Here is a 72,089-nt window from a genome sequence, read left to right as displayed (position 1 = left end):
CTTACAAGCATATGTTTCTGGGAAGCGTGATAAGAGCCATAAAAAAATAAGGTTGTACAGAAAGACTCTAAACAGACAGTTAGCGATCAGATTAAGCATTGCACATTTTGTGGTAGAGATGGGCACTACCAGAGACAGATGTTTCAAACGTATCAGTTTTCCAGAATGATGGCCTGGCAAAAGAGAGCAACGTGAATAAAATAAACCGAAGGCGGCGATGGTTGAAGCCGAACCAAGCCAGGTGCTAGGCCTAAACACCGATCACTATGAACAATTCACATATAAAATGCTTTTCTGGGAACAAAGAAATGGCGGGTAATGACTCGCTTTCTAAGGCTAATTAATGTAACAGCTGTAGTTGATAAAGGTGGGAAATGGATAATTGATTAAGGTGCCACTGATCTCATAAAACTTATAATGAGCAAGTTTTATATAACAAGACGAAATCCAACATTAAACCACCGTCACAATTCTTACCAAGGATTCGATAGCAGTTGAAGGAATAGGTGATTGTACCTTTCCAAATCAAACTAGGATTAGATGGCTCCTACATGTCTAAATTTCAAACGCTAACTTGTTATCTGTTAGCAAATTATCCTAAGATCTCCTGTGTTAATAACTATTTTCCTGATTTTGTACGTTCATCCAGGATTTACGTGTGAGGACATTTGATTGGAACGGGTAGACACAAAGTTGGTTTATATGAGACGAAGATGAAGAGCAATAAGAGGAAAGCAAGAGTCTAATAGACACATGGCATAAAAGATGTGCGCACGCTTCAGATGATAAACTCTCACATGTTTTTCTAAAGAATTTTTCTTTTAAAACCAAAAACTCTTTTTGTTATGTGTGTTAAAGCCAAACATACAAGATTTAATAGCGGAAGCCGTAATCATCGTTAACATCATTAGTGAATTCGTGTTGTTCATGTTGTATGTGTGTGTAAACAAACAAAGCATGCAATCGAATTCTTGTATGAACGAATGGATATTTTATTGAATATCTTGGTGAATGATACATTAGTACAATAGACATATTTATACACAAGCAAAATGGCGGTTAACCGTTTATAAGGGTTATACAGCCAGCCGCCATATTCTATCTATCTATCTAATAATAACAATTATAACATAATAACAATATAACATAAGTATAATACTAAGTTTAATTTATCATCTAATACTATCCCCTAAATTAAACTATCTTCGTTAGTCTTTGGCAGATTCCTTTTATGCTTCATATAGGGCTTCTTTGCTTCTTTAAAATTAAGTCTTGTCTCCTTTTGGCTTAATCCATAAATGTTGCATAGTCCTCAAAAACTTTGTTTCTTGCAGTAGTGTGATTTCCATCCAACCTTTTGCTTGAAATAATGGATGCATGATCCTTTTCCATAAGTTTGTAGATCTTGATTAAGTACCCTCGTATTCGACATTGTTGTTCTTCCCATGTGTTTATTTTAATGATGACCACCTTATAACCTTCGTCTTTATATATGGTCTCACATTGAATAAAAACATTCATTGTATCCCATATAGAAGCGATAACTTCATCCTTAAATTTGATAAGACGTATTATGAATTGTATGCCCCGGTTTTCGATAACAAAAATGTCTTTGTGGTTCCACTGTTTCTTGGTCGATTCTTGATCTTCTTGATTTCCGGAAATTTTCGTAACCAGGATCACTAAATTTCCTTTTTGTCACAAAGTGTCTTCCTTTTGTCACTTTAGCCTTTAATCTTTTGTCGCTAAAGTTTGTCACAAAATCTGATTTTGTTTTTCTTTTCTGTCGATGCAATGTTTCTTTTTCAATTGGTTGTAGTCTATCCTTTATATGAATTTCCATATCTTCTTTGAAGAACAAAGCATCGCGATTCTTATCGTTTGATTCCTTTATCGTTGTCAGTGACCGGTTGCGTTGGTCCCTTGATTTCTTTAGGCATGCAATACTCCGTGCATGATAATCTTTTTGTTCTTCGTCATCGCTGCATGTTCTTTTCTGGTGTCGTTGATAACCCACCAATTTCTCTTTCGATTCCGTATTCATATCGTCGTTTTGATCATCATAATCATCCTTGCTTTTGTCACATTCTATTATCTTTAACTCATCAATCCGTCCAGGTTCAGATGTTTCACCGTCGGAATGTTCCATTATCATTAATTCCTTTTCCAATTCTAAGATTGCAATTTCTTGTCTCAATTTTGCAATCGCGCGTGATCGCGGGGTTATACGATCGGGATCATTGTTGATTTCTCGCCCGTATTCGTATCCGCGTTTTACCGTCTTCATTCTTTTCTTCCCAAGATCATGTAAATTTGATCTTTTCTGTTCAATTTCCGACCGTGGCTCTGATACCACTTTAATAGCGGAAGCCGTAATCATCGTTAACATCATTAGTGAATTCGTGTTGTTCATGTTGTATGTGTGTGTAAACAAACAAAGCATGCAATCGAATTCTTATATGAACGAATGGATATTTTATTGAATATCTTGGTGAATGATACATTAGTACAATAGACATATTTATACACAAGCAAAATGGCGGTTAACCGTTTATAACGGTTATACAGCCAACCGCCATATTCTATCTATCTATCTAATAATAACATAATAACAATATAACATAAGTATAATACTAAGTTTAATTTATCATCTAAAAAGATTATGATTTCTTGTTAGTATTACTAAAAATTTTGTTATTGTTTTGAGTTATTGCAATCCAATGTTTTAGGAAAATACTAACACCTTCCTATTCATGCGGGGGTACTAATTTCTAACAATGGTGGATGAGTTTAGTAAGGGGTTTTGGTTTTTCTAACATCCAACCCCTATCACAAATATTGTTTGCTTTGCAACGGTGGACAACATCCAGGAAATCACGCATTTGTTTTTTTGGTTGCTACGGTAGAAACTTCCCGATAGGTCAATCATTCTGGTACTGCTCCACCTTAGCACACTTAACCATGGTCTATAAAGTTTCATGTGCTTCATAGCCAGCTAACCCAAAATGCATCGATGATTTAAGAGACATGACATTCGTTATGAATCAAGAATCTCTTTTTTCTACGACTGATGTCACGGACCTCATCACAAAGAAGGTTAATCAAATTAAATGAATGTACCGTTCAAACGACAGCCATTCAACATTCGCCAGTTGAAATGGCAAAACTCTAATTTAAATTATTAAATTTTTACCTGTTTTTTATTACTAATAAATTAAAATTTTTAAAATATGTTTACCTATAGTGGGTGTTCTCTAGTACTCAAGGAATGGAGATGAGAGGACGGCCTAGTGATACGTTAGTAATCCAAATTAGTCAATAACAAAACAAGAAATTAATATGATTTTTATTCTCAATAATAAAGAACAAGTTTATAAAAAAGTATATGTATATTTTAGTATTTATTAAAATATTTTTAAAATTAATATTTGCCATTTGAAATGGCTAGAGTGAATAGTGTGTGGTCAAAAGATTGTATAAAAAAATGTGCCAGTCATCAAATCAGCCAAGGTAGTGTTCACTCTTGCCAGTTCAAACGGCGAATGTCGTAAACTATTAGCACTTGTCATTTCAAATGACGCATGTCTGCAAAGGTTTGAAAACACCATAGGAGTAGGCTATGTCGGTCCGTCGGTCAAACCAGCGAAAGAGAAAGTAGTGGAATCCATCATTTGAAATGGCGGGACACCATATGAGAGTTTCCTATTTAAACTTTTTTTCTCAAATTGAACAAATAAATGACCACAATGGGCAAGGGTGTTCGACGAGCTAATTAGGCCTAGTATCTTTATGATCTAACATCCCTTACAAGATCAAACTCACATTGGGCCGAACAATACTGATTGTTCGCTAGTTTATGAGGATGAGTTGTCTTCTTTCAATAAAAGGAAACATGTTGTGGGACTTGAAATTCCAAATCAACAAACTGGTCACTACAAAATATTAACCGAAAATGTTGAAGTAGAAGAGCAAGTGGAGACAGAAACTAATTACTTTGAAACAAATGAGCTAATTAGATAAAAGAGAACCAAGGTTCGACCCAAACTTGTGGATGATTATGTGATAAAGCTCCCTCGTCAATAGACCATGCTATCCCCGCACTACAAAAAATTGACCTAAGGCAACCTTTATATCACAAAAAAAAGGGTTGCACTTGAAAGAAACAGTTGCATTATCTAACAAAAAGGTTGCACTAGGTCTAATGCAACTTTTTTTGTGAAATAAAGGTTGCCATAGACCAATTTTTTTGTAGTGCCGCTTACAATCCATAGTCCTCAACTATATATTCTATGGCTAAGTGTATGTTTCTAATGATAGTTTTCTGAAACTCACAAAACTTTTGTAGGATGGCCATCTCTTCAAATTATGAACCCGAGTTATTTAGCCAAGCTATGAAGTGTGAAAAAGTGGAAGGAGGCAACGAAGAAGAAATCGAAGCCCTCGAAGAAATGGAACGTCGTACTTTGAAGAATTACCAAACGGGAAATGTGCTATTGACTCAAATTTGGTTTCAAAGACAAAATACAAACCCAATGGCGAGATTGAACGTTACAATGCTCGACTCGTTGTAAAGGGTTGCACGAGAATAGAAGGTATCGACTTTCATGGTACCTTTGCACTGATAACTAAGCCCGTCACTTTTAAAACCTTGATTGTAGTAGCAATGAAAAGGAGTGGTTTATTCAACAACTTGACGTTAGTAATACCTTTTCTACATGGAAACTTAGAAGAAGAGGTTCACATGAAGATTACCCAAGATTTTTTCACAACAAATGAATCGAGAGTATGTAAACTAAAGAAGTTGACATGTAGTCTAATGCTAGCCCCCAAGAATTAGTACCAAAGATTCATTGTTTCTCTTGTCAACATTGGTTTCAAACAATCCAATGTAGATCATTCGCTATTCAAATACATGAAATGTGACACCTTTGTTGCAGCTCTCATATATGTTGATGACCGTGTGATCATCACCTGGAATGATCACAAAAAAAAATATAATACACTAAAGTATTTTTGGGAATTGAAGTTGCTCGAACAAAAGATGGCTTAGTAATAAGTCAAAAGAAAATATACTCTTTAACATTTTAGTAGATTGCGGTATGCTTGGCTGTAGATGTAACAATCCAAAATGTGTGATTGAGAATGTGAACCATGGGAAAGTGAGTTTGTCTCACATTGGTGAAATGGAAAATGACTTGTTCCACATTGATAGAATGATTAACTTGTGAGCTCTTTATTGGGAGGACGGCTCACAAGAAGATATTCTTTTATAGCAAGACACATTCAATGGCATTAACGAGAGTGAGGAGCACCGACGCGCATGGGCACGGGCACGAGCGATGTGCGCAATGTGGCGCTTTGATGGCACAATTTGCATTTCGCATCACCAAGAGCCACTTGAGAACAACCTTAGTATTTTTGCGGAGTGGGACCAGGTCATGACAAGTGTCAAGCCAATTGGTAAGTCAATTATGTCGCGCTACGCGATGGATAAATACAAAGCTCTTTGCGATACACGAAGGCAGTCTTCGCGCTATGCGACGGTTACTCAATTGACCCATCGCGCTACATGACGTGCTGGCTATGCATCTGTGACATGTTGCATGCCACGTTTCAAGCCGCGTGGCATAGCTAAGGCTGACTCGGCAAGGTTATAAAGCCATCGCTATGCAATGGCCTCCTTTTTAGGTTGTCGCGATACGCGACTAATCCCTCGGTCAGCTATAAAAAGGAGGTAATCAGGGCATTGTTTCGTCGCTCATTCCTTACACTCTATCTCTTTTTCTCTTATATAGTGTGGGTATAATACCACTAGTAGCTGTAATGATACCATGCCCGATTGATCGAGACTTTGATACATGAATCCAAATCTCTACCTAAACAAGGTTAGACTTTGTTACATCGTGTAAAGTTTTCAATCTCGTGATTAAGCATTTCAGTTTATATTGATAAGTACTACAATATATTAAATTAGGTGCTTAACACCAGGAAACTCGTAATTTGTAAACTTATAAGCTGAGATATTCAATTTTTTGTACAACTCACAATTTTGTGAGATGACAATTTTCCAAACCTATGATTGAGATTTTTAAACCCCTATAACTCATGATAGAGTATAACAGTCCAAATGTTTTCAAAATTTTGCAAATGGTTTTCATCATTACAGTGATTAAAATATTGTAGAATCAATGGGTGGTTACTACTGGTATTGTGTGGTTTTGTATACAATTTTTACTTATTCGTTACTTATTGGACAAAGAGTTAGCCAATAAGTAATATGACCATAGTCACATACTGTCGAGTGACAAGTACCCTTTTGGTTATTTGTAAGTAAGAAAATGTAATAACATCTGTTGTATTGTAAAAATGTTTCACTTTCAAGTGAATGTACTCACTGGCATTTCCCGTGCATCAAATACTTTTTAAACGTGTTTCAGATGACTTGTTGTGAAAGAAACATGAACGGTGCCACACGGCACCTCACCTTAAATAAGTGGTTTGTCACCAGAGTAAAGAAATATGTTTTGTAAATTGGGGTTTATCCCTATAAAACATATGCTTGTATAAAAATGGCTATTTGATGTATATGAATTTATACATCTTTTCAGCACTAAATTATCCCTATATAAGCGTAATATCGGCAAATATATTAGAATAAATAACCACTAATGTTTATGATTTCTATCTACAGGTAAATACAGCCCTAATGAATAAAAGGAGCTGATATACGAAGAAAAATGGAGATAAATGATGAAAAAGACTCAACACGCCACATGGTGAATCAAGACATGGCCATGCCTAGAGCATATGAAGTAAAGACAAAAATCAAGAAGCCAAAACATGGTCATGTTAACCTAGTGACACCCATTTTATCAAGAACAAGAGAAAAAGACAAAATAGAATATTCTGAAGTAAAACACGGCCATGCCTTCCCAAAACACCGCCATGCCTTCATTACAAGAGAAAATAACAAAATTGGATGAAATTTGGACTGTTGTGGACTCAACACGGTTGTGCCTTTCTTAACATAGTCGTGTTAACCCATGTTGTACGAACTGATGATGAATTATTTAGTGGAGCAGGACAAAAAAAAGTCACCACGCCCTTGTTATGCTCAACACGGTCGTTCTAAGGACACCAGGACAGCCTACAAATTGAATGTTCATCTCCTTCGTTCAATACACCTTTCTGCCTCATTAACTCCACTTCAACCACCTCTTTTCACCGCCATTAATAAGGAAATTAATCTCATCCATCCAACCCTTGAATATTAAGAAGATTAAGCTCTTAGAAGAAGTCATTAACATCAAAGATTAGTCACCCAAGTTGGTTAGGTTGTTTCAATTTGATCATGTTTGTATCTATTACTTTGATTATTAACATTATGTTTATTATTGGCTAAACTTTCATAGTATCATCTTGGTTATTAATGAATCTTTAGTAAAGTTCAATAATCATAGTTAACATGTGATCGGTTTTAATTTGTAATGGTTATGTAACAACCACCACTTGATGAAAAATGTTAAAATACTCTTAAAAGATACCCCAAGTGCCAAGCTTGACGATAAGCAGAGAAACTGTTAGTCTTGCGAAGCCTTGGTGAACCCTAAAATAGACACCAAGTACTGAACTTGACGATAATCCGGGAACTGCCACTCTTGTAAGGGCTTGGTTGTTAAATTAAGAATCTTTAAATGAGCCGCCAAGTTACAAGGTTGAGGTTAAGTCGAGAAATCACCATTCTTGTAAGGGCTTGGTCGGGAAAAAAACATGAATCATAATATTGACATGGACCAAGTGGAATATTTGTAGTAGTTAGTCATTTTAAATGGGACTTATCAACAATGTTTGTGGAGAGGGATTGTTGATATTCACCCACTTAATTCGGTTAATTACTCGTTGAATGAGTGTGCAACATAACCTATTTTAACACCTCTTGGATGGTTATTACATGAGTTCTATAATTGTCCAAGAGTTGTGTGGATTAAGATTTGGTAATTCAAGGTTAATCCATTACAACTTAACTAATATTAATTGATATTTTAAGTATAATACAAAGTTTATTTTCACTAAAGTATCAATGACAATTCACTTAGTAATTTAAGGGATTGTCTCATCTTTAAAGTGAGTTATCTTATTAATATTTATCATAAACCACGCACTTACATAAAATGATGTTTTAGTGGAGGTCATGAAGTTATGCTTATCTCTTTCTTTAATTATCAAGGAATAACATGACTTAGGAATAAGGTGTTATTCCCACATTTAATCACTATAGCACGCTAGTATCACATGTTTACTAATTCATTTTTAAAGTGAAGTTAAGAAGAGTTTAAACCAAGATAATACACTTTAATATTTGATCTTTTGTCTAAAAATATTAAAGCCCAAAAATATTGTCTTTTAATTTATGTTTTTAATTTCTGCCTAAACTTGCATATCAAAACCAATACTATTATGATATTCACTTCCGGTTGGAATACAACGATTTAGTAGTAAAAATCAAACAAGTGTGTCCATGGATCGATACTTGGTTCTAGCCTATACTTTATTACATACACAATAGGTATACTTGCCTATTTATGTGTGGTTTAGTTAAGATAATAATCATTTAATAAATTTAAAACTAGACATTGTGTGAACAAAGCTTTGAAAAACTTAACACTTTTTCTACTATATCCGCATTGCATCAGTATTATCCCCAGTTTATGAAAAAAGAATCACAATCTTTTTACACTCTGGTAATTTTTCTAAACTACGGTCCTAATGAATTTTTCCGCTGCCAAATAATTTAATCAACATCGATACCACAGCTCACATTCGTGGCCCTGCCCGGGAAGATGATTAAGAAACTCATGTTGATGCGCACAAGTTTCGAAGGTTGATAGGTAGACTTCTCTACCGTTTTTTTAACGAAGGAGAATCTCTGTGCGAACCTACCCTTTCCGGAGCTACGTTCAAGGTCGACTCCTCGACTGCTATGAGACCATACCCTGCTGATGTGCGGAAACCAGATGGAATCCATAAACCCTCGCCCAACGGCGGGTTCAAACAGAACTAAAACCCTAATTCGTTCATTCACCTAGATGCCCATGGAAATGGCTCAAGTGGGAATCAAATATGTGTCTCCAATCTCAATCAACCGCGAGACCCAGTTGCTTTTCCGGAGGGTTTGGCGAGGGTGTGCAAACCATCTTACCATTAGAACCACACAAGACTTGATATCTCTTATTCTGTGAACATCTTGAGTCAACTCGTTATTGACTCGAGACAGACACACGTGGATGTTGCCACTCATGTTCCGAGATACCTTAAAACGTTATCAATGAATCCTTCTTTCTATGGAAGAAGGAACGAACTTTACTATCTATTGTAACTTAGGTTGGCTTGGTTGTCCTCTTATTAGGCGGTCAAGAACCGGCTACTTACTCGTGTTGGGTGGTGTGCCGGTTTCATGGTAACTAAAGAAACAATCAGTCATTTCTCGCTCATCATCGGAAGCTGAATATTATGCCATGGCGATCAGCGTGAGTGAAATCTTATTAACGAGATGGCTCATAACAGAATTTGGGTCTCCTGATTTGCGGCACCTCTTTCTTGTGATATTCTTGCACCCATCATATTGACAACCTTTGTTTGCATGAAGGGACAACATGTTATTTTGTTAGAGAAAGGGTGAAGCCAATAGTAGTGTGGCTCATTCACATTGACACATAATTACATATTGCTAATTTATTGACTACACCCCTTGGTGCGTTACAATTTTATAACCTTCTTGACAAGCTAGGCATTTGTAACTACCTACATGAGTACTAGAGGGAGTATTGGATATTATTTTTGGATCACGTTTACTTCCTTAGCTCATTGTAAACATCATAGTTTTTTACCATTCTATCGTTATATATCCTTTTAATCCTAAAATATCAAAATTATCAATATTACGAAATATCAAAATAAAAAGGAGTCGTTGCTTACTGCCGATAATCCTAAAGCTTGATGTTCTTCCGGGAAAATTTCACATGCATACGCCTGTTTGCCAACATGTAAGGGAACAAATCAGATACTAAAATCTAAACATATATACTACAAAATGTAAGATAAGGAATGCACCTTTATCGTTCCGAGTAACCCACTTAAAATGCCAAGAAGAAACCTTGTAACAATAGCCATCCAATAGTTGACACTAATACCGAAAAGTGTGTTGAAAATAACCCTGAAAGAATATGAATATTTAGGAGGACAAAAGGTTGAGATGCACAAAGTGGTTTCAAACAGCTACAAGTGAAAGTAGTTACTCACACCGATGATGTGCTTTCAAGAATAATTGGTTTTCGACCATATCGATCAGCCACTACTCCCAGAAGATGGATGTCAGTGCCCTTCCAACCATATATGCCGACCCTTCATAAATTGTAACTATTATATACTATACATATTACGGGTAAAGTTAAAATACAAACGACAACAAAAATGAGAAGGGTGAGAAGAAATCTAGTTCATTGGTCTTACTAGATTAGTATTCGTGTTACACACGATGGAAAATATTTAAAAACATAATATATATATATATATAACATCACATAAATATAAATTTAATGAAATGCAAATGTTATACGTATAAATACATGATAATTTTACATGAATTATAAGACATCATAACTTATATAAATCAAATACAAAGACTAACAAAGATAAATGAAAAGTTAAAAGATTTTATAACTTACACCATCGTACAATATTAAGCAAACAAAGGAAATTAGTCTCCAAATCAATAAAATAATTCTACAATGTCGATTCAACAAAGCTTCTATCTCAATTTTGATTCAAAAAATAAACTCTATCTAAGACATTTGTTACGCACCAATAACTGTAATGTTTATTACTCTAAGATAATACCCGTGTTTACACATTAATTAAAAACATTTATTACACATCAATGTTAAAAGATGAACAATATCTAACACATTTCTTTTTATAAGTATATTATAAAATTACGTTACAAAACAAATTATTATGACAATCAAAATCCTAAATTTGGTCTTTCATAATACTATATTAATTGATATTTAAAATAAAGTCTTAATCAATATTCAATAGATGACTATTAAAGAAACTTTATAATAGATGATGTATATAAATATGGTTGATGACTATTAAAAAAACTTTATAATTAATTTTATTTAAACGAATATAATTTAAAAGTTACAAATAATTTTATTTCTAGTTAGAAATAAGTTATTGATATAGTTTTGATAACATAATTAAAAGTGCAACATTTACTAAATAGATAATTAATTAATACAAGTCAATTTTTTAAGTAATTTTATTTAATATAACGATAACTTTGGTAATACGGTTATTATTGATATAAAATGAACAAATGAAAGTTTAATATATTTAAGCGAACGATTATTATTGATATAATCGTTATTATTGATATCTAGATTAGAGCCCGTGTTACACACAGTTGAAAATATAAAACAATAACATAAGAACTTATAAAAAATATGCTTAATTTGTTCAAACCTAGGTCAGAGTTTCAAATCCATAATAATCCAGTTACTATTTGAACTAACAATATACCAAAACATATTTATAATCTAATAATACAAAATAACAATATGGTACCGAACTACTAATTAAAAGTAAACTATAACCCACAACCTTCATCTCCTTAAAAACAATATGAAATTTGAAATGAATGATCAACTTTATATTGTGAGTCTCTAGGATTTGCTTGGCTGTTGCAAATTCGAATTATTTCTAACAAAGGTCAAGCTATATATATATATATATATATATATATATATATATATATATATATATATATATATATATAGGGTTGGTATCATTTAAGAACTCTAAAAAAGTTAAGAACTCTTAGGAACCCTTTACAACCAAACATTTTTTTAATTTTTTTTATATATTAACATTATTTAAGAGTAGTTTTATCATATTTTATATAAATTTTTTTGATTACATATATTCATCACAAGTTTACATGTATGTAAAATTTATGTACTAACAAATTTACATAGGTGTCAAACAAAACAAAGATTTATATACAAACTAATTTTTAAAATTGTAATTATAGATATAGATATAAAAATGATAAAACTAATCACAAAGAACATTAATATACAAATTTTTTATATAAAACGTTAGTTTTCAAGGGTTCCTTCAAGTTCTTAAATAATTTTACAGTTCTGTAATGATATTCATCATATATATATATATATATATATATATATAGTTACTAAATTACCATCTTGAAAAAAAATCCACTTTTGAATTAAATAACCTAGTGAGTGACCCGTGTAACACATGAGCGGGAATTATAGAAAACGTAAAATATACATATATGTTTTAAATTAAAACGAATTGTAAATGTTATATTTATAAGAACGGATTATTTAAGATGAATTACAAGGTATTACATGATGAATATTAATTAAACGGTAATTGCATTATTTGAAATTAAAAGTAAAACTCCAATGTACAATTAATATGTTATAAACAAAATGGATTCATATGTTATAAACAATTACAAAAGTTTAAATAAACATACATATTATAATTATAACATAAAAAATGATTCATAAGATTTTGTTTCCAATGTGTTTCTGTTTTGAAATGAAAGTACGAAATAATTCGTAGTAGTTGTAGAGATTATAATTTTGGATTTAAAATTGAAATTGATTGGAAAATAATTTTGAATTTCGGTTTGTTAATATTAACAAAATTGTAACTTAGAATTGACTGGTCAAGATTACTAAACTAAGAAACTTGTGATTATTTTATATTAATTTGAATACATATTTTGATGAATAATATTGGTTAACATTTAATGATATTAAATGTGGGTGACGTGTATTATAGAAAGTTTATAAAAATGTTATTATATATTTTGAAAAACTATAATCTATATTTATAGAAGGTATAGAGATTTGGTCAACATATTAAAGTTTGTGAAAAAAATCTATATTAATCCGGAAAGTCAAATTGTAGAAATTGTAACAATCGGATTTGTATATTCAGTTAGATATATATATATATATATATATATATTAACGTGTAAATTTAGAAATTGTTGGAAATACTTACTAGTAGCTTTAGAAATTGTTAACTGGTTTTTGTTTTGTTACCTTTTAATGTAATTAAGTCTATTTATATTATAGTTTTAATCTTCCATAAATGGTATATTTTATTATAATATAAGATGTAAATATATATATTCCATGTTAATTTTAGTCTAATCATTATTATGGAAGATTAATTATCATTATTTCGTGATTTACTTATTTACTTATTTATCGATTATGTAAAATATATTATAAATAGAAATGATAAATAAATTTGTAAATTAAAACATATTATAATATAAATAGAAATCATATCGTTTTTTTAATTGATTAAAATACGGTAATAAAAGTAATTTTTCTTTAGTTTTAGTCAACTTATTATTATGTATATTTTAAATAAATATTTTCAAATTAACTTGTACAAAAAATAACTATATGGATAATAATTTTCAAATTATTTTAGTCAACATATACCAAAATATATATATGGATACTTATTTTTCAAATTAACTTTAATATTCAAATGACTTACCTTAATTCGTCTAATTATTTACTTATTTAGAGTTCCTATTACATTATATGACATCATATGATATTCAATTATAACATCATATGAAAAAAAAATTATGTTTGTAAAAATTAAGTTATTTTTATATTAACTTGTACAAAAAATATAACAAATTAACTTATTTACTTGATAGTCAAAAAACATTAAAATTAAGTTTAATATTAAGTTGAATATTTTCGAATAGCAAATAAACTTATTCACTTTGACTATCAATTAATTATTTTGAAATAATTCAAATTAAATTAAAAATCTGTTTGTTTATAAATTAAGGAAAGTCAAAGTATATAAAATGTGTTAATGGGATAATTAAAATATATAAATTACAATATTCATGTTAATTAGGTTATTTAAACAAATATGGAAAGTCAAACTAAATAAATTGTATTAATGGGATAATTCATGTCTAATAGATTAACACACACCGGAAAAAAAATACAGATCAACTAATCTCGGATCTACGATATACAATAATATTTTCTTTTATGTAAAAAAATTTAAAATGAATATTCAGAATGAAATATACATCAATATTAAAATTAAAATAAATACATATTATAAACTCATGATCAATATGGTTTTTAATATACGTTTTTTTAAGTAATTTTTGTTATATTATTATTATCTAAATTTATGGTAAAAATTTTCAAATTAACTTATACCAAATATAGATATAAGAATAATAGTTTTTAAATTATTTTAGTCAACATATACCAAAAATATATGGATACTTATTTTTCGAATTAAATTTAATATTTTCAAATGACTTACCTTATTTCGTCTAATTATTTACATATTTACTTATTTTCAAACGACTTATCTAAATTTACTTATTTACTTTAATAATAACGTTTTAAGTTTAATACTTGAAGTAAAGGTATAACATTTGTACCAAAATATTTGTAATTTGTAATTTGTAATTTGTACCACAAAGTATGATTATATACCAAAAAAATTTATTGTTATTATAAAAATAATTAATTAATATTCACGTTAACTATAAAGTAATCAACTTGTAATTGGTAATTTGTACCACGAAGTATGGTTGTATACCAAAAAAAATTATTGTTATTATAAAACTAATTAATTAATATTCACTTTGACTATAAAGTAAATAATTTGTAATTTGTACCAAGAAGTATGGTTATATACCAAAAATATATTGATTACCTTAATTTAAACAAATTTAAGATTATTATTTAATATATATGGATTATCTTAATTACCAAGAAGTAATTAATTTAATGTATTTAAATTTAATATTCAAACGAATTACCTTAATTTGTCTAATGATTTACATATTTCCTTATTTACTTTAATATTAACGTTTAAACTTTAATATTTAAACTAATAACATAACATTTTAATTAATTTATTGTTATTATAAAAATAATTAATTAATATTCACGTTGACTATAAAATAATTAATTTGAAATAATTCAAATTAACTTTAAAATCGGCTTGTTTATAATTTAAGGAAAGTCAAAGAATACAAAATGTTTTAATGGGATAACTAAATCACAATATCCTACTATACTATTAAAACAAATAAGATTGCCTCCACATGGCCCTTCTCTATTGGCCAATTCCCTTTATTTCCAAATATATCTTACACTTCTCTAATTTTCTTAACAATTAAATAAATTAAAAAGAAAATAAACTACTAATAATTAATATAACCATTTAACTTTAAGTTTCAAAATAAATTACACTTCTCTAATTTCCTATATTTTGATTTTAGGGTTATTATATATGTGAGAAAACTTTCTTTTGATTTTAGCTTTAGGTTTTAAGGTTGAAATGTATTCACTTATTCCTCGTCTGCCTTAATTTATGTGGTTCTTCAATAATGTGGTTCTTCATCTTTACAAGTTAATATTATTAATTTCTGTTATCGCTATTATATTATTATATGATCTGATGAATATTCTTATGTGACATGTAACTCAAAAAAAATCAATATAATCTACACTACCACTAATCTGTCACATCCATAATTTGTTTTAAGTAAGAACATGTATTATTTTTTCAATGCACTCTAAGTGTTCGATCAAATGCTCAAACTAATTTTTATTTTATATATGTTAACCTTTGTTTAATTGGCCGGTGAGCCTATAGCATTACATGTCCTTGATGCTTTGAGAATTCATCTTTTAGATTTTTTTTTCTTCTTGAAAGGCGAACTTCATTAAAAACACAACAACCGGAGAACTCCCAAGGCGGAAATCCCCCTAAGTCAAACTTTACAAAACATCAAAAGAAAAATATTTCCAACCCTTCCAATCCACTCCCCCCGATTTCCCCCTACTACAAAACCAAAGATAACTCAACGATTTGACATCCGCCACTAACTCTACGACATTCCTATTCTTGTGAGTAAAAATCCTCTCGTTCCTAGCTTTTCAAATCCTCCAACAAGTCACCACAACAATCCCATATAAAATCTCTTTCCTACTTTTCGACCAACCCGAGCACTTAACCACTTCGAGCAAGTCTTTAATGGAAAAGAGAAAATTCGGAGGTAACCGAAGCCAGTTTGCAATGCCCTGCCACACACCAGTCGCCAGACCACAAACGGTAAACACGTGCTCCACTGTCTCAACCTGTTCACTGCAAAAATCACAATTACTCTCACCGAGGATAATATTCCTTCTTCGCAACGCCTCTTTAGTAGGGATTCTATCTAATAGAACCCTCCACATAAAAACATTACACTTTAAAGGCACCCACTTACACCAATTAAATTCAATGTTATCCCTCTGCTCCCCCACTCGATACTTGCTAATCCATATTTTGGCCTCATGGACTGAAAAGTCAACTGGGTCGGTATCAAACCAAACCATTTATCCCTTGTATTAATGGTGTGTTGGCCCACTAATAAAGAGTGGCAATCAATGAGTTCGTTTAATTCGTGGGCCGAAGATGGATACGTCCTCCAGTTCCATACACCCAGACCATGATCCCCAATTTTTCCAGCAACATGACACCACTTATTTACTTCAAGACGAAACAGACTTGGAAAAAGGTGCTTCAGAGGAACATTAACCACCCAAGGGTCTAACCAAAATCTAATAGACGAACCATTGCCTACCAAACCCCGAATCATATTACTCCCACTAGAGTCACCCACTTTAATCTTTGCGCAACTCTTAACCAATCTAGACCACGTACCCGAAATACAAGTTTTACAAGGATACGTCCCCCACTGTCGCGTAGACCCATGAATAGCATCAATGACCCGTCTCCACAAATAATCTTCTTCCACTCTATAACGCCAAAGCCACTTTAATAAAAACGCATCGTTGCTCTCTCCCAAACGGCAAATACCCAACCCCCCATATTTCTTAGAAGTAGTAACCTTGTCCCACGCCACCCAATGAACTTTTCTAGTATCCTCGTCACCGCCCCACAGAAATCTTTTGACCAAAGATTCCAGTTTCAAGATGACCGCATTCGGCGCCTTATACAAAGCGAAGTAGTAAGACGGTAAACTTTCCAAGACCGATTTAATCAACACCAACCGACCACCTATCGAAAGCACCTTAGACTTCCACTTAGATAGCCTGTTCTTAAATACTTTGATCACGGGGTCCCAATTATTTATCCTACCCATGTTCGCCCCCACAACGATACCAAGATAGTTAAACGGAGTAGCCCCAGAGGAACATCCCAGGGTGCGCGCCATATCACTAACCTCATCCATCCCTTTCCCCACACCAAACAGAATAGACTTATTAATATTAATTCGAAGGCCCAAACATAAGTGAAACACTCTAAGCAAACGCCGTAGCGTGTCAAAATTACTACTCGACCATTCGCCCATAATCATCGCGTCGTCCGCATAGAGTAAATGAGAGAGAACTAACCCATTATTCGGAAGTCGAATACCAGAAAACGATCCCACCTCACACGCCTTTCTCATCATCCCTTCAAGAGCCTCCATAACAATAATAAATAAAAATGGGGAGATAGGATCGCCTTGTCTCATACCCTTCTCACAAGCAAATTCATACGTCGGAGAACCGTTCATTAGCACAGAGGACCTGGCTGACGCCAAAACACCCTTAATCCATTTACACCAGACCTCAGGAAATCTCATCTGTCTCATGATAGAAATCAAGAACTCCCAATTGATGTTATCGTAAGCTTTGACAAAATCAATCTTGAACATAAACAATTCCTTCCCAACTCTAGTAGCCCATGAAATAAGATAACTAATAATAAGAGGGCCATCAAGAATATACCTCCCCGCTATAAAAGCCGATTGCGTCTCTGATATAAGCCCATCCATCACCTTTCTTATCCGATTAGCTAGAGCTTTAAAAATCACTTTGCTGACTACACCAATCAAGTTAATCGGACGATACTCTCCTAAATCCACCGGATCCTTTGTTTTTGGCACCAATGTGATGAACGAAGAACCCGCTCCTCTACTAATAACTCCCGTCTCAGAAAACTCTTTAAAAATCTGCACAAAATCACCTGCAAACATGGACCAATATTTTTTAATAAAACGAAAGTCGGGCCCCGGCGCTTTATCACTCCCACAGTCCCAAACCGCATCCTTAATTTCTTTTTCTAGGAACGGAGCAATCAACCCATCCGCCTCCACAGGATCAAGAGTGTTAATGTCAACAACCATGAGGGAAGGCCGATATTGAATTTCTTCCACAAACTTCGACTTAAAAAACCGGTACACCTCTTTTTTAATCGCTTGTGGCCTCGTCACCCATTCACCATTAATAACCAAACCCGGGATAGAATTAGACACCCGACGCGAGTTAATAACTCCATGAAAAAAAGAAGAATTGGCATCCCCTTCCTTCGCCCACTGTACTCTAGCTTTTTGTTTCAGGTCCCGAGTTTTAAAAGATTCCAATTCTCTCAATCTCTTGTTAGCCTCTACTAGAACCCACACTTCCACCTCTGATGATTCCCGGATCTCTAAAGCCTCTTCTAGCTCCTTTATATCAGCCCTCAAGCCTAGTTCCTCCTCTTTCTCAACAGCAGACATTCTAATATTCCAAGACTTGATATTATTCCTCAACAGCCTTAACTTGCGCATGAATTTCACATCGGCCTGCCCTTCCAATTCGACACTGTTCCACGAGTCATCCACAACCTTATCCAACCCCTCTCTATTCAGCCACGAATTGTAAAAACGAAACGGTTTGGCACCGAAATTTGTTGATTCTATCTTCAATAACAACGGAAAATGATCCGATTCAACCTTATCCAAAACTCTATATTCCGCATTACTCCACTTGTTCATAAATGACTACGATACAAAGATAAGGTCAATACGACTAAGTTTGGTGACCGAAAGAAAAGTGAACCGTCGACCACGAAGCGAATACTCCGTTAACCCAGTCTCGTCTACAGAGTCGTTGAACTCTTTAGTCGCACCTTCATGAAACTTAGAGTTTCGACGTTCCAACCGATCTCTAACACTATTGAAATCCCCCGCCACAATCCACATCTCGTCGTCATCCGAAATCAACGCTTTGATGTCATTCCAAACCACACGTTTGTCCACTAACTTTTGCAGGCAGTACATGTTCACAAACAACACCTTTTGACCATCATTTTTCAAGTACCCCGAAACTACTAGCATAAACCTTCGCTTAATCACAGACGTCTTCATGAAAATCTTAGGATCCCAAACCGAAAATAAGCCCCCGGACCGACCAACAGCATCAACGATGTCAAAATCATATTCTCTAGGACCCCAAAACCTACTCACATTCACACCATCAAACGACTGAAACTGCGTCTCCTGTATCATAATAAAACCAACCTCATTCGTCACTTTTAAATTTTTTAACCAGTTACCTTTACAAGTCGAACCCAGCCCTCTAATATTCCAGGATAAACAATTCATGACGAAACACGTTGAAAGCCTTCTTCGCTTACCATACTCAAAACAGACTGTTGATACCTATCTATGTTTACCGCCCCCAAGGTATGACCCAACGCCAATGTAGCATTTGTCTCTTCAAGCGCATCCATCCCACCTCCCACCACTTGATCTTCGCTAGTCACAAACTCCCTACCCACTTCAACAGAACCAACCACAGAATCCCCGCTACTTGTACCACCATCCTCTTTATCGGCTAAGTGAGCACCTTGAACCGTAAAAATAAAACGATCAATATCATAAGGATCGTCACCTTCCCTAGACCGTTTCTTAGGCCGTTCAAGACCCGTTGGAGAAGGCGACTTATCCAACCGATTCTTCTTCCTAAAGCTACCTCTTTTCTTTTTCTTAGTACCCGAGCACTCCAAAACATCTGGCATACAAAAATCTAGCCCATCCGCATCTAGAGGATCATGACCTTTAGTCACCGTCTCCTCTTGAACAACCGGCTGAGACTTGTTCAAATTCGTGTTTAAATTCAACCCATCATCCACAACAGAATTCTCCACATCTCTATGCCACTCCACTGTCCTCTTCCCTTGCACCACATCGTCTAATGGGCCCTCCCCCTCCGAACCAATGCAGTCTGGAAGCCACTCGCCAACCTCTTCCTCAACTAGGATAGATAATAACTCATTTCTCCAACTCAAACTACAAACTTGGTTAATTCTTTTCATCATGTTACATAAAACGCCTACCATGGCATACGAGTAATCTTCAAGGTCTTCATTAATTTGAGCCGATTGTACCACCCTCCCAAACATAGACCCAACCTTGTCAACAACACTGGAATCAAATAAGCAAAGGGGCAACCCAAATACCTTAAGCCAAGCGATTCTATCATATGGTAATCTTTGTCCTTCCCATAACACCAAGGAAATAAACACTGAATCCCAAACCTCCTATGTACTCAAAAACTCCAACATACCCTCCTTGTCATCAAACACTAATACCACCGATAAACCTCCCACATAACGAATACGAACATTCGGTAGTCTCACTGATACTAACCACTCCTTTAGAGACGTCAAAGCCGGTAAATCTTTAGTTGTGCCTACCAATCCCAACCCATTCCAGTAAGCATTCCCAGAGAAGTCATCATCCAAAACCACATTAAACAACCTATCTTCCTTTTCCTTTCCAACCAACGTATCACGAAACGAACGACCTTCAGAAGACACAGGGACTGAAGTATTATCCACCGAAGCTTGCGCATCCTTCCTCTCACCAGCATCCTTAGTTTTATTGTTACGTTTTTTATTAATCAGATGATTATATGTTTTCAGTTTCAATTTTAAGTAGCTCATTATATTATGTCTTCGTAGTTCAGTCTGTTAGTTGGGTTATGTTCATAATATGCATATGTTCACCTTATAGTTCATAATAATTAGAACTTATATGTTATATGTTATTACATTAACATAAACAAATAATATAACACCAACATTAAAATTAAGAAAGATAATAACTTTTCAACGTTTTTTAAACTTTATACACTTAATCAATTAACTTTATATATTTTGAAACATCTAATTATACTTTTTATCTTATTGTTTTATTTTTTAAATATATATTTAAGAAAGACGGTAAGTTTTCAACGTTTTTAATGTTGTGGCTTAAATCTCGGCCATATGTTTTACAAATCACATACATTCTGTAAATATAATTATAACTGTTTTTGAATTGGATTAATTCCAAATTACATATAATGATGATAAACTTAAATACTTTTAAAATCACTTCTATATTTAAGAAGGTTAACAAAAATAATTTTGTTCTATTTTTTAGAGGTGTCATCTGCCTATTTATAATCACTCGAGGAAGGCGCCGAAAGACGTCAATACCCGTGGTGTCTCATAGGTATTCCGGTAAATCATTTCTGTACATGGGCCATGTTTGACTCAGTTTCTTGTGTTTTTTTTGCTTGGTGATGTGTGTTATCATAAACGTAATGTGCTTTTTTTTTCCAGGTCTTCTATAATAAACTATGTTTTATATTTAGGCAGAGAATCACACAAGTGACAAACGGGACAGCTGGCATTAAAAATAAATTTCAAACTTCTAACCAGGTTTGAGTTTTGGTTTTTAACCAGGTTTGAGAAGCGTTTTTGTTGTCGAATTTAATCCAGTTAATTGCTCGTGTTATTTGCATGTTTATGATTTTACTCTAAATAAGGATGAGGTATGGCTTTACTCCGAGTCACTTATTTTAGAATTTCAACATAATTAAGAGTCTAATGCTTTTATCTTTAATTGAATCTTTTTATTTCTTCATAATGTGATTATAGCCCTCATCTTTTATTCTGATTGAGATTTTGAACGTTAAATTAGGCAGGTTTTTTAAATTGGGAATTTAGATTCTTCCATTGAGATAATGATCTAATAATTTTAGACAAGCATAAACGGATTCAGATTTTGATAATGTTATTGTAGGGTTTGGATCGTACAACACTGCCATGGTTAATAAGATGCACTACAACATGCGGCAGTTGACTCAAAGTCTCAAGTTGTATTTTTCATTATATAAAGCAACAAAATTATTTGATTTTGTATCATTTATCTTAAGATTACAACGAAGCCAACCTTTTTGTAAAGAAAAAATAAAAAAACTGAAGTTAAGTAAATTTACAAGTGACGATTAAAGCATGCTATGTTAAAATATGTATAGTTATTCAGTTTCGAATGCTTCGAAATACTGATTAAAGAAACTGTTTTGTGTTTCACTTGTAGCCATTTCAGCCTTTCAGGACCTGCAACATGGCACATATTTAATACAAATTCTAATGAATGTGAGGAGCTGGAGTCATATAATAGGATGTCGTCTTTTAGGGAAACGATAGCTCTATAATGATAACTGCAATCGAAATTAGACTTGTATGAATATAACCATGTTTGTTTTAAATGTAGTTAGAATAACTTCAGTTATTGCTTAATTTTAGTGGCGTTAATAAAATTAGTTCATGTCATTTTGTTTTCAATGTAGTCGGAATTACTTCATTTATAATGCTTGATTATAGAGGTGTAAACCGGCCAAGCATGAATTAAAATGAGTTTCAGTGTAGAACGGGTTCTGGTTAATAAAGGATTTGAGCAAAATGAATTTGGGTCAGAACGGATCATTTTAAAATGGTTTCATAATTGGTTTGTTTTATACAGCTTTGCTTGAAGTCAAATTTCTATGCAGTATTAACGAAAAAAGGAAATAGATCATAGCCAACTTTCATGCAAAGTCACAAATCTTTGTTTAAAATGTTGAATGTTGATGTTTACGCCATGAAGGGGTTTTGAATTCAATATTTAAATTCACCATTTTTTTAAAATAAGTAAAAGTTTAAGAATAATATGGTTGTTATTTGTTATTCTATTTTGTTATTATACATTGTCATTGAAAGCCCATGAAAATCCTTAGGTACTTAAGAATGAGTTTAGGTCGAAACTGGTTTTTAAAAAGGAGTATCAAAATGGTTTGTCAAACCAAGCGGGTCAAAAGCTATTATTATTAGAAAATATTTCGGTTCAATAGTCGTGCCACTGATGCACTTTGAAAATTTTCTAGATGTACTTATTATCATTGATTTTTTAGTTTTTTATTTTATGTTTCCATTTTCGTGCCTAACCGTTGATTTATTTACGTGTACAAGAGGGTCTTGAAATGATAATCACAAAGATGACAAAAGGTGTTATTGGTTTCTTTGTGTGTCTTATGTGTCTTCCTTTGTTGATCAGAGACTCTTTTGACTTTTTTGTGACAACAGTGTAATTTCTTGTGTTTAACTATATCTGATTATTCAATGTATGCTAAAAATTTCTTGGACTTAATTTGTTGTATAGAAATAATATAAGCATGTTTTATGAAATCTGAAGAGATTGTTTGTGGCTGCATATCTCTTAATAAGCTTAGGTGCAACCCTGCAGGGTTCGAAATGATTATTTGGTCAACCGAAAAACTGACGTTAATGATAGACCAACCGACGTTGATGTATATATATATATATATATATATATATTGTGTTGTATAGTTTATTGATGATGTAGGAAGGATTGTGTGAGATTTATGGTGAATCATGGGTTTTGAATATGGGAATGTGTGAACTTCTATTGATGTCAACAATAATTTGAAAATAAAAAAAATAAATGCCCAACTTTCTTAAAACGTTGTTGTAGTTATTACAAATCTTTTTTTTTACAATATATAGGTTTAGTTTCGAACCATGAGTTGAGTTTAGGGATGGCAATCAATTTTTTTTGTTGTTTTTAGTTTATTACCGGAACATAATAAGTGATTCCATATGGTTAATTTTACGTCAACTTTCTAAACATTTTTGCAATTTTAGCACATTACTAAACAACTTTCTTGCTATGCACAGGTGTTTCACATGTTATTGCATTACCATAATAAGTTTTATTCTATTATAACTCTTATGTAATAAATCAAAACTCATTCGTAATCTTATACATCTACTAATCAATCTATTACAAAGTAGTATATTAATTGCCTTAATACTAATATAAGTCTTCCTATGACTTCGTTATTCCCACCAGTTCATTTTAAATATAGTATATATATTTTAAGTAGTGTGTATAGACGTAGTATATCCAAAAAGTAATTGACGGTTTTAATTGAATTTAATTGACGATTTTTATATTTCCACTCGTGTAGTACACGGGTTAATAACCTAGTTTATGTTAATTAAGCTATTTAAAACAATAAGGAAAGTCAAACAAAATAAATCGTATTAATGAGATAATTTATATAATATTTGAACTAACAATAAAACATTTTAATTAATTTATTGTTATTATAAAAATAGTTAATTAATATTCACGTTGACTATAAAAAATTAATTTGAATAATTCAAATTAACTTTAAAATCGGTTTGTTTATAAATTAAGGAAAATCAAAGAATATAAAATTATTTAATAAGATAATTAAATTACAATATTTATGTTAATGATTTACATAAACAATAAGAAAAGTCAAACAAAATAAATGGTATTAATGAGATAATTCATATAATATTTGAACTAACAATAAAAAATTTTAATTAATTTATTATTATTATAAAAATAATTAATTAATATTGACGTTGACTATAAAATAATTAATTTGAAATAATTCAAATTAACTTTAAAATCGGTTTGTTTAAACATCTATAAAATGAAGTTAATGAAGTTATTTAAAACAATAAGGAAAGTCAAATAAAATAAATGGTATTAATGAGATAATTAATCGCAAATAGATTAAAACACACCGGAAAAAAATATAGATCAAACTTATCTCGGATTTCCGATATACAATGGTATTTTATTTTTTATAAACACAATAAGATGAATATACATGAATATTAACAAATTAAAAAAATAAAATATACATCAACATTAAAATTAAAATCTATACATACTATAAACTCATAGTCATTCCGTGAAATTAAATTATATGAGTCGGCAATTACCTGAAATAATAAAAAAAATATTAATATTGATATTATGGATTATTTTAATTATAACTAATAACAGGAAAATTTTAAAGGTGTTAACGAAAAAACGAAATTTAAAGATGTTACCAGAAAAAAAATTGTATAAGCTGTGACACTCACCGGAAAATGTTACCTGAAATAATAAAAAAGAATATTAATATTGATATACGGATCATGTTACCGGAAATACTTACCGGAAAAACGTAACAATGGATATAAGATTTTGATTAACAAACTAAAATGAAATCCTCAGCAAATTAAACGGGTAAATAACCTGAAATAATGTAAAACAACCATTGTTATAGGTATAAAACATAGCCGGAAAAAATGTAACGGAAAATCTTGCCGGAAATACTTACCGAAAAAACGTAAAACGTTCACATATCACCTTCATGGCCGTTTATGATTTACAACCTAAACTGATTTTAATAAAATCAGTTAACAATAAGAATAAACATAAAAAGGTTAGCAGAAACAACAACCGGAAAAAAATAAGGTTGCCGGAAAAAATAGATAAACCATAGGAAGTTTATTATAAAATACAAACTTACCGGAAAATTGATACAAATATTGAATGATATTCGCCGGAATATATTAATAGGTGAAAGAGAGAAAATGTTGAATATGGTAAAGAATTAAGAAATGTTATGGTTTAAATATAGGTTAGTGGATAAGTTGGCATGCTTAAGAAAGGTAATGGTAACAAGGTAATGATGTGGCATCCTATGTGGATACCCTAGAATGATGACATGTGAAAATTGCTCCTTGCTTTAATAGTATGTATAGATATTTGAATGGCTGAGATTAATTTAATAAATAAAAATTGATGGAAAGGGTATGAATGTAATAACTCACCTTTGTTGACTTTCTCTCTTCACGTGCAAGGCACATGCAATCCACCTCATCATTTTAAAATGTCCATAACTTTTTTATATGACAATATTTTTTTAAAAAAAAGTCACCATAATAATAAGCGTTTTTTATCTTTAATATGAGTATCATATTGTTATTTAAAATAAAAAAAATTAATGGGTTTTTTAATTATGGTTTTTTTGTTATTCATTATGTCATTGTCTAATATATTGTTTCCATTGTGTTTTACATTTCAAGTCATTGTGTTATATATATTCACCATTGTGTCTTACGTCTTAGACCATTTTGTTATACGTATTCACCATTGTGTCTTACGTTTAGGTCATTGTGTTATACATCTTTACCATTGTGTTTTACGTTTCAAGTTATTGTGTAACATGTATTAATCATTGTGTTTTATGTATTAGATAATTTGTTGTAATTTTATCATTATTTTTTCATATTATTATTATAAAATGGTGTTATTAGTATTTAAAAAAACATAATGATGAGTTGAAAGACACAATGACGAAAAAACACAATGATAAGAGAAAAGACACAATGGTGTATATGACACAAAAAATATTACAAGGTCTCAATATTACAAGGTCTCGGGTCCCAGCATACAACAGAAACCGACAAGCTAACAAGATACATCGTAAATAAAATAAACAAATACAAAAGACTATAGAACAAAATGGGGCATAACAATATGTTTGCCTATTTAAGGCTTTTTGATTATTCAATGAAAGTGTCCCAATCATTCTACTACTTCTCTTATTAATTAAATTGATCCAACAAATACAACATTGCCATGCATCTGTTTTGATTTAACATTTTACATTACATTTTTTTGGGGTGTGGGGGAAGAAGAAAAAGAGGATTGAAATTTATTACGGTCTCTAAAACTGATGCTTGTTTTACTTTACGGTAAACACTTTACATATGTATTTCGCATTTGCTACAATTGTTGTTAGTATGCGAAGTAAAGAAGACTCAATAAAATAAAAGAAATGAACCAGGAATAATAGAAGAATACTTTTTTGAGAAAAATGATTTGAGATTTGTACACTTAAAACCCGATTAAGCCTATGACAAAATGCATAACAAGTTGAGAACCACAACTTAAACATAATTAATATAATACAACACAAAGCTAGAAGACCTGTATGTTTGACTTTATATAAAGTCAGCATAAAAGATGTTATTTTTGGCGATTAGAGCACCCAAAACATACAACCCTTGGATTCCTATAGGAAGACATCTTTTTGTGTATATATATTTTTGGGTTCAACTAGTAATGGTTTGAGATTAAAAATGGCTTAAAAGTCAGTAGAACTCCAATTCCTTCAATCACATTCAGTAAAAAAAATATCATCTGGTCGCCTGAAATTAATAAATTAATAAAATATAAACAAAATTACTTTACATCTAACTTGTTTAATAAACAAGGTGTCTTTGGGTCAATTTGTTAAACCTGTTTGATTAAATTGGTCATGTTTATGTTGACACGTGTAACACATTTACAATTGTTTATACCATGTGTACTAGTCGCCAGCAGTTAACTTGTTTTGATAAGTGGGTTAAACGTGTCGTGTTCATGTTACACTATTTCAACTATATCCTATTAGGGTTGATGTATATGACACAAAAAATAGCATTTTCATGTGAAGAGAATAATAAACCGAGTAAAAAGTACATACCAAGAAGAAATGTAGCATTTTGTCTCTTTTGGGACCATGACAAACTACAAACATAGAAAAGTTAGATATAATTTGATTTGATTTGATTTGGGTCTAATTTGATAATACGGTATGTAAATATGAGAGTATTAAATAGATGAGTACTCACAGTGCTCCACCACAAGCTGGACCAATGGCTTTGCAAAACGACTGCAAAGTCATGGCTATACCATTGGCTGCACCTCTTTGATGTGAATCCTGTTATTTATGTATACAATATTAATAACTTATGAGCCTGCAAATGTTTTAAAAATAAAGAAAATAGCTTTGGAAGAACTAATATTACCACAGCTTTATTTTGCAGCAAGAGCGTGCCAGTTATGATGGACACCTTGTAAAAGTGTGAAAGTAAAGTTAAATGGCAACATGATGCATAAAAAAATTGATCCATGAAAAACTTACTGATAAAACGTTCTTCACGATCGACGAAACATTTAATGTAAAAGTGAGCATGAAGCCTGATAATAACGCTATGTATGGATACGATGTGAGTAAAGGTATAGACAAAACTATTAGAATTATAAACATTATTAGGATATATTTTATTTGTAACATACTTATTAGTCTTGGGTTAAAATTGTATTTTAGAAGTTAGGTTAATTTGTTGCAGCCGTCAATTATTTTGTAACTGCCATAACGGTTATAGCAACGGTTAACCTTCTTGTTTTGTATAAATACTTGATCGATTCTCTGGTATCAACACCAAGATCGATCCTACGTTAATAATCAGAAAGTTTATATATTATAAATTCTTGTTGTTCATATAAATCGCATATACTGTGCTCTTTGATTTCCAAGAATCTGGTATCAGAGCCACTGTTATCTCCCTATCGAATCAACCCAATATGCACCAAATAAACTCTTTCTCATCATGATGCCTTGCCAACACTGCATTATCGAACAACGTAAGATCAAACACAGAAGGGGCAGAAGGAAGCAACAACGCTGTTATTTCTGCAAAGAACTTGGGCACTTCATCGCCTATTGTCCGATTAAAGAAGATCATAAGGCCAGGGAATTAATAAGTCAATCCTTAGATGTGGGAACCAGAAATCATTCCAACACTAAAAATTATCAGGAAGATTTGTTGGTGGCAGGTTCAGACAAAGGTTTATGGGCAAATATGTGGTACATGAGTTATACTATCAACCATCATAGATCGGGTAATTTATCAATGTCCAGTTTTATCAAAAGTTCTTATGGAATAGAAACATGTATTGAAGGGACATGGAAAATATTTATTAGGGGATTAGGAACGGCAAATGTTTAAGCAAAAAAAGAAACTTTATTTATCCCTAACGTTTTTTATGTTCCTAATGTTGACAAATATATCCTAAGTTATGATAAATTAATCCTTCAAGGGTATGTAGTAAAAGTTGACGGGTTCATTGGTCGTATATTTCAAATATTTAAAGGTCCAAACATTATAAATAGTCCGGATGATATAGAGGATAACCAAGGAAAAAGGCTTGTCTTGAATATAGAAAAGAAAGATAAGATTCAGGATTATGTTGATAAATGCAATAAGGATTATGAAAATTTCTTGAAGTTAGGGAAGGGAAAGTTTGTGAAGAAATATAATGGGAGTTCGTTAGAAAACTATATGGAGAACATAAGTCTTGATTGTGAAAAATTTAATTGAAATGAAGCAATCATACATGCCTTAGAATTTAGAACGTTTGATGATAGTGTTGCCCTCATAAATCTAATCGATGATTCGTAGTTTTTCGTTGAATATAAGGAACTTTTAAGAAACAAGTTCGAAATGATGATACATTGGTTCCTCAATGATCATCTTTCCTTAAATCGGCTAGTGCCACCATACAACAACCAAAACAAAAAGGTGGAGTTATTAGATCTATATATTGTTGTAAAAAGAGAAGGAGGACATGAGAGAGTGGATGAAAAAGGATTGTGGATAATGGTTGCAAAAGATATTGGCTTTCGAGTGGTATGATGGACATGTTATGAAACTAATCTATGCAAAATATTTGGATGTATATGAGTTTGAATGCAGGTCATATACAAACAAAGAAGTAACAGGAAGGAGTCATAAAGAAAATGAAGATGTAAAAAAGCCACAAGCCTGGACAGAAAATTTGGAAAACAAAGACTATAACGGGTCAAATGAATCAGATGCAAATGTTGAGATAGATAGGAGACTAAAGGAATCACATGAATATGCTTTATTCATGGGAAATGATTGGATTGGAGCAAACAATATATTCAAGAAACGAAAGGAAGAACACAAGAAACGTAGAACAAACTTCAATGCTGCAAAGATAGCACTGGATGAAGCATTTCAAAGTCTACCAAAGAATAAGACCTTCCTTAAACCTAATTATGTTTAGGGGAGTGTATTTGAATTATAAACATTATTAAGATATATTTTATTTTAACATACTTATTAATCTAGGGTTAAAATTGTATTTTAGAAGTTAGGTTAATTTATTGCAGCCATCAATTATTTTGTAACTGCCATAACGGTTATAGCAGCAGTTAACCTTCGTGTTGTGTATAAATACTTGATCGATTCTCTGGTATCAACACCAAGATCGATCCTACATTATTAATCATAAAGTTTATATATTATAAATTCTTGTTGTTCATATAAATCGCATATACTGTGCTCTTTGATTTCCAAGAAAAACCTACACGTACCAGAGATAGTTGTGTTAACTTAGTTAATTTGGTGTCTTTTGATTCTGAAAGCTAAACAAACTCTTCTTTTAAAAACTATGTATATGTATTTTACCTTTTCACAAAACTAAAATTGAATCACAAAGTACAATTATTATCATATGTTAAGAAGAATTTGTGAACAAGCGGTTTTAACTTTTAAAATCAAAGGAAAGACATCTAAGGAAAACTGCATACTCCTGAGATACGAGCTACATCGATGGGTCCACATATCTCTTGTGCAACGGGATACATTGAAGTTTGGAAAATAAGAAGGCCCACCCCTAAAAATAAGACTTATGTGATTAATATAAACCGTAAAATCATAAATTAAGGTTTAAAACTTTATATTTAGATCTAATGCAACTTCAAAACTTAACCTGAGATAGACAGAACTGTGCCAACATCTTCAGTAGTATAGTTGAGCCCCCCCTAAACTCTTAGGGCTCACATCCCATAAAGAGAAAACCTGTTAAACAAGAAAAACCGACACCATTTATAAATGTTTGATCATTAAGAACAGAGTTGCAATTAACATACAGATTTTAGATCACCTCTGTGTAAGCCAAGTCATGAAGCGAAAAATTGCCATATATAATGACATAAGACATTAATGGCTAGTTTTTTAGGAGGCTTATAAAAGACGAATCATTGTTTTCAATTGTATTTTCCTCGGCATCAAAATCACATAAAGTAGACTCCAATGTTAGGGGTAATAAGAGAAGAACAAGAGAGATTTTGTGACAATTTTCTGGTTTATATTGAATTTCAAAAAAACTAGTTACAAAGAGGAAATGAAAGTACTGTGAATGAAAAAGTGATGATAAAAAACAAACTAGCCTATCACTTAAATAGATAAAAAAAACTGTAAACAACCCACGTAGCATAGCATGAACTCCATGTTCTCCATTTACTCTTTCAAGTAACTTCCAACTACTTATCCCACTTTTTCGTACAACTTGTTTCCTAAGTCAACATTAATTTAACATTTTCCCCCCTAATGTTGACCTGGATCTTCATCCTCATCCATACCCAACAAAGCTCTCATTTCACAAAACTTGACCCGACCCAATGCTTTGGTCAGTATATCAGCCTTCTGCAGATTCCCGCTCACATGTTCCACATGTACCTGCCCTCGTTCTACACATTCACGTATGTAATGGTACTTTGTGTCTATATGTTTACTACGCCCATGCAAAACAGGGTTTTTCATAAGAGAGATGGCCGACTCGTTAACAACTAACAGTTGACAACTTCAGGTTGATTACCCTTTAAATCGCCGACCAAATTTCTTAACCAAATGGCTTGACACGCTGCAGAAGTGGCAGCCATAAATTCTGCCTCACAAGAAGATAAGGCTACAGTTCGCTATTTCTGAGATGACCAAGTTATTAGATTACCTGAGTAATAGAACACCATACCACTTGTGCTTCTTCGATCATCCAAATCGGTTCCATTGCTACTGTCACAATAGCCCACAAGTTTTCCATCTCCACCTCTTATATACTTCAGCCCGTAATTAACAGTACCTTTCACGTACCTCAGAATCTGTTTGACTGCTGCAAGATGGCTTTCCTTTGGCTTCTCCATGTACCTACTGACCGCTCCAATCGGGAACCCGAGATCCGGCCTGGTGTGGATCAGATAACGAAGACTACCAATGAGGCTCCTGTATTCAGTTGGGTACACATCTTTCCCGTCTTCATCTTTCGCCAAACTTATCTTGTACTCCATTGGCATTTTTGCCGGATTACAACCCCACATACCAGCCATCTGTAGGATCCGTTTGGCCTAACCAGACTGCTTTATCGAAATGCCATCCTCTTTCTGATCTACTTCAATACCTAGGTAGTAAGACAATCTACCCAAGCCACTCATATCAAACACCGTTTTCATTTTTTTCTTGAAATCATTGATCTTCTTCTCATCTGTTCCGGTCACAATTAGATCGTCGACGTAAACACCTACAATGAGAGTACACCTGTCAAAACCCATTTCTTTCAATACTTCATCCAACCGAACATTCCAAGCTCTCGGCGCTTGTCAAAGCCCAAACAACGCCTTTTTCAACTTATACACCATATTCTCCTTATTCCGGATCACAAACCCATCTGGCTGTCTCACATAAACTTCCTCATTTAGAACACCGTTTAGAAAGGTCGATTTGACATCTAGGTGATGAACAAAACAACCTTCCTTTGCTGCCATAGCCAGGAGTAAACGAATTGTTTCCATTCGCGCCACCGGTGCGTATACCTCATCAAAGTCGATTCCTTTCTTTTGCACGTACCCCTTTGCAACTAACCAAGCCTTGTGCTTGAGCACCTTACACTTTGCATCCTTTTTCAGCTTGAATACCCAATTTAGCCCAATTTTCTTGTGCCCGATGGCAATTCGACTAAGGACCAAGTTTCGTTTTGTTGATTGAATTCAACTCAGTCTTCATGGCATCCAACCAATCTTGTTTTTTAGTGGCTTCTTTATACGTGGTTGGTTCACCATCAACCAACAACAATTGAACAAGATTATCTTCTATAGGCTTGGTTTCTTCATATAAATCATTCAACGATCGAAACCCCCGAAGCGGTGTATGATCATAGGATGATCGTTCCACCGGGATGGTGTTGCTAGGGTTCGATGTTGAAAGAGACGGACTAATCTGTTCATCTAGAGAATCAATGAGATGTGAGGGTGCAACATCATTACCTTCATTGTTATCATCGATTTTTTAAAATAACCTAAGTCATCAGTTGTTGCCTGGGCTTGTATGTTGACTTGAGCTACATTTGGCCCAATCTGCTCACTTTGGGCTTCAGTCCAAACCCATTGTCTCTTTTCATCAAATTTTACATCCCGTGACACACAAATTTTTCGTTTGTTAGGGTTGTACAAGCGATAAGCTTTACTCCCTTCCTCAACACCTAGATACACCATGGGAATACACCTGTCATCCAACTTTGAAGTTTGGTCAGAAGGTTTCTTTACGAACGCCACGCAACCAAACACTTTCAGATGATGAAGTGTTGGTTTTCTTCCCTTCCAACCTTCATATGGGGTCATACTTTTCACTGAATTTGTAGACATCCGATTAAGTAGATAAACGACATGTCACACCGCTTCCCCATAACACTTTCGGTATGCCTTCAATCGCCCGATCGCTTCCTCGAACAACATCGAATCTATATCCGAACACTGTTCTATGGATGCAACCGATTGAAAATACTTCTCCAAAACCGAATCAAACAACTTTCTAACCAACACGTCTTCTTCAAGAGTCTCCCCAAGGCTACTGTACCTTGAGATCATCCCACTCAACTTCCCGGCGAACGCATCCATACTCTCTTCGTCCTTCATCTTTAACGAATCAAACTCCCTCTTGAGAGTATGTAACCGTGCTCGCTGCACTCTTTCGGCACCCAAGTACCGGGTTTTTAACGAGTCCCGGATTTCCTTTGCTGTCTTTTTCTTTGCCACCTGCAACAAGACATCCTCCGGGATCGCTTGAAAAACGAAGGCACGAGCGGTTTTATTCTTCTTTTCGTCATCTACTGTATCGACCGATGGCTCAATGGATTCCCACAGTCCTTGGGCATCCATCACAGCCTCCATCTTGATCGCCCATGTGGTGTAATTGCTCGCCGTTAACGTTGGGATTTGAAGGGATACAGAACTGGTTTCTTTGGGGGGTGTTGAGGTTGTAGCGACGGCTGACATGTTGTTGAATCTGAGATATTTTGGCACACACGAACCTTGAACGCTCTGATACCAAATTTAGGGGTAATCAGAGAAGAACAAGAGAGATTTTGGGACAATTTTCTGGTTTATATTGAATTTCAAAAACAACTAGTTACAAAGAGGAAATGAAAGTACTGTGAATGAAAAAGTGATGATAGAAAACAAACTAGCCTATCACTTAAATAGATAAAAAAAAACAAATTGTAAACAACCCACGTAGCATAGCATGAACTCCATGTTCTCCATTTACTCTTTCAAGTAACTTCCAACTACTTCTCCCACTTTCTCGTACAACTTGTTTCCTAAGTCAACATTAATATAACATCCAAGTCATTCTATAAAAGTGTAATGTTTCCTGCAGTTTAAATTAAATTATAAAAAGTTCATGTTAAGAATTAAGGAAATGGTAATTAGGAAATTGTACGGGAAGCCAAAATGCACCGATGGTCACAAAAAGTGCAAAAATGGAGATACAAAGGCAAGGCAACAAATATGGAAATCTGCATCACAAGTCATAAGTAAATTGAATAAATAACTATAATATTTGGAAATAGTGTCTTACTGTCAAGGAATCAAGAAGCAAGCAAAACGGTAACTTTACCTCCCAAATAAAGAATCCGGAGATTCTAGACTTGGAAAATTCTCTGCAAGGCTAAATATATAACAACACGAAAAGAATAAAAACATTAAAAGGCAATACTGATTATTATATTTACCCAAAAAACATATTATGTATGACATATACAAAAACTGTCCAAGGAAACCACCCAATGCTGGGCCAATGATTAATCCTATGCCCCATGATGTACTAACCTAAAGCAAGTGACACATGTTGGTATAAATCAAGATTGAAATACAATCGTGAATTGAATTAACATTATTGAATGCGTTCTTGTTGTGTTTACAACTATAACATGTCGATACACATATACTCACCAATCATTCTGAAATCAAGAGTAACTGCCTAAACCTATGCTAATGGATAATTGCGTAGTCTTGTTACATAACAAAAATTAATATTACTAATAATACTTATACGTACGTTCAAAATGATGTTTCATATATAGCATCAAATATGCGTTTCTGCTGAAGATATGTCAACGGATATCCAAGAGAGATTTGATAAAGAGAGTGCACCAAGAGCATATGAGTTGAAGCAAGCCAACAGCACAACTCAACAAAACCGTGTTTCGATTTCAACCTATTACACCAAGGTCCGCTCAGTATGGGATGAAGTAGATTCTATGCTTCCCATACCACTATGCACTTGCAGTGCTTGTACCTATGGTCTTGGGCAGAAATTAAGTGACTTGAAGGACAAAGAGAGGTTGTATGAGTTCCTAATGGAGCTTGATAATGACTATTCGATAATAAGCGCTTAGATTCTCGCCACGAAACCCATACCTTCATTAGGAACTGCCTACCACCTTGTTGCAGAAGACGAGCAACAAAGTTTCATCACAACCATAAAGAAGACAATTGTCAATCTAACAGCCTTACAAGCATATGTTTCTGGGAAGCGTGATAAGAGCCATAAAAAAATAAGGTTGTACAGAAAGACTCTAAACAGACAGTTAGCGATCAGATTAAGCATTGCACATTTTGTGGTAGAGATGGGCACTACCAGAGACAGATGTTTCAAACGTATCAGTTTTCCAGAATGATGGCCTGGCAAAAGAGAGCAACGTGAATAAAATAAACCGAAGGCGGAGATGGTTGAAGCCGAACCAAGCCAGGTGCTAGGCCTAAACACCGATCACTATGAACAATTCACATATAAAATGCTTTTCTGGGAACAAAGAAATGGCGGGTAATGACTCGCTTTCTAAGGCTAATTAATGTAACAGCTGTAGTTGATAAAGGTGGGAAATGGATAATTGATTAAGGTGCCACTGATCTCATAAAACTTATAATGAGCATGTTTTATATAACAAGACGAAATCCAACATTAAACCACCGTCACAATTCTTACCAAGGATTCGATAACAGTTGAAGGAATAGGTGATTGTACCTTTCCAAATCAAACTAGGATTAGATGGGTCCTACATGTCTAAATTTCAAACGCTAACTTGTTATCTGTTAGCAAATTATCCTAAGATCTCCTGTGTTAATAACTATTTTCCTGATTTTGTACGTTCATCCAGGATTTACGTGTGAGGACATTTGATTGGAACGGGTAGACACAAAGTTGGTTTATATGAGACGAAGACGAAGAGCAATAAGAGGAAAGCAAGAGTCTAATAGACACATGGCATAAAAGATGTGCGCACGCTTCAGATGATAAACTCTCACATGTTTTTCTAAAGGATTTTTCTTTTAAAACCAAAAACTCTTTTTGTTATGTGTGTTAAAGCCAAACATACAAGATTTAATAGCGGAAGCCGTAATCATCGTTAACATCATTAGTGAATTCGTGTTGTTCATGTTGTATGTGTGTGTAAACAAACAAAGCATGCAATCGAATTCTTGTATGAACGAATGGATATTTTATTGAATATCTTGGTGAATGATACATTAGTACAATAGACATATTTATACACAAGCAAAATGGCGGTTAACCGTTTATAAGGGTTATACAGCCAGCCGCCATATTCTATCTATCTATCTAATAATAACAATAATAACATAATAACAATATAACATAAGTATAATACTAAGTTTAATTTATCATCTAATACTATCCCCTAAATTAAACTATCTTCGTTAGTCTTTGGCAGATTCCTTTTATGCTTCATATAGGGCTTCTTTGCTTCTTTAACATTAAGTCTTGTCTCCTTTTGGCTTAATCCATAAATGTTGCATAGTCCTCAAAAACTTTGTTTCTTGCAGTAGTGTGATTTCCATCCAACCTTTTGCTTGAAATAATGGATGCATGATCCTTTTCCATAAGTTTGTAGATCTTGATTAAGTACCCTCGTATTCGACATTGTTGTTCTTCCCATGTGTTTATTTTAATGATGACCACCTTATAACCTTCGTCTTTATATATGGTCTCACATTGAATAAAAACATTCATTGTATCCCATATAGAAGCGATAACTTCATCCTTAAATTTGATAAGACTATTATGAATTGTATGCCCCGGTTTTCGATAACAAAAATGTCTTTGTGGTTCCACTGTTTCTTGGTCGATTCTTGATCTTCTTGATTTCCGGAAATTTTCGTAACCAGGATCACTAAATTTCCTTTTTGTCACAAAGTGTCTTCCTTTTGCCACTTTAGCCTTTAATCTTTTGTCGCTAAAGTTTGTCACAAAATCTGATTTTGTTTTTCTTTTCTGTCGATGCAATGTTTCTTTTTCAATTGGTTGTAGTCTATCCTTTATATGAATTTCCATATCTTCTTTGAAGAACAAAGCATCGCGATTCTTATCGTTTGATTCCTTTATCGTTGTCAGTGACCGGTTGCGTTGGTCCCTTGATTTCTTTAGGCATGCAATACTCCGTGCATGATAATCTTTTTGTTCTTCGTCATCGCTGCATGTTCTTTTCTGGTGTCGTTGATAACCCATCAATTTCTCTTTCGATTCCGTATTCATATCGTTGTTTTGATCATCATAATCATCCTTGCTTTTGTCGCATTCTATTATCTTTAACTCATCAATCCGTCCAGGTTCAGATGTTTCACCATCGGAATGTTCCATTATCATTAATTCCTTTTCCAATTCTAAGATTGCAATTTCTTGTCTCAATTTTGCAATCGCGTGTGATCGCGGGGTTATACGATCGGGATCATTGTTGATTTCTCGCCCGTATTCGTATCCGTGTTTTACCGTCTTCATTCTTTTCTTCCCAAGATCATGTAAATTTGATCTTTTCTGTTCAATTTCCGACCGTGGCTCTGATACCACTTTAATAGCGGAAGCCGTAATCATCGTTAACATCATTAGTGAATTCGTGTTGTTCATGTTGTATGTGTGTGTAAACAAACAAAGCATGCAATCGAATTCTTGTATGAACGAATGGATATTTTATTGAATATCTTGGTGAATGATACATTAGTACAATAGACATATTTATACACAAGCAAAATGGCGGTTAACCGTTTATAACGGTTATACAGCCAACCGCCATATTCTATCTATCTATCTAATAATAACATAATAACAATATAACATAAGTATAATACTAAGTTTAATTTATCATCTAATAAGATTATGATTTCTTGTTAGTATTACTAAAAATTTTGTTATTGTTTTGAGTTATTGCAATCCAATGTTTTAAGAAAATACTAACACCTTCCTATTCATGCGGGGGTACTAATTTCTAACAATGGTGGATGAGTTTAGTAAGGGGTTTTGGTTTTTCTAACATCCAACCCCTCATATCACAAACATTGTTTGCTTTGCAACGGTGGACAACATCCAGGAAATCACGCATTTGTTTTTTTGGTTGCTACGGTAGAAACTTCCCGATAGGTCAACCATTCTGGTACTGCTCCACCTTAGCACACTTAACCATGGTCTATAAAGTTTCATGTGCTTCATAGCCAGCTAACCCAAAATGCATCGATGATTTAAGAGACATGACATTCGTTATGAATCAAGAATCTCTTTTTTCTACGACTGATGTCACGGACCTCATCACAAAGAAGGTTAATCAAATTAAATGAATGTACCGTTCAAACGACAGCCATTCAACATTCGCCAGTTGAAATGGCAAAACTCTAATTTAAATTATTAAATTTTTACTTGTTTTTTATTACTAATAAATTAAAATTTTTAAAATATGTTTACCTATAGTGGGTGTTCTCTAGTACTCAAGGAATGGAGATGAGAGGACGGCCTAGTGATACGTTAGTAAGCCAAATTAGTCAATAACAAAACAAGAAGTTAATATGATTTTTATTCTCAATAATAAAGAACAAGTTTGTAAAAAAGTATATGTATATTTTAGTATTTATTAAAATATTTTTAAAATTAATATTTGCCATTTGAAATGGCTAGAGTGAATAGTGTGTGGTCAAAAGAATGTATAAAAAAATGTGCCAGTCATCAAATCAGCCAAGGTAGTGTTCACTCTTGCCAGTTCAAACGGCGAATGTCGTAAACTATTAGCACTTGTCATTTCAAATGACGCATGTCTGCAAAGGTTTGAAAACACCATAGGAGTAGGCTATGTCGGTCCGTCGGTCAAACCAGCGAAAGAGAAAGTAGTGGAATCCGTCATTTGAAATGGCGGGACACCATATGAGAGTTTCCTATTTGAACTTTTTTTCTCAAATTGAACAAATAAATGACCACAATGGGCAAGGGTGTTCGACGAGCTAATTAGGCCTAGTATCTTTATGATCTAACATCCCTTACAAGATCAAACTCACATTGGGCCGAACAATACTGACTGTTCGCTAGTTTATGAGGATGAGTTGTCTTCTTTCAATAAAAGGAAACATGTTGTGGGACTTGAAATTCCAAATCAACAAACTGGTCACTACAAAATATTAACCGAAAATGTTGAAGTAGAAGAGCAAGCGGAGACAGAAACTAATTACTTTGAAACAAATGAGCTAATTAGATAAAAGAGAACCAAGGTTCGACCCAAACTTGTGGATGATTATGTGATAAAGCTCCCTCGTCAATAGACTATGCTATCCCCGCACTACAAAAAATTGACCTAAGGCAACCTTTATATCACAAAAAAAAGGGTTGCATTTGAAAGAAACAGTTGCATTATCTAACAAAAAGGTTGCACTAGGTCTAATGCAACTTTTTTTGTGAAATAAAGGTTGCCATAGACCAATTTTTTTGTAGTGCCGCTTACAATCCATAGTCCTCAACTATATATTCTATGGCTAAGTGTATGTTTCTAATGATAGTTTTCTGAAACTCACAAAACTTTTGTAGGATGGCCATCTCTTCAAATTATGAACCCGAGTTATTTAGCCAAGCTATGAAGTGTGAAAAAGTGGAAGGAGGCAACGAAGAAGAAATCGAAGCCCTCGAAGAAATGGAACGTCGTACTTTGAAGAATTACCAAACGGGAAATGTGCTATTGACTCAAATTTGGTTTCAAAGACAAAATACAAACCCAATGGCGAGATTGAACGTTACAATGCTCGACTCGTTGTAAAGGGTTGCACGAGAATAGAAGGTATCGACTTTCATGGTACCTTTGCACTGATAACTAAGCCCGTCACTTTTAAAACCTTGATTGTAGTAGCAATGAAAAGGAGTGGTTTATTCAACAACTTGACGTTAGTAATACCTTTTCTACATGGAAACTTAGAAGAAGAGGTTCACATGAAGATTACCCAAGATTTTTTCACAACAAATGAATCGAGAGTATGTAAACTAAAGAAGTTGACATGTAGTCTAATGCAAGCCCCCAAGAATAAGTACCAAAGATTCATTGTTTCTCCTGTCAACATTGGTTTCAAACAATCCAATGTAGATCATTCGCTATTCAAATACATGAAATGCGACACCTTTGTTGCAGCTCTCATATATGTTGATGACCGCGTGATCATCACCTGGAATGATCACAAAAAAAAATATAATACACTAAAGTATTTTTGGGAATTGAAGTTGCTCGAACAAAAGATGGCTTAGTAATAAGTCAAAAGAAAATATACTCTTTAACATTTTAGTAGATTGCGGTATGCTTGGCTGTAGATGTAACAATCCAAAATGTGTGATTGAGAATGTGAACCATGGGAAAGTGAGTTTGTCTCACATTGGTGAAATGGAAAATGACTTGTTCCACATTGATAGAATGATTAACTTGTGAGCTCTTTATTGGGAGGACGGCTCACAAGAAGATATTCTTTTATAGCAAGACACATTCAATGGCATTAACGAGAGTGAGGAGCACCGACGCGCATGGGCACGGGCACGAGCGATGTGCGCAATGTGACGCTTTGATGGCACAATTGGCATTTCGCATCACCAAGAGCCACTTGAGAACAACCTTAGTATTTTTGCGGAGTGGGACCAGGTCATGACAAGTGTCAAGCCAATTGGTGAGTCAATTATGTCGCGTTACGCGATGGATAAATACAAAGCTCTTTGCGATACACGAAGGCAGTCTTCGCGCTATGCGACAGTTACTCAATTGACCCATCGCGCTACATGACGTGCTGGCTATGCATATGTGACATGTTGCATGCCACGTTTCAAGCCGCGTGGCATAGCTAAGGCTGACTCGGCAAGGTTATAAAGCCATCGCTATGCAATGGCCTCCTTTTTAGGTTGTCGCGATACGCGACTAATCCCTCGGTCAGCTATAAAAAGGAGGTAATCAGGGCATTGTTTTGTCGCTCATTCCTTACACTCTATCTCTTTTTCTCTTATATAGTGTGGGTATAATACCACTAGTAGCTGTAATGATACCATGCCCGATTGATCGAGACTTTGATACATGAATCCAAATCTCTACCTAAACAAGGTTAGACTTTGTGCCATCGTGTAAAGTTTTCAATCTCGTGATTAAGCATTTCAGTTTATATTGATAAGTACTACAATATATTAAATTAGGTGCTTAACACCAGGAAACTCGTAATTTGTAAACTTATAAGCTGAGATATTCAATTTTTTGTACAACTCACAATTTTGTGAGATGACAATTTTCCAAACCTATGATTGAGATTTTTAAACCCGTATAACTCATGATAGAGTATAACAGTCCAAATGTTTTCAAAATTTTGCAAATGATTTTCATCATTACAGTGATTAAAATATTGTAGAATCAATGGGTGGTTACTACTGGTATTGTGTGGTTTTGTATACAATTTTTACTTATTCTTTACTTATAGGACAAAGAGTTAGCCAATAAGTAATATGACCATAGTCACATACTGTCGAGTGACAAGTACCCTTTTGGTTATTTGTAAGTAAGAAAATGTAATAACATCTGTTGTATTGTAAAAATGTTTCACTTTCAAGTGAATGTACTCACTGGCATTTCCCGTGCATCAAACATTTTTTAAACGTGTTTCAAATGACTTGTTGTGAAAGAAACATGAACGGTGCCACACGGCACCTCACCTTAAATAAGTGGTTTGTCACCAGAGTAAAGAAATATGTTTTGTAAATTGGGGTTTATCCCTATAAAACATATGCTTGTATAAAAATGGCTATTTGATGTATATGAATTTATACATCTTTTCAGCACTAAATTATCCCTATATAAGCGTAATATCGGCAAATATATTAGAATAAATAACCACTAATGTTTATGATTTCTATCTACAGGTAAATACAGCCCTAATGAATAAAAGGAGCTGATATACGAAGAAAAATGGAGATAAATGATGAAAAAGACTCAACACGCCACATGGTGAATCAAGACATGGCCATGCCTAGAGCATATGAAGTAAAGACAAAAATCAAGAAGCCAAAACATGGTCATGTTAACCTAGTGACACCCATTTTATCAAGAACAAGAGAAAAAGACAAAATAGAATATTCTGAAGCAAAACACGGCCATGCCTTCCCAAAACACCGCCATGCCTTCATTACAAGAGAAAATAACAAAATTGGATGAAATTTGGACTGTTGTGGACTCAACACGGTTGTGCCTTTCTTAACATAGTCGTGTTAACCCATGTTGTACGAACTGATGATGAAGTATTTAATGGAGCAGGACAAAAAAAAGTCACCACACCCTTATTATGCTCAACACGGTCGTTCTAAGGACACCAGGACAGCCTACAAATTGAATGTTCATCTCCTTCGTTCAATACACCTTTCTGCCTTATTAACTCCACTTCAACCACCTCTTTTCACCGCCATTAATAAGGAAATTAATCTCATCCATCCAACCCTTGAATATTAAGAAGATTAAGCTCTTGGAAGAAGTCATTAACATCAAAGATTAGTCACCCAAGTTGGTTAGGTTGTTTCAATTTGATCATGTTTGTATCTATTACTTTGATTATTAACATTATGTTTATTATTGGCTAAACTTTCATAGTATCATCTTGGTTATTAATGAATCTTTAGTAAAGTTCAATAATCATAGTTAACATGTGATCGGTTTTAATTTGTAATGGTTATGTAACAACCACCACTTGATGAAAAATGTTAAAATACTCTTAAAAGATACCCCAAGTGCCAAGCTTGACGATAAGCAGAGAAACTGTTAGTCTTGCGAAGCCTTGGTGAACCCTAAAATAGACACCAAGTACTGAACTTGACGATAATCCGGGAACTGCCACTCTTGTAAGGGCTTGGTTGTTAAATTAAGAATCTTTAAATGAGCCGCCAAGTTACAAGGTTGAGGTTAAGTCGAGAAATCACCATTCTTGTAAGGGCTTGGTCGGGAAAAAAACATGAATCATAATATTGACATGGACCAAGTGGAATATTTGTAGTAGTTAGTCATTTTAAATGGGACTTATCAACAATGTTTGTGGAGAGGGATTGTTGATATTCACCCACTTAATTCGGTTAATTACTCGTTGAATGAGTGTGCAACATAACCTATTTTAACACCTCTTGGATGGTTATTACATGAGTTCTATAATTGTCCAAGAGTTGTGTGGATTAAGATTTGGTAATTCAAGGTTAATCCATTACAACTTAACTAATATTAATTGATATTTTAAGTATAATACAAAGTTTATTTTCACTAAAGTATCAATGACAATTCACTTAGTAATTTAAGGGATTGTCTCATCTTTAAAGTGAGTTATCTTATTAATATTTATCATAAACCACGCACTTACATAAAATGATGTTTTAGTGGAGGTCATGAAGTTATGCTTATCTCTTTCTTTAATTATCAAGGAATAACATGACTTAGGAATAAGGTGTTATTCCCACATTTAATCACTATAGCACGCTAGTATCACATGTTTACTAATTCATTTTTAAAGTGAAGTTAAGAAGAGTTTAAACCAAGATAATACACTTTAATATTTGATCTTTTGTCTAAAAATATTAAAGCCCAAAAATATTGTCTTTTAATTTATGTTTTTAATTTCTGCCTAAACTTGCATATCAAAACCAATACTATTATGATATTCACTTCCGGTTGGAATACAACGATTTAGTAGTAAAAATCAAACAAGTGTGTCCATGGATCGATACTTGGTTCTAGCCTATACTTTATTACATAAACAATAGGTATACTTGCCTATTTATGTGTGGTTTAGTTAAGATAATAATCATTTAATAAATTTAAAACTAGACATTGTGTGAACAAAGCTTTGAAAAACTTAACACTTTTTCTACTATATCCGCATTGCATCAGTATTATCCCCAGTTTATGAAAAAAGAATCACAATCTTTTTACACTCTGGTAATTTTTCTAAACTACGGTCCTAATGAATTTTTCCGCTGCCAAATAATTTAATCAACATCGATACCACAGCTCACATTCGTGGCCCTGCCCGGGAAGATGATTAAGAACCTCATGTTGATGCGCACAAGTTTCGAAGGTTGATAGGTAGACTTCTCTACCTTTTTTTAACGAAGGAGAATCTCTGTGCGAACCTACCCTTTCCGGAGCTACGTTCAAGGTCGACTCCTCGACCGCTATGAGACCATACCCTGCTGATGTGCGGAAACCAGATGGAATCCATAAACTCTCGCCCAACGGCGGGTTCAAACGCGGAACTAAAACCCTAATTCGTTCATTCACCTAGATGCCCATGGAAATGGCTCAAGTGGGAATCAAATATGTGTCTCCAATCTCAATCAACCGCGAGACCCAGTTGCTTTTCCGGAGGGTTTGGCGAGGGTGTGCAAACCATCTTACCATTAGAACCACACAAGACTTGATATCTCTTATTCTGTGAACATCTTGAGTCAACTCGTTATTGACTCGAGACAGACACACGTGGATGTTGCCACTCATGTTCCGAGATACCTTAAAACGTTATCAATGAATCCTTCTTTCTATGGAAGAAGGAACGAACTTTACTATCTATTGTAACTTAGGTTGGCTTGGTTGTCCTCTTATTAGGCGGTCAAGAACCGGCTACTTACTCGTGTTGGGTGGTGTGCCGGTTTCATGGTAACTAAAGAAACAATCAGTCATTTCTCGCTCATCATCGGAAGCTGAATATTATGCCATGGCGATCAGCGTGAGTGAAATCTTATTAACGAGATGGCTCATAACAGAATTTGGGTCTCCTGATTTGCGGCACCTCTTTCTTGTGATATTCTTGCACCCATCATATTGACAACCTTTGTTTGCATGAAGGGACCAAACATGTTATTTTGTTAGAGAAAGGGTGAAGCCAATAGTAGTGTGGCTCATTCACATTGACACATAATTACATATTGCTAATTTATTGACTACACCCCTTGGTGCGTTACAATTTTATAACCTTCTTGACAAGCTAGGCATTTGTAACTACCTACATGAGTACTAGAGGGAGTATTGGATATTATTTTTGGATCACGTTTACTTCCTTAGCTCATTGTAAACATCATAGTTTTTTTACCATTCTATCGTTATATATCCTTTTAATCCTAAAATATCAAAATTATCAATATTACGAAATATCAAAATAAAAAGGAGTCGTTGCTTACTGCCGATAATCCTAAAGCTTGATGTTCTTCCGGGAAAATTTCACATGCATACGCCTGTTTGCCAACATGTAAGGGAACAAATCAGATACTAAAATCTAAACATATATACTACAAAATGTAAGATAAGGAATGCACCTTTATCGTTCCGAGTAACCCACTTAAAATGCCAAGAAGAAACCTTGTAACAATAGCCATCCAATAGTTGACACTAATACCGAAAAGTGTGTTGAAAATAACCCTGAAAGAATATGAATATTTAGGAGGACAAAAGGTTGAGATGCACAAAGTGGTTTCAAACAGCTACAAGTGAAAGTAGTTACTCACACCGATGATGTGCTTTCAAGAATAATTGGTTTTCGACCATATCGATCAGCCACTACTCCCAGAAGATGGATGTCAGTGCCCTTCCAACCATATATGCCGACCCTTCATAAATTGTAACTATTATATACTATACATATTACGGGTAAAGTTAAAATACAAACGACAACAAAAATGAGAAGGGTGAGAAGAAATCTAGTTCATTGGTCTTACTAGATTAGTATTCGTGTTACACACGATGGAAAATATTTAAAAACATAATATATATATATATAACATCACATAAATATAAATTTAATGAAATGCAAATGTTATACTTATAAATACATGATAATTTTACATGAATTATAAGACATCATAACTTATATAAATCAAATACAAAGACTAACAAAGATAAATGAAAAGTTAAAAGATTTTATAACTTACACCATCGTACAATATTAAGCAAACAAAGGAAATTAGTCTCCAAATCAATAAAATAATTCTACAATGTCGATTCAACAAAGCTTCTATCTCAATTTTGATTCAAAAAATAAACTCTATCTAAGACATTTGTTACGCACCAATAACTGTAATGTTTATTACTCTAAGATAATACCCGTGTTTATTTACACATTAATTAAAAACATTTATTACACATCAATGAAAAAAATGAACAATATCTAACACATTTCTTTTTATAAGTATATTATAAAATTACGTTACAAAACAAATTATTATGACAATCAAAATCCTAAATTTGGTCTTTCATAATACTATAATTAATTGATATTTAAAATACAGTCTTAATCAATATTCAATAGATGACTATTAAAGAAACTTTATAATAGATGATGTATATAAATATGGTTGATGACTATTAAAAAAACTTTATAATTAATTTTATTTAAACGAATATAAGTTAAAAGTTACAAATAATTTTATTTCTAGTTAGAAATAAGTTATTGATATAGTTTTGATAACATAATTAAAAGTGCAACATTTACTAAATAGATAACTAATTAATACAAGTCAATTTTTTTAAGTAATTTTATTTAATATAACGATAACTTTGGTAATGCGGTTATTATTGATATAAAATGAACAAATGAAAGTTTAATATATTTAAGCGAACGATTATTATTGATATAATCGTTATTATTGATATCTAGATTAGAGCCCGTGTTACACACAGTTGAAAATATAAAACAATAACATAAGAACTTATAAAAAATATGCTTAATTTGTTCAAACCTAGGACAGAGTTTCAAATCCATAATAATCCAGCTACTATTTGAACTAACAATATACCAAAACATATTTATAATCTAATAATACAAAATAACAATATGGTACCGAACTACTAATTAAAAGTAAACTATAACCCACAACCTTCATCTCCTTAAAAACAATATGAAATTTGAAATGAATGATCAACTTTATATTGTGAGTCTTTAGGGTTTGCTTGGCTGTTGCAAATTCGAATTATTTCTAACAAAGGTCAAGCTATATATATATATATATATATATATATATATATATATATATATATATATATATATATATATATATATATATATATATATATATATATATTGTTGGTATCATTTAAGAACTCTAAAAAAGTTAAGAACTCTTAGGAACCCTTAACAACCAAACATTTTTTTAATTTTTTTTATATATTAACATTATTTAAGAGTAGTTTTATCATATTTTATATAAATTTTTTTGATTACATATATTCATCACAAGTTTACATATATGTAAAATTTATGTACTAACAAATTTACATAGGTGTCAAACAAAACAAAGATTTATATACAAACTAATTTTTAAAATTGTAATTATAGAAAATGATAAAACTAATCACAAAGAATATTAACATACAAATTTTTTATATAAAACGTTAGTTTTCAAGGGTTCCTTCAAGTTCTTAAATAATTTTACAGTTCTGTAATGATATTCATCATCATATATATATATATATATATATATATATATATATATATATATATATATATATATATATATATAGAGTTACTAAATTACCATCTTGAAAAAAAATCCACTTTTGAATTAAATAACCTAGTGAGTGACCCGTGTAACACATGAGCGGGAATTATAGAAAACGTAAAATATACATATATGTTTTAAATTAAAACGAATTGTAAATGTTATATTTATAAGAACGGATTATTTTAGATGAATTACAAGGTATTACATGATGAATATTAATTAAACGGTAATTGCATTATTTGAAATTAAAAGTAAAACTCCAATGTACAATTAATATGTTATAAACAAAATGGATTCATATCTTATAAACAATTACAAAAGTTTAAACAAACATACATATTATAATTATAACATAAAAAATGATTCATAAGATTTTGTTTCCAATGTGTTTCTGTTTTGAAATGAAAGTACGAAATAATTCGTAGTAGTTGTAGAGATTATAATTTTGGATTTAAAATTGAAATTGATTGGATAATAATTTTGAATTTCGGTTTGTTAATATTAACAAAATTGTAACTTAGAATTAACTGGTCAAGATTACTAAACTAAGAAACTTGTGATTATTTTACATTAATTTGAATGCATATTTTGATGAATAATATTGGTTAACATTTAATGATATTAAATGTGGGTGACGTGTATTATAGAAAGTTTATAAAAATGTTATTATATATTTTGAAAAACTATAATCTATATTTATAGAAGGTATAGAGATTTGGTCAACATATTAAAGTTTGTGAAAAAAATCTATATTAATCCGGAAAGTCAAATTGTAGAAATTGTAACAATCGGATTTGTATATTCAGTTAGATATACATATATATATATATATATATATATATATATATATATATTAACGTGTAAATTTAGAAATTGTTGGAAATACTTACTAATAGCTTTAGAAATTGTTAACTGGTTTTTGTTTTGTTACCTTTTAATGTAATTAAGTCTATTTATATTATAGTTTTAATCTTCCATAAATGGTATATTTTATTATAATATAAGATGTAAATATATATTCCATGTTAATTTTAATCTAATCATTATTATGGAAGATTAATTATCATTATTTCGTGATTTACTTATTTACTTATTTATCGATTATGTAAAATATATTATAAATAGAAATGATAAATAAATTTGTAAATTAAAACATATTATAATATAAATAGAAATCATATCGTTTTTTAATTGATTAAAAAACGGTAATAAAAGTAACTTTTCTTTAGTTTTAGTCAACTTATTATTATGTATATTTTAAATAAATATTTTCAAATTAACTTGTACAAAAAATAACTATATGGATAATAATTTTCAAATTATTTTAGTTAACATATACCAAAATATATATATGGATACTTATTTTTCAAATTAACTTTAATATTCAAATGACTTACCTTAATTCATCTAATTATTTACTTATTTAGAGTCCTATTACATTATATGACATCATATGATATTCAATTATAACATCATATGAAAAAAAAATTATGTTTGTAAAAATTAAGTTATTTTTATATTAACTTGTACAAAAAATATAACAAATTAACTTATTTACTTGATGGTCAAAAAACATTAAAATTAAGTTTAATATTAAGTTGAATATTTTCGAATAGCAAATAAACTTATTCACTTTGACTATCAATTAATTATTTTGAAATAATTCAAATTAAATTAAAAATCTGTTTGTTTATAAATTAAGGAAAGTCAAAGTATATAAAATGTGTTAATGGGATAATTAAAATATATAAATTACAATATTCATGTTAATTAGGTTATTTAAACAAATAAGGAAAGTCAAACTAAATAAATTGTATTAATGGGATAATTCATGTCTAATAGATTAACACACACCGGAAAAAAAATACAGATCAACTAATCTCGGATCTACGATATACAATAATATTTTCTTTTATGTAAAAAAATTTAAAATGAATATTCAGAATGAAATATACATCAATATTAAAATTAAAATAAATAAATATTATAAACTCATGATCAATATGGTTTTTAATATACGTTTTTTTAAGTAATTTTTGATATATTATTATTATCTAAATTTATGGTAAAAATTTTCAAATTAACTTATACCAAATATAGATATAAGAATAATAGTTTTTAAATTATTTTAGTCAACATATACCAAAAATATATGGATACTTATTTTTCGAATTAAATTTAATATTTTCAAATGACTTACCTTATTTCGTCTAATTATTTACATATTTACTTATTTTCAAACGACTTATCTAAATTTACTTATTTACTTTAATAATAACGTTTTAAGTTTAATACTTGAAGTAAAGGTATAACATTTGTACCAAAATATTTGTAATTTGTACTTTGTAATTTGTACCACAAAGTATGATTATATACCAAAAAAATTTGTTGTTATTATAAAAATAATTAATTAATATTCACGTTAACTATAAAGTAATCAACTTGTAATTGGTAATTTGTACCACGAAGCATGGTTGTATACCAAAAAAAATTATTGTTATTATAAAACTAATTAATTAATATTCAGTTTGACTATAAAGTAAATAATTTGTAATTTGTACCAAGAAGTATGGTTATATACCAAAAATATATTGATTACCTTAATTCAAACAAATTTAAGATTATTATTTAAAATATATGGATTACATTAATTACCAAGAAGTAATTAATTTAATGTATTTAAATTTAATATTCAAACGAATTACCTTAATTCGTCTAATGATTTACATATTTCCTTATTTACTTATTTACTTTAATATTAACGTTTAAACTTTAATATTTAAACTAATAACATAACATTTTAATTAATTTATTGTTATTATAAAAATAATTAATTAATATTCACGTTGACTATAAAATAATTAATTTGAAATAATTCAAATTAACTTTAAAATCGACTTGTTTATAATTTAAGGAAAGTCAAAGAATATAAAATGTTTTAATGGGATAACTAAATCACAATATTCTACTATACTATTAAAACAAATAAGATTGCCTCCACATTGCCCTTCCCTATTGGCCAATTCCCTTTATTTCCAAATATATCTTACACTTCTCTAATTTTCTTAACAATTAAATAAATTAAAAAGAAAATAAACTACTAATAATTAATGTAACCATTTAACTTTAAGTTTCAAAATAAATTACACTTCTCTAATTTCCTATATTTTGATTTTAGGGTTATTATATATGTGAGAAAACTTTCTTTTGATTTTAGCTTTAGGTTTTAAGGTTGAAATGTATTCACTTATTCCTCGTCTGCCTTAATTTATGTGGTTCTTCAATAATGTGGTTCTTCATCTTTACAAGTTAATATTATTAATTTCTGTTATCGCTATTATATAATTATATGATCTGATGAATATTCTTATGTGACATGTAACTCAAAAAAAATCAATATAATCTACACTACCACTAATCTGTCACATCCATAATTTGTTTTAAGTGAGAACATGTATTATTTTTTCAATGCACTCTAAGTGTTCGATCAAATGCTCAAACTAATTTTTATTTTATATATGATAACTTTTGTTTAATTGGCCGGTGAGCCTATAGCATTACATGTCCTTGATGCTTTGAGAATTCATCTTTTAGATTTTTTTTTTCTTCTTGAAAGGCGAACTTCATTAAAAACACAACAACCGGAGAACTCCCAAGGAGGAAATCCCCCTAAGTCAAACTTTACAAAACATCAAAAGAAAAATATTTCCAACCCTTCCAATCCACTCCCCCCGATTTCCCCCTACTACAAAACCAAAGATAACTCAACGATTTGACATCCGCCACTAACTCTACGACATTCCTATTCTTGTGAGTAAAAATCCTCTCGTTCCTAGCTTTCCAAATCCTCCAACAAGTCACCACAACAATCCCATATAAAATCTCTTTCCTACTTTTCGACCAACCCGAGCACTTAACCACTTCGAGCAAGTCTTTAATGGAAAAGAGAAAATTCGGAGGTAACCGAAGCCAGTTTGCAATGCCCTGCCACACACCAGTCGCCAGACCACAAACGGTAAACACGTGCTCCACTGTCTCAACCTGTTCACTGCAAAAATCACAATTACTCTCACCGAGGATAATATTCCTTCTTCGCAACGCCTCTTTAGTAGGGATTCTATCTAATAGAACCCTCCACATAAAAACATTACACTTTAAAGGCACCCACTTACACCAATTAAATTCAATGTTATCCCTCTGCTCCCCCACTCGATACTTGCTAATCCATATTTTGGCCTCATGGACTGAAAAGTCAACTGGGTCGGTATCAAACCAAACCATTTATCCCTTGTATTAATGGTGTGTTGGCCCACTAATAAAGAGTGGCAATCAATGAGTTCGTTTAATTCGTGGGCCGAAGATGGATACGTCCTCCAGTTCCATACACCCAGACCATGATCCCCAATTTTTCCAGCAACATGACACCACTTATTTACTTCAAGACGAAACAGACTTGGAAAAAGGTGCTTCAGAGGAACATTAACCACCCAAGGGTCTAACCAAAATCTAATAGACGAACCATTGCCTACCAAACCCCGAATCATATTACTCCCACTAGAGTCACCCACTTTAATCTTTGCGCAACTCTTAACCAATCTAGACCACGTACCCGAAATACAAGTTTTACAAGGATACGTCCCCCACTGTCGCGTAGACCCATGAATAGCATCAATGACCCGTCTCCACAAATAATCTTCTTCCACTCTATAACGCCAAAGCCACTTTAATAAAAACGCATCGTTGCTCTCTCCCAAACGGCAAATACCCAACCCCCCATATTTCTTAGAAGTAGTAACCTTGTCCCACACCACCCAATGAACTTTTCTAGTATCCTCGTCACCGCCCCACAGAAATCTTTTGACCAAAGATTCCAGTTTCAAGATGACCGCATTCGGCGCCTTATACAAAGCGAAGTAGTAAGACGGTAAACTTTCCAAGACCGATTTAATCAACACCAACCGACCACCTATCGAAAGCACCTTAGACTTCCACTTAGATAGCCTGTTCTTAAATACTTTGATCACGGGGTCCCAATTATTTATCCTACCCATGTTCGCCCCCACAACGATACCAAGATAGTTAAACGGAGTAGCCCCAGAGGAACATCCCAGGGTGCGCGCCATATCACTAACCTCATCCATCCCTTTCCCCACACCAAACAGAATAGACTTATTAATATTAATTCGAAGGCCCAAACATAAGTGAAACACTCTAAGCAAACGCCGTAGCGTGTCAAAATTACTACTCGACCATTCGCCCATAATCATCGCGTCGTCCGCATAGAGTAAATGAGAGAGAACTAACCCATTATTCGGAAGTCGAATACCAGAAAACGATCCCACCTCACACGCCTTTCTCATCATCCCTTCAAGAGCCTCCATAACAATAATAAATAAAAATGGGGAGATAGGATCGCCTTGTCTCATACCCTTCTCACAAGCAAATTCATACGTCGGAGAACCGTTCATTAGCACAGAGGACCTGGCTGACGCCAAAACACCCTTAATCCATTTACACCAGACCTCAGGAAATCTCATCTGTCTCATGATAGAAATCAAGAACTCCCAATTGATGTTATCGTAAGCTTTGACAAAATCAATCTTGAACATAAACAATTCCTTCCCAACTCTAGTAGCCCATGAAATAAGATAACTAATAATAAGAGGGCCATCAAGAATATACCTCCCCGCTATAAAAGCCGATTGCGTCTCTGATATAAGCCCATCCATCACCTTTCTTATCCGATTAGCTAGAGCTTTAAAAATCACTTTGCTGACTACACCAATCAAGTTAATCGGACGATACTCTCCTAAATCCACCGGATCCTTTGTTTTTGGCACCAATGTGATGAACGAAGAACCCGCTCCTCTACTAATAACTCCCGTCTCAGAAAACTCTTTAAAAATCTGCACAAAATCACCTGCAAACATGGACCAATATTTTTTAATAAAACGAAAGTCGGGCCCCGGCGCTTTATCACTCCCACAGTCCCAAACCGCATCCTTAATTTCTTTTTCTAGGAACGGAGCAATCAACCCATCCGCCTCCACAGGATCAAGAGTGTTAATGTCAACAACCATGAGGGAAGGCCGATATTGAATTTCTTCCACAAACTTCGACTTAAAAAACCGGTACACCTCTTTTTTAATCGCTTGTGGCCTCGTCACCCATTCACCATTAATAACCAAACCCGGGATAGAATTAGACACCCGACGCGAGTTAATAACTCCATGAAAAAAAGAAGAATTGGCATCCCCTTCCTTCGCCCACTGTACTCTAGCTTTTTGTTTCAGGTCCCGAGTTTTAAAAGATTCCAATTCTCTCAATCTCTTGTTAGCCTCTACTAGAACCCACACTTCCACCTCTGATGATTCCCGGATCTCTAAAGCCTCTTCTAGCTCCTTTATATCAGCCCTCAAGCCTAGTTCCTCCTCTTTCTCAACAGCAGACATTCTAATATTCCAAGACTTGATATTATTCCTCAACAGCCTTAACTTGCGCATGAATTTCACATCGGCCTGCCCTTCCAATTCGACACTGTTCCACGAGTCATCCACAACCTTATCCAACCCCTCTCTATTCAGCCACGAATTGTAAAAACGAAACGGTTTGGCACCGAAATTTGTTGATTCTATCTTCAATAACAACGGAAAATGATCCGATTCAACCTTATCCAAAACTCTATATTCCGCATTACTCCACTTGTTCATAAATGACTACGATACAAAGATAAGGTCAATACGACTAAGTTTGGTGACCGAAAGAAAAGTGAACCGTCGACCACGAAGCGAATACTCCGTTAACCCAGTCTCGTCTACAGAGTCGTTGAACTCTTTAGTCGCACCTTCATGAAACTTAGAGTTTCGACGTTCCAACCGATCTCTAACACTATTGAAATCCCCCGCCACAATCCACATCTCGTCGTCATCCGAAATCAACGCTTTGATGTCATTCCAAACCACACGTTTGTCCACTAACTTTTGCAGGCAGTACATGTTCACAAACAACACCTTTTGACCATCATTTTTCAAGTACCCCGAAACTACTAGCATAAACCTTCGCTTAATCACAGACGTCTTCATGAAAATCTTAGGATCCCAAACCGAAAATAAGCCCCCGGACCGACCAACAGCATCAACGATGTCAAAATCATATTCTCTAGGACCCCAAAACCTACTCACATTCACACCATCAAACGACTGAAACTGCGTCTCCTGTATCATAATAAAACCAACCTCATTCGTCACTTTTAAATTTTTTAACCAGTTACCTTTACAAGTCGAACCCAGCCCTCTAATATTCCAGGATAAACAATTCATGACGAAACACGTTGAAAGCCTTCTTCGCTTACCATACTCAAAACAGACTGTTGATACCTATCTATGTTTACCGCCCCCAAGGTATGACCCAACGCCAATGTAGCATTTGTCTCTTCAAGCGCATCCATCCCACCTCCCACCACTTGATCTTCGCTAGTCACAAACTCCCTACCCACTTCAACAGAACCAACCACAGAATCCCCGCTACTTGTACCACCATCCTCTTTATCGGCTAAGTGAGCACCTTGAACCGTAAAAATAAAACGATCAATATCATAAGGATCGTCACCTTCCCTAGACCGTTTCTTAGGCCGTTCAAGACCCGTTGGAGAAGGCGACTTATCCAACCGATTCTTCTTCCTAAAGCTACCTCTTTTCTTTTTCTTAGTACCCGAGCACTCCAAAACATCTGGCATACAAAAATCTAGCCCATCCGCATCTAGAGGATCATGACCTTTAGTCACCGTCTCCTCTTGAACAACCGGCTGAGACTTGTTCAAATTCGTGTTTAAATTCAACCCATCATCCACAACAGAATTCTCCACATCTCTATGCCACTCCACTGTCCTCTTCCCTTGCACCACATCGTCTAATGGGCCCTCCCCCTCCGAACCAATGCAGTCTGGAAGCCACTCGCCAACCTCTTCCTCAACTAGGATAGATAATAACTCATTTCTCCAACTCAAACTACAAACTTGGTTAATTCTTTTCATCATGTTACATAAAACGCCTACCATGGCATACGAGTAATCTTCAAGGTCTTCATTAATTTGAGCCGATTGTACCACCCTCCCAAACATAGACCCAACCTTGTCAACAACACTGGAATCAAATAAGCAAAGGGGCAACCCAAATACCTTAAGCCAAGCGATTCTATCATATGGTAATCTTTGTCCTTCCCATAACACCAAGGAAATAAACACTGAATCCCAAACCTCCTATGTACTCAAAAACTCCAACATACCCTCCTTGTCATCAAACACTAATACCACCGATAAACCTCCCACATAACGAATACGAACATTCGGTAGTCTCACTGATACTAACCACTCCTTTAGAGACGTCAAAGCCGGTAAATCTTTAGTTGTGCCTACCAATCCCAACCCATTCCAGTAAGCATTCCCAGAGAAGTCATCATCCAAAACCACATTAAACAACCTATCTTCCTTTTCCTTTCCAACCAACGTATCACGAAACGAACGACCTTCAGAAGACACAGGGACTGAAGTATTATCCACCGAAGCTTGCGCATCCTTCCTCTCACCAGCATCCTTAGTTTTATTGTTACGTTTTTTATTAATCAGATGATTATATGTTTTCAGTTTCAATTTTAAGTAGCTCATTATATTATGTCTTCGTAGTTCAGTCTGTTAGTTGGGTTATGTTCATAATATGCATATGTTCACCTTATAGTTCATAATAATTAGAACTTATATGTTATATGTTATTACATTAACATAAACAAATAATATAACACCAACATTAAAATTAAGAAAGATAATAACTTTTCAACGTTTTTTAAACTTTATACACTTAATCAATTAACTTTATATATTTTGAAACATCTAATTATACTTTTTATCTTATTGTTTTATTTTTTAAATATATATTTAAGAAAGACGGTAAGTTTTCAACGTTTTTAATGTTGTGGCTTAAATCTCGGCCATATGTTTTACAAATCACATACATTCTGTAAATATAATTATAACTGTTTTTGAATTGGATTAATTCCAAATTACATATAATGATGATAAACTTAAATACTTTTAAAATCACTTCTATATTTAAGAAGGTTAACAAAAATAATTTTGTTCTATTTTTTAGAGGTGTCATCTGCCTATTTATAATCACTCGAGGAAGGCGCCGAAAGACGTCAATACCCGTGGTGTCTCATAGGTATTCCGGTAAATCATTTCTGTACATGGGCCATGTTTGACTCAGTTTCTTGTGTTTTTTTTGCTTGGTGATGTGTGTTATCATAAACGTAATGTGCTTTTTTTTTCCAGGTCTTCTATAATAAACTATGTTTTATATTTAGGCAGAGAATCACACAAGTGACAAACGGGACAGCTGGCATTAAAAATAAATTTCAAACTTCTAACCAGGTTTGAGTTTTGGTTTTTAACCAGGTTTGAGAAGCGTTTTTGTTGTCGAATTTAATCCAGTTAATTGCTCGTGTTATTTGCATGTTTATGATTTTACTCTAAATAAGGATGAGGTATGGCTTTACTCCGAGTCACTTATTTTAGAATTTCAACATAATTAAGAGTCTAATGCTTTTATCTTTAATTGAATCTTTTTATTTCTTCATAATGTGATTATAGCCCTCATCTTTTATTCTGATTGAGATTTTGAACGTTAAATTAGGCAGGTTTTTTAAATTGGGAATTTAGATTCTTCCATTGAGATAATGATCTAATAATTTTAGACAAGCATAAACGGATTCAGATTTTGATAATGTTATTGTAGGGTTTGGATCGTACAACACTGCCATGGTTAATAAGATGCACTACAACATGCGGCAGTTGACTCAAAGTCTCAAGTTGTATTTTTCATTATATAAAGCAACAAAATTATTTGATTTTGTATCATTTATCTTAAGATTACAACGAAGCCAACCTTTTTGTAAAGAAAAAATAAAAAAACTGAAGTTAAGTAAATTTACAAGTGACGATTAAAGCATGCTATGTTAAAATATGTATAGTTATTCAGTTTCGAATGCTTCGAAATACTGATTAAAGAAACTGTTTTGTGTTTCACTTGTAGCCATTTCAGCCTTTCAGGACCTGCAACATGGCACATATTTAATACAAATTCTAATGAATGTGAGGAGCTGGAGTCATATAATAGGATGTCGTCTTTTAGGGAAACGATAGCTCTATAATGATAACTGCAATCGAAATTAGACTTGTATGAATATAACCATGTTTGTTTTAAATGTAGTTAGAATAACTTCAGTTATTGCTTAATTTTAGTGGCGTTAATAAAATTAGTTCATGTCATTTTGTTTTCAATGTAGTCGGAATTACTTCATTTATAATGCTTGATTATAGAGGTGTAAACCGGCCAAGCATGAATTAAAATGAGTTTCAGTGTAGAACGGGTTCTGGTTAATAAAGGATTTGAGCAAAATGAATTTGGGTCAGAACGGATCATTTTAAAATGGTTTCATAATTGGTTTGTTTTATACAGCTTTGCTTGAAGTCAAATTTCTATGCAGTATTAACGAAAAAAGGAAATAGATCATAGCCAACTTTCATGCAAAGTCACAAATCTTTGTTTAAAATGTTGAATGTTGATGTTTACGCCATGAAGGGGTTTTGAATTCAATATTTAAATTCACCATTTTTTTAAAATAAGTAAAAGTTTAAGAATAATATGGTTGTTATTTGTTATTCTATTTTGTTATTATACATTGTCATTGAAAGCCCATGAAAATCCTTAGGTACTTAAGAATGAGTTTAGGTCGAAACTGGTTTTTAAAAAGGAGTATCAAAATGGTTTGTCAAACCAAGCGGGTCAAAAGCTATTATTATTAGAAAATATTTCGGTTCAATAGTCGTGCCACTGATGCACTTTGAAAATTTTCTAGATGTACTTATTATCATTGATTTTTTAGTTTTTTATTTTATGTTTCCATTTTCGTGCCTAACCGTTGATTTATTTACGTGTACAAGAGGGTCTTGAAATGATAATCACAATGATGACAAAAGGTGTTATTGGTTTCTTTGTGTGTCTTATGTGTCTTCCTTTGTTGATCAGAGATTCTTTTGACTTTTTTGTGACAACAGTGTAATTTCTTGTGTTTAACTATATCTGATTATTCAATGTATGCTAAAAATTTCTTGGACTTAATTTGTTGTATAGAAATAATATAAGCATGTTTTATGAAATCTGAAGAGATTGTTTGTGGCTGCATATCTCTTAATAAGCTTAGGTGCAACCCTGCAGGGTTCGAAATGATTATTTGGTCAACCGAAAAACTGACGTTAATGATAGACCAACCGACGTTGATGTATATATATATATATATATATATATATATTGTGTTGTATAGTTTATTGATGATGTAGGAAGGATTGTGTGAGATTTATGGTGAATCATGGGTTTTGAATATGGGAATGTGTGAACTTCTATTGATGTCAACAATAATTTGAAAATAAAAAAAATAAATGCCCAACTTTCTTAAAACGTTGTTGTAGTTATTACAAATCTTTTTTTTTACAATATATAGGTTTAGTTTCGAACCATGAGTTGAGTTTAGGGATGGCAATCAATTTTTTTTTGTTGTTTTTAGTTTATTACCGGAACATAATAAGTGATTCCATATGGTTAATTTTACGTCAACTTTCTAAACATTTTAGCAATTTTAGCACATTACTAAACAACTTTCTTGCTATGCACAGGTGTTTCACATGTTATTGCATTACCATAATAAGTTTTATTCTATTATAACTTTTATGTAATAAATCAAAACTCATTCGTAATCTTATACATCTACTAATCAATCTATTACAAAGTAGTATATTAATTGCCTTAATACTAATATAAGTCTTCCTATGACTTCGTTATTCCCACCAGTTCATTTTAAATATAGTATATATATTTTAAGTAGTGTGTATAGACGTAGTATATCCAAAAAGTAATTGACGGTTTTAATTGAATTTAATTGACGATTTTTATATTTCCACTCGTGTAGTACACGGGTTAATAACCTAGTTTATGTTAATTAAGCTATTTAAAACAATAAGGAAAGTCAAACAAAATAAATCGTATTAATGAGATAATTTATATAATATTTGAACTAACAATAAAACATTTTAATTAATTTATTGTTATTATAAAAATAGTTAATTAATATTCACGTTGACTATAAAAAATTAATTTGAATAATTCAAATTAACTTTAAAATCGGTTTGTTTATAAATTAAGGAAAATCAAAGAATATAAAATTATTTAATGAGATAATTAAATTACAATATTTATGTTAATGATTTACATAAACAATAAGAAAAGTCAAACAAAATAAATGGTATTAATGAGATAATTCATATAATATTTGAACTAACAATAAAAAATTTTAATTAATTTATTGTTATTATAAAAATAATTAATTAATATTCACGTTGACTATAAAATAATTAATTTGAAATAATTCAAATTAACTTTAAAATCGGTTTGTTTAAACATCTATAAAATGAAGTTAATGAAGTTATTTAAAACAATAAGGAAAGTCAAACAAAATAAATGGTATTAATGAGATAATTAATAGCAAATAGATTAAAACACACCGGAAAAAAATATAGATCAAACTTATCTCGGATTTCCGATATACAATGGTATTTTATTTTTTATAAACACAATAAGATGAATATACATGAATATTAACAAATTAAAAAAATAAAATATACATCAACATTAAAATTAAAATCTATACATACTATAAACTCATAGTCATTCCGTGAAATTAAATTATATGAGTCGGCAATTACCTGAAATAATAAAAAAAATATTAATATTGATATTATGGATTATTTTAATTATAACTAATAACAGGAAAATTTTAAAGGTGTTAACGAAAAAACGAAATTTAAAGATGTTACCAGAAAAAAAATTGTATAAGCTGTGACACTCACCGGAAAATGTTACCTGAAATAATAAAAAAGAATATTAATATTGATATACGGATCATGTTACCGGAAATACTTACCGGAAAAACGTAACAATGGATATAAGATTTTGATTAACAAACTAAAATGAAATCCTCAGCAAATTAAACGGGTAAATAACCTGAAATAATGTAAAACAACCATTGTTATAGGTATAAAACATAGCCGGAAAAAATGTAACGGAAAATCTTGCCGGAAATACTTACCGAAAAAACGTAAAACGTTCACATATCACCTTCATGGCCGTTTATGATTTACAACCTAAACTGATTTTAATAAAATCAGTTAACAATAAGAATAAACATAAAAAGGTTAGCAGAAACAACAACCGGAAAAAAATAAGGTTGCCGAAAAAATAGATAAACCATAGGAAGTTTATTATAAAATACAAACTTACCGGAAAATTGATACAAATATTGAATGATATTCGCCGGAATATATTAATAGGTGAAAGAGAGAAAATGTTGAATATGGTAAAAAATTAAGAAATGTTATGGTTTAAATATAGGTTAGTGGATAAGTTGGCATGCTTAAGAAAGGTAATGGTAACAAGGTAATGATGTGGCATCCTATGTGGATACCCTAGAATGATGACATGTGAAAATTGCTCCTTGCTTTAATAGTATGTATGGATATTTGAATGGCTGAGATTAATTTAATAAATAAAAATTGATGGAAAGGGTATGAATGTAATAACTCACCTTTGTTGACTTTCTCTCTCCACGTGCAAGGCACATGCAATCCACCTCATCATTTTAAAATGTCCATAACTTTTTTATATGACAATATTTTTTTAAAAAAAAGTCACCATAATAATAAGCGTTTTTTATCTTTAATATGAGTATCATATTGTTAATTAAAATAAAAAAAATTAATGGGTTTTTTAATTATGGTTTTTTTGTTATTCATTATGTCATTGTCTAATATATTGTTTCCATTGTGTTTTACATTTCAAGTCATTGTGTTATATATATTCACCATTGTGTCTTACGTCTTAGACCATTTTGTTATACGTATTCACCATTGTGTCTTACGTTTAGGTCATTGTGTTATACATCTTTACCATTGTGTTTTACGTTTCAAGTTATTGTGTAACATGTATTAATCATTGTGTTTTATGTATTAGATAATTTGTTGTAATTTTATCATTATTTTTTCATATTATTATTATTATAAAATGGTGTTATTAGTATTTAAAAAAACATAATGATGAGTTGAAAGACACAATGACGAAAAAACACAATGATAAGAGAAAAGACACAATGGTGTGCGAAAAGACACAATGTTGTGCGAAAAAAGACACAATGGTGTGAGAAAAGACACAATGGCGAAAAAAGACACAATGGTGTGTGAAAAGACAAAATGACGAAAAAAGACACAATGATAAGCAAAAAGACACAATGGTGTGCAATAAGATACAATGACGAAAAAAGACACAATGACGAAAAAATACACAATGATAAGCGAGACACAATGGTGTGCGCAAAGACACAATGGTGTGTGAAAAGACAATGAAGAAAAAAGACACAATTATAAGCGAAAAGACACAATGGTATGCGAAAAGACACAATGACGAAAAAACACAATGATAAGCGGAAAGACACAATGATGTGCAAAAAGACACAATGGTGTGCAAAAAGACACAATGACGAAAAAAGACACAATGGTGTGCAAAGACACAATGATAAACGAAAAGACACAATGGTGTGCGAAAAGATACAATGACGAAAAAAGACACAATGATAAACGAAAAGACACAATGGTGTGCGAAAAGACACAATGGTGTGTGAAAAGAAACAATGAAGAAAAAAGACACAATTATAAGCGAAAAGACACAATGGTTTGCAAAAAGACACAATGACGAAAAAGACCAATGGCGAAAAAAGACACAATGACGAAAAAAGACACAATGGTGTGCGAAATAACACTATGACGAAAAAAGACACAATGATAAGCGAAAAGACACAATGGTGTGCGAAAAGACACAATGACGAAAAAAGACACAATGGTGTGCGAAAAGACATAATGACGAAAAAAGACACAATGATAAGCGAAAAGACACAATGGTGTGCGAAAAGACATAATGACGTGATTTTGTTTTAAATTTTATATAACAAAAATTATACTCATATTAAAGATAAAAAAAACGCTTGTTATTATGATGAATTTTTTTTAAAAAAAATATCATACGAAAAAGTTATAAACATTTTAAAATGATGGAGGTATTAACATGTGTCTTTCATGTGGAGAGGGAAAATGTGTACAATTACTTTTACATTTTTTCCTTTGGTCCCCACTTGACACATGTCAATTATTTATAACTTCCCACACTTCTCATTTTTATTATCATTTGTAAAATAACTTGACCCTACGTAATACACTTTAAGAAATATGTAAAAAATGGAATACAATGGGTAAAAGTTGTTACCAACAAAGCCCGCATAGTAACTAATGTCCTCCTCTTTCTCTGCAATGTTAAAATCCCTTACCTACAATAATAAATCAAGATAAATAATTAAAAATGTCAAAAAATCTGATAAATGGGGACAAAGCAAAGATATAATAAGCTAGTAACTTACCATGAAATAAACAAACGGGAAGAGAGATGAAATTGGGAGTGCTGGAAAGGATAAAACCGGAATAGATGTTAATTTTTTTTTAACAAAGCTGGTTATATCATTCTTCCTTTCAAACAAAAGAAAAAAATATATAATGATGACTCTTTAATAAACCCATGAAAGCAAATGGATCTTACATTTTCTACACCTAAACGTTAATACCAATATTTTATGTAATATAAAATAAATAATAATAATAATAATAGTAATAATAATAATAATAATAACATTTATGCAGAATTTAGTTTGTTTGTGGAAATGAAAAATTCAACAATTGAATATCAACACGCATAGTAGCATACAATTCCTAAATTTATGTAATAATATAAATACTAATAATTAATCACTGAATAAAGATGAGAATATATATATATATATATATATATATATATATATAATTGATTTCTTTTAAGAACCGCTTTGAGTTTTAAGAACTCGAAAGAACTCAACTTAACAACTTTTTTTTTGAGTTTTTTTTACACGTGTGTATTACGTAAGTGTAAGTAATGCACAAAAAATTACCGTAATTTTTTACACATCGAATCGACTTATTACACATGTGTAACTAATATTTAAACTTGTGTAATCATCATAAATACTTATTCTCTCTCTTGATTAATATTTTAATCAGATTTATTCTCAGCCACATATTTCATACTCATTTAATTAAATGTGTGGTCCATAATAAGTTCTCAAAGTTCTAACAACTCAAGAGGTTCTCGAATTATCCATCCCCTATATATATATATATATATATATATGTTACTTACAAATACATAACACCAAGACCCATACAAAAACGAGCTCTTTAATGGGCAACCCAGTTTGTATTTGTTTATCTCGGTCCACTTTGCAAGCCGAACAGTTCTCATGGTATACCCGATCCAAAAGCTCGCCTTTGAGTTTGTTGTTGATCATCATTATAACTTTAAATCACGCCACGCCAAGCCAGTAGTCGGCTGCCTTCAATTCTTATCTTCCTGCTCACAATTCTAGCCAACAACACACGCCAAACCGGCTTCTTCCCTGCTTCTAATATGGATTCCAATGTCCTATAGGGAGGGGAAGAAAGATGTGTAGAAGAAGATGCTGAGTAGTTTGGTTGTTGAAATACTGCTATATATTACGGGGTACTATTTTACGTTTTGTTTTCAAAAGATCACCACTTTGGTCCTTGTTAATATAATTAATGAAGTCGTTCTCTATTTAGGAGCATTGTTTAAGGGGAAAATGACTAAAATGTCCTTTTAGCCATAATAATTCTTAAAATGTGCATTCAAATCCCATTGGTTCCACCTAGCCCAAAACTAATCGGTCCGCCTAGTTATTCTATCCAAATGCCGAGCGCCACATATCAAGAGTGTTTCATGTCGGCCTTTTTTGTCTGACCGCCGGACAAAATGATTCTGGCACCGCCTAGTTATTTCAAAACCAGGCGCCAGATGGATTTGTCTAGGCGTATGGTGGATTTTATAGTCGTCGGGTGATTTTTTTCTAGGCAGCTACTAAGTTTTATAAAAGCGGCTACTAGATTAATCTAGGCGTCGTCTAGTTTTTTAAATTCAAACCCTTCACAATTTTTTTTCCATAAAACTGTTTATATATAATATCATATTTGAATTCTTTTTTTTCATAAAATCAAAAAAAAATTCCATATTATTAAAGATCTTACTACATAAGTTACGAAATTGTTTGATTATTATTTTTATACACGTAAGTTTTCATATAGCATCAGATTCTTTTATATTATGAAACAAAATTTCATAAAGGATTTGAATTTGAAAAACCAGTCGACGTCTAGAGTAATCTAGTAGTCTCTTAGAAAAAACCACAAGAAGCCTAAAAGAAACCACCCGACGCCTAGAAAAATCCACCCGGCGCCGGGAGCATTTTTGTCATGCGGTCAAAAAAGGAAGCGGTCAACGGGAAACATTTTTGACATGAGGCGCTCAGTCATTGAAATTGAATAACTAAGCGCACTGGTTGGTTTTGAGCTGAACATAATAAAAGCAATGGAATTTGAATGAAAATTTTGAGAATTATGATAGTTAAAATGGACATTTTAGTCATTTTCCCTAGTTTAAGTTTGGATACTTGTGATTTTAAGTAATGACATTTATTATTTTATTGCTTGTGATTACTTTTTATTAATTATTTTAACGACCAACAAATAAAGCTCAGTTACTCAGTGTAACCCAATAACTAAAGGCGATCCCATACGTCCGATATCTATCGTAGACAGCGCTATGTAGTCCAAGCCCATCTCCTGTTCCTGTAAAAACCAGTCACCAAAGACCCACTACGATAAACCCGATTAATATCATATTTGAACTTAAACCTTGCATCATACAGTTTTAATCAGAGTTAAGTTATATTTTTATTACTATCCGCTTGATTGATGTCATTTATATATAAGTTTGCTTTTGTATAATTTAACAAAGGGTATCTCAGGTTTACTTTTGTATGGTTTAACAAAGGGTATCTCAATCCACTTGATTAATGTCATTTATATATTAGGTTTACTTTCGTATGATTTGACAAAGGGTGTTTGCTTTAAAAGAAAGTTAAGAGGAAATTAGATTGAAGTGGAAATGATTTGGCAAACGACATTGTCATCCTAATTTGGGGTGGCAACCAATAAAAAGGAAAATTTTCTAAAATAAGCTTTTATGAATACGTTTTTTAGGTTTTAGGTGTTATTTTCAACAAATTCCAAAAATAGGTATTATAAACTAGTCATGACGAATAGTTAGTTTATGATTACACACGAGTAGTTTGTATAACCAATTAAAATTTACCACGTGTCCATAAACTAACCGTAACGACCGGTTTCAATAATCATCTACTCGTAACGATTAAATAAGTTTCAAACTTCGTAATCAACGCCCACGAGTAAATAAGAAATCCTTTAGTCGCAACGAGTAGATTTTAAAACTTTACGAGACACGAGTAGTTTATTAAACTAACCACGATGATGCGTTTGTTTACCAAATACATCAAACCGCTTAGTGTTACAAAATACTAACAGGAATGGTTAGTTTGATATGTCAACTAGTCGTTACGAGTAGATCTTGGTCAACGACTAATTTACATTCACCATACGAGTATTTTATTAGTAATAAACTCCTCTCGATAAGTTTACCTGGTAAAAATTACGCATGCGAGTAGTTTATATGTAGTTAACTTGTTGTGACTAGTTTACCTTGTTTACATTCCCGAGACGAGTATTTTATTAGTAATTAACTCGTCCTTATAAGTTTACCTGATTTACACTAACAATACGAGTAGTTTATATGTAGTTAACTCGTTGTGACAAATATCATGCTATACACTAGTCGTGGCTATATATTAATTTGTATATTACTCATTTAGTTTACTAGAATCCCTTACCAGTTGACTTTCCAACCAAACCATTACCGTTGAAAAAAAAACCAGAAGTAGAAAATGTCTAAGTTGTCAAATGAATTGCCGGAATCACTTTGCCACCGACGCAACGATGGAAGGGTTATTTGTTCTTGTGGTTTTGTTACAAAGATTCACACTTCTTGGACCGAAGCAAATCCTAGCAGAATATTTTACTGCTACAAGAGTGTGATTTTATTTTTTTTTTATTTTTGGTTATTCATTTTTATTAATTTTGATGTCACAATACATTGTTCGCAGGCATCTAGATGTGGTTTCGTATGTTGGTTCGATACCTCTTTGTGCCAAAGAGCTCAATGTATCATTCCGGGTCTTTTAAGATCCATCGACAAACATGAAGCCATGGCCAGAGCAAACGAAATTCAAAACAAAAGATTAAAGATGTATTTAGTTTTGAGTTGGATGTTTTTTGTGTTTTATTTAATTTCAAAATGACATAAGTTATAAAGGTCATTATTGTGTTTATGTTCTACTAAGAGCTATGAAAATGGACTTTGGTTGTGACATGCACTATGCTTATAATTTTTATCGATGTTATGTGTGTTATAATAAGAAGAGAACAATATTTGTAACATTAATTAGTAGTTTGTTTGCTGTGGGCTGGATTACGATTTTATAATATTTTGCAAAATTCCATGTGTGGTAGTGTTTTTTCGTTTATTTAGTAAAAACAATATGTCTTAGTGTTTTTTCGTTCGTTTTAATTAGTAAAAACTAATTTTAAAGAATTTATAAAATAAATTGGAATACCGATACACGAGTCGCAACGAGTAGATTGGTAGTAGGAGGCAAATCTCCTATTGTTCTTACAGAATATGCTCTTCTTGTTCTCAAACACTGAGACTGAGATAGAAAGGAGCCTAGACGGCCTAAAGGCTGGTCTCTCACTCAAAAACAATACGGGAAGCAAGTTCTTTCAGTACCGAAATTAGTCATTGTTGAGTCTCAAGGTAGTCTGAGAGATAGAACCGGTGTTTTTTGCTGTCTACTTGAATAAACTAGCCAGGACCAATTAGTTAATAGTTAACTACTCGTATAGGGAATGTAAGCTAATCACGGCGAGTTAGCTACAAATAAACTACTCGTATGGGTAATGTAAATCAAGTAAACTTATCAGGACGAGTTAATTACTAACAATACACTCGTATTGGGAATGTAAACAGGGTAAACTAGTCATGACGAGTTAACTACATATAAACTACTAGTATGCGTAATGTTTACCAGGTAAACTTATCGAGACGAGTTAATTACTAATAAAATACTCGTAGGTGAATGTAAACTAGTCGTTGACCAAGATCTACTCGTAACGACTAGTTGACCTATTAAACTTACCATTTTGGTTAGTATTTTGTAAAACTAACCAGTTCGATGTATTTGGTAAACAAATGCATTATCGTGGTTAGTTTGATAAACTACTCGTGTCTCGTAAAGTTTTAAAATCTACTCGTTGCGACTAAAGGATTTCTTATTTACTCATGGGCTTTGATTACGAGGCTTGAAACTTATTTAATCGTTACGAGTAGATAATTAGTGAAACTGGTCGTTACGGTTAGTTTATGGACAGATGCCAAATTTTAATTTGTTATATAAACTACACGTGTGTAATCATAAACTATTCGTCACGACTAGTTTATAATACCTATTTTTGGAATTTGTTAGAAATGACACCTAAAACCTGACAAACGCATTCATAAACGCTTATTTTGGGAATTTTCCCCAATAAAAAATAAGCAGCCATGTGACCTTCATAAACGGATAAAATTCACAGTTGCTAGAGTCCAGAGAGCTGTAAATGAATTGAACATTTGATGAATTATTCGATATTAAGTTTGTTTACATCTGTTCCGTTAATATATGAATGAGCATGAACAATGAATTTCGCTCGATTAACAAAATTAATGGACATAAAAAAGGTTTTGTTCGTGAACGTTCGATAAAGTGTTTGTTTGTGTTCATTAATGTTTTCTTTAGGTTTGTTCATTAAAAACTATTAATGATTTTTCTAATCTTATTATATAAAATTAAGCAAAATTCATGACTACAAACAAAAATACTTAATTAGTATTATGTGCAGTGGCGAAGCTTGAACTTAGTCACGGGGTGACCGAAGTCACGGACTTATAAATTTTCGGGTCGATGGTTCGGTTTATGTCGTGATTCGGGTCGGATCGGTGATTCGGTCGGGTCGGATCAAACAATATGATATCTATATATCTAATTTTTCTTCATTTAATCAAACAATTGTTCTTACAATAAAAAAACAAAATAGTTTTTTAACCAACAAAGACCTAAAATTCATGATGATACGAGAGGAAGGTTGAGTAGGGATAAGCAAATTCGGTATTGATACCGGTACCGGTACCGGAATCGGTACATATTTGGTACCATCGGTACCGAATAGATACCAAAGTTTTGAGTTTTGGTACCAGTATATCTCAAATTTTACCTTTAATACCGGTATCGAACCTAATATTTTGGTATCTGTACCGGCACCGGTACGGTACCGATCTCATCCCTAAGGGTGAATTCCTAGAAGAAGAATTGCAAATACCTAAAATATCTTTTAAAAACAAATCGTTTTACTATTCGACTACTATTTTGTAACTTATGTTTATAAATATTGCGAGATTTTAGAAAAAAAAACAAACGATGGGGTATTATATTAAAAACACAAAATCAGTAGTGACAGGTAGCATTTTGGAAAAATACATCGGGGGTGACCGCGCTTAATACCTATAAAAATTTTCGAGAAAAATCGCGAAATTTACCCTATTAACGGAGAAAACGGTAGTGGCCGGGGCCACCCCGGTCCCCACATAGCTTCGCCACTGATTATGTGATTAATTATAACATGTTTAGGATTGAGTTTGAAAAATGCTTATTGTCTTAGTGGTGTTTTCCAAAAGCCAATAAGTTAAAAATGTGTTTGACAATCACAAAATCTTTTTTTATTTTAGTTTTTTTAAAGGGTTAAAAGATAGTATTTCCAAAGCCTCAAATTCTGGTTTTTCAAAATAGTTTTTTGAAAAAGCTAATAAGTCAATAAGCATTTTCAAACTCGATCTCAAACATGATCTTAATACACAAATTAACATGTGAATGTTAAAAGAGCACCAACACAAACCATTAACACTAATCATTCTTAGTTAGCCAAATCAAATAAAACATTATTCAAGTTCATTTTCTTATAGTTTTTTGTGGGTGTGATACAATCCTATTATATTAATAATTTATTATTATTATTTAAGTTACTTAGTTTCCTTATTATAGTCGAATTATGTTTTCTTATTGTTTATTTTTTTTCTATTTTTATGTCTTTATTTTCTTATATATTATAATCTCATTTAAGAAAAAGAATAAGAAAGAATTATTAGTTTGAGTCTATTTTCTTCTCTTCTTTTGTAGTCTTGGAAGTTGGAAGATTGACGGTTATATCGAATAAACTGTAACAGGTTGTATATAGTTGTGTGACGTCATTTACTAAAGACTGATGATTCTTAATATGACTCCAAGCATAAAATAATTTTAAAGACAATGTGACTCAAAACATAATAAATTAAACACGAGCAACTTGAGGACAGACCTTGCGTAAAGGAACTGGATCGTCAACTATATGATGTATGAAAGGAATCTGGTAGGTGGCGAAAGATCTACCGAAATCCTCGCCGAATTATATAATTCTTGCGGATCGGATCAAACAAATTCTTTTTTTATTCTTCATTCATTTAGGTTATTTTTTTGGGATTATTTTATAAAATAGTAATCAAGTTTTAACTTTATGGTTAATTTATTCTACAAAGGGTAATAAAAATGAGAAGTGTGAGAAGCCACAAATAACTGACATGGGTCAAGTGAGGGCCAAAGGAAAAAGGGTATAAAGGTAATTGTACGCATTTTCTCTCTCCACATGCAAGGCACATATTAATACCCCCATCATTTTAGAACATTTATAACTTTTTCGTATGATATTTTTTTTTAAAAAAAAAATTCATCATAATAACAAACGTTTTTTTTTATCTTTAATACGAGTATGGTTTTTGTTATATAAAATTTAAAACAAAAATCACGTCATTGTGTCTTTTTCGCTTATCATTGTGTCTTTTTTCGTCATTGTGTTTTTTCGCACACCATTGTGTCTTTTCGCTTATAATTGTGTCTTTTTTTGTCATTGTCTTTACGCACACCATTGTGTCTTTTCGCTTATCATTGTGTCTTTTTTCGTCATTGTGTCTTTTCACACACCATTGTGTGTTTTCGCTTATCATTGTGTCTTTTTTCGTCATTGTGTCTTTTCGCACACCATTGTGTCTTTTCACTTATAATTGTCTCTTTTTTCGCACACCATTGTGTCTTTTCGCACACCATTGTGTTTTTTCGCTTATCATTGTGTCATTTCGCACATCATTGTGTCTTTTCGCTTATCATTGTGTTTTTTTCGTCATTGTGTATTTTCGCACACCATTGTGTCTTTTCGCTTATAATTGTGTATTTTTTGGTCATTGTGTCTTTTCGCTTATCATTGTGTCTTTTTTCGTCATTGTGTCTTTTTTCTTCATTGTGTTTTTTCGCACACCATTGTGTCTTTTCGCTTATCATTGTGTCTTTTTTTTCATTGTATCTTTTCGCACACCATTGTGTCTTTTCGCTTATCATTGTGTCTTTTTTCGTCATTGTGTCTTTCCGCACACCATTGTGTCTTTTTTCGCCATTGTGTCTTTTCGCACACCATTGTGTCTTTTTTCGCCATTAATACATGTTACACAATAACTTGAAACGTAAAACACAATGGTGATACGTATAAAACAACGCCTAAAACGTAAGACACAATGGCGAATACGTATAACACAATGGCCTAAAACGTAACACACAATGGTGAATATATATAACACAATGATTTAAAATGTAAAACACAATTGAAACAACATATTACACAATGACATAATGAAAAACAAAAAAAACACAATTAAAAAACCCATTAATTTTTTTTATTTTTATATAACAATATGATACTCATATTAAAGATAAATAACGCTTATTATTATGGTGAAATTTTTTTAAAAAAATAATGTCGTATGAAAAAGTTATGGACATTTTAAAATGATGGGAGAATTGGCATGTGACTTGCATATGGAGAGAGAAAGTCAACAAATGTGGGTTATTACGTCAATGCCCTTTTCATCAATTTTTATTTATTAAATTAATATCAGCCATTCAAATAT

At 32.5% G+C, this 72,089-nt stretch overlaps 2 pseudogenes; both read right to left on the bottom strand.

Moving 5' to 3' along the window:
* Window positions 1–10,408, bottom strand: part of LOC143636137 (protein ZINC INDUCED FACILITATOR-LIKE 1-like) — an 18,807-nt pseudogene extending 8,399 nt beyond the window's left edge.
* Window positions 10,409–27,139: 16,731 nt separating this feature from the next.
* Window positions 27,140–64,443, bottom strand: LOC143636135 (protein ZINC INDUCED FACILITATOR-LIKE 1-like; annotated as a pseudogene).
* Window positions 64,444–72,089: the final 7,646 nt, after the last annotated feature.

Source organism: Bidens hawaiensis, unplaced genomic scaffold (genome assembly GCF_021521415.1).
Source record: "Bidens hawaiensis isolate Kalapana, Puna unplaced genomic scaffold, B.hawaiensis_p1.1 tig00007800_1, whole genome shotgun sequence".
NCBI lineage: Eukaryota > Viridiplantae > Streptophyta > Magnoliopsida > Asterales > Asteraceae > Bidens > Bidens hawaiensis.
This window is presented reverse-complemented; position numbering and strand designations above follow the sequence as displayed.